The 56,778-nt window shown below is 36.4% G+C and overlaps 16 protein-coding genes across 24 annotated transcripts; 9 read left to right on the forward strand and 7 right to left on the reverse strand.

Moving 5' to 3' along the window:
* Positions 1–903: 903 nt before the first annotated feature.
* LOC110847194 lies at positions 904–5,039 on the reverse strand. Of its 4 annotated transcripts, none has more exons than XM_035850071.1 (8): positions 4,825–5,039; positions 3,918–4,089; positions 3,088–3,844; positions 2,690–2,987; positions 1,976–2,626; positions 1,580–1,906; positions 1,238–1,503; positions 904–1,168 (listed from the first exon to the last, which is right to left on the reverse strand). In XM_035850071.1, exons 5-8 carry the CDS (start codon positions 2,564–2,566, stop codon positions 904–906), a joined length of 1,449 nt encoding a protein of 482 aa, XP_035705964.1. In that variant the 5' UTR covers positions 2,567–2,626; positions 2,690–2,987; positions 3,088–3,844; positions 3,918–4,089; positions 4,825–5,039. The 4 variants fall into 4 exon arrangements, with proteins under 4 accessions (XP_035705964.1, XP_035705963.1, XP_035705962.1 ...); XM_035850070.1 differs by lacking the exon at positions 4,825–5,039 and adding an exon at positions 4,562–4,742; XM_035850069.1 differs by lacking the exon at positions 4,825–5,039 and adding an exon at positions 4,492–4,740.
* A 1,196-nt stretch (positions 5,040–6,235) lies between these two features.
* On the forward strand, positions 6,236–8,621 carry LOC110846236 (farnesoate epoxidase). 2 transcript variants are annotated; one of them, XM_022092914.2, is made up of 8 exons: positions 6,236–6,529; positions 6,682–6,823; positions 6,896–7,008; positions 7,075–7,367; positions 7,427–7,661; positions 7,726–7,903; positions 7,976–8,093; positions 8,175–8,621. In XM_022092914.2, the coding sequence occupies exons 1-8, from the start codon at positions 6,436–6,438 to the stop codon at positions 8,505–8,507; spliced, it is 1,506 nt and encodes a 501-aa protein (XP_021948606.1). In that variant the 5' UTR covers positions 6,236–6,435; the 3' UTR covers positions 8,508–8,621. The 2 variants fall into 2 exon arrangements, with proteins under 2 accessions (XP_021948606.1, XP_035706095.1); XM_035850202.1 differs by having other exon boundaries at positions 6,237–6,518.
* A 595-nt stretch (positions 8,622–9,216) lies between these two features.
* On the forward strand, positions 9,217–13,180 carry LOC110845494 (vascular endothelial growth factor receptor kdr-like). Its single transcript, XM_022091927.2, has 10 exons — positions 9,217–9,692; positions 9,758–9,860; positions 9,944–10,029; positions 10,098–10,407; positions 10,471–10,764; positions 10,837–10,954; positions 11,036–11,144; positions 11,210–11,332; positions 11,402–11,616; positions 11,689–13,180. Exons 1-10 carry the CDS (start codon positions 9,582–9,584, stop codon positions 11,867–11,869), a joined length of 1,650 nt encoding a protein of 549 aa, XP_021947619.2. The 5' UTR covers positions 9,217–9,581; the 3' UTR covers positions 11,870–13,180.
* A 3,824-nt stretch (positions 13,181–17,004) lies between these two features.
* Positions 17,005–17,852, reverse strand: LOC110847305 (superoxide dismutase [Cu-Zn]). Of its 2 annotated transcripts, none has more exons than XM_022094230.2 (3): positions 17,719–17,852; positions 17,428–17,643; positions 17,005–17,353 (listed from the first exon to the last, which is right to left on the reverse strand). In XM_022094230.2, exons 1-3 carry the CDS (start codon positions 17,785–17,787, stop codon positions 17,099–17,101), a joined length of 540 nt encoding a protein of 179 aa, XP_021949922.1. In that variant the 5' UTR covers positions 17,788–17,852; the 3' UTR covers positions 17,005–17,098. The 2 variants fall into 2 exon arrangements, with proteins under 2 accessions (XP_021949922.1, XP_035705869.1); XM_035849976.1 differs by having other exon boundaries at positions 17,428–17,646; positions 17,719–17,844.
* Positions 17,853–18,118: 266 nt separating this feature from the next.
* On the reverse strand, positions 18,119–19,022 carry LOC110845913 (superoxide dismutase [Cu-Zn]). Its single transcript, XM_022092468.2, has 2 exons — positions 18,614–19,022; positions 18,119–18,514 (listed from the first exon to the last, which is right to left on the reverse strand). Exons 1-2 carry the CDS (start codon positions 18,905–18,907, stop codon positions 18,257–18,259), a joined length of 552 nt encoding a protein of 183 aa, XP_021948160.1. The 5' UTR covers positions 18,908–19,022; the 3' UTR covers positions 18,119–18,256.
* A 1,452-nt stretch (positions 19,023–20,474) lies between these two features.
* On the reverse strand, positions 20,475–21,992 carry LOC118434765. Its single transcript, XM_035848942.1, has 3 exons — positions 21,826–21,992; positions 21,097–21,514; positions 20,475–21,022 (listed from the first exon to the last, which is right to left on the reverse strand). Exons 1-3 carry the CDS (start codon positions 21,990–21,992, stop codon positions 20,669–20,671), a joined length of 939 nt encoding a protein of 312 aa, XP_035704835.1. The 3' UTR covers positions 20,475–20,668.
* Positions 21,993–22,102: 110 nt separating this feature from the next.
* Positions 22,103–25,077, reverse strand: LOC118435019. The gene is made up of 4 exons (XM_035849994.1): positions 23,166–25,077; positions 22,939–23,103; positions 22,747–22,829; positions 22,103–22,609 (listed from the first exon to the last, which is right to left on the reverse strand). The coding sequence occupies exons 1-3, from the start codon at positions 24,171–24,173 to the stop codon at positions 22,755–22,757; spliced, it is 1,248 nt and encodes a 415-aa protein (XP_035705887.1). The 5' UTR covers positions 24,174–25,077; the 3' UTR covers positions 22,103–22,609; positions 22,747–22,754.
* A 169-nt stretch (positions 25,078–25,246) lies between these two features.
* LOC110847455 lies at positions 25,247–26,219 on the forward strand. Of its 3 annotated transcripts, none has more exons than XM_022094401.2 (3): positions 25,247–25,401; positions 25,469–25,543; positions 25,639–26,219. In XM_022094401.2, exons 1-3 carry the CDS (start codon positions 25,354–25,356, stop codon positions 26,092–26,094), a joined length of 579 nt encoding a protein of 192 aa, XP_021950093.1. In that variant the 5' UTR covers positions 25,247–25,353; the 3' UTR covers positions 26,095–26,219. The 3 variants fall into 3 exon arrangements, 1 of the variants encoding a protein (XP_021950093.1); XR_004834433.1 differs by having other exon boundaries at positions 25,250–25,401; positions 25,616–26,217; XR_002547647.2 differs by having other exon boundaries at positions 25,253–25,401; positions 25,619–26,217.
* Positions 26,220–26,816: 597 nt separating this feature from the next.
* On the forward strand, positions 26,817–28,745 carry LOC118435018 (gustatory receptor for sugar taste 64e-like). The gene is made up of 6 exons (XM_035849993.1): positions 26,817–27,589; positions 27,662–27,855; positions 27,942–28,050; positions 28,117–28,214; positions 28,280–28,369; positions 28,440–28,745. The coding sequence occupies exons 1-6, from the start codon at positions 26,869–26,871 to the stop codon at positions 28,587–28,589; spliced, it is 1,362 nt and encodes a 453-aa protein (XP_035705886.1). The 5' UTR covers positions 26,817–26,868; the 3' UTR covers positions 28,590–28,745.
* Positions 28,746–30,166: 1,421 nt separating this feature from the next.
* Positions 30,167–31,595, forward strand: LOC110845876 (retinol dehydrogenase 12). Its single transcript, XM_022092407.2, has 3 exons — positions 30,167–30,592; positions 30,664–31,254; positions 31,337–31,595. The coding sequence occupies exons 1-3, from the start codon at positions 30,290–30,292 to the stop codon at positions 31,502–31,504; spliced, it is 1,062 nt and encodes a 353-aa protein (XP_021948099.1). The 5' UTR covers positions 30,167–30,289; the 3' UTR covers positions 31,505–31,595.
* Positions 31,596–31,866: 271 nt separating this feature from the next.
* On the reverse strand, positions 31,867–35,697 carry LOC110845877 (retinol dehydrogenase 12). The gene is made up of 3 exons (XM_022092408.2): positions 32,820–35,697; positions 32,158–32,748; positions 31,867–32,094 (listed from the first exon to the last, which is right to left on the reverse strand). The coding sequence occupies exons 1-3, from the start codon at positions 33,120–33,122 to the stop codon at positions 31,927–31,929; spliced, it is 1,062 nt and encodes a 353-aa protein (XP_021948100.1). The 5' UTR covers positions 33,123–35,697; the 3' UTR covers positions 31,867–31,926.
* Positions 35,698–37,729: 2,032 nt separating this feature from the next.
* On the forward strand, positions 37,730–39,430 carry LOC110845878. Of its 2 annotated transcripts, XM_022092411.2 has the most exons (4): positions 37,730–37,977; positions 38,341–38,478; positions 38,557–38,716; positions 38,812–39,430. In XM_022092411.2, exons 1-4 carry the CDS (start codon positions 37,897–37,899, stop codon positions 38,838–38,840), a joined length of 408 nt encoding a protein of 135 aa, XP_021948103.1. In that variant the 5' UTR covers positions 37,730–37,896; the 3' UTR covers positions 38,841–39,430. The 2 variants fall into 2 exon arrangements, with proteins under 2 accessions (XP_021948103.1, XP_021948102.1); XM_022092410.2 differs by having other exon boundaries at positions 37,734–37,977; positions 38,557–39,430.
* Positions 39,431–39,842: 412 nt separating this feature from the next.
* LOC110845503 (interferon-induced, double-stranded RNA-activated protein kinase) lies at positions 39,843–42,144 on the reverse strand. The gene is made up of 4 exons (XM_022091936.2): positions 41,774–42,144; positions 41,080–41,466; positions 40,782–40,819; positions 39,843–40,650 (listed from the first exon to the last, which is right to left on the reverse strand). Exons 1-4 carry the CDS (start codon positions 42,039–42,041, stop codon positions 40,036–40,038), a joined length of 1,308 nt encoding a protein of 435 aa, XP_021947628.1. The 5' UTR covers positions 42,042–42,144; the 3' UTR covers positions 39,843–40,035.
* A 1,115-nt stretch (positions 42,145–43,259) lies between these two features.
* On the forward strand, positions 43,260–44,716 carry LOC110845454 (alpha-tocopherol transfer protein-like). The gene is made up of 6 exons (XM_035849955.1): positions 43,260–43,478; positions 43,560–43,660; positions 43,736–43,889; positions 43,968–44,167; positions 44,242–44,352; positions 44,412–44,716. Exons 1-6 carry the CDS (start codon positions 43,415–43,417, stop codon positions 44,586–44,588), a joined length of 807 nt encoding a protein of 268 aa, XP_035705848.1. The 5' UTR covers positions 43,260–43,414; the 3' UTR covers positions 44,589–44,716.
* A 1,441-nt stretch (positions 44,717–46,157) lies between these two features.
* LOC110845506 (aminopeptidase Ey) lies at positions 46,158–49,753 on the forward strand. Its single transcript, XM_035848894.1, has 14 exons — positions 46,158–46,263; positions 46,319–46,477; positions 46,547–46,679; positions 46,764–46,914; positions 47,071–47,104; positions 47,190–47,250; positions 47,328–47,399; positions 47,482–48,130; positions 48,220–48,351; positions 48,446–48,588; positions 48,655–48,845; positions 48,907–49,077; positions 49,142–49,370; positions 49,458–49,753. The coding sequence occupies exons 1-14, from the start codon at positions 46,190–46,192 to the stop codon at positions 49,686–49,688; spliced, it is 2,430 nt and encodes an 809-aa protein (XP_035704787.1). The 5' UTR covers positions 46,158–46,189; the 3' UTR covers positions 49,689–49,753.
* Positions 49,754–51,966: 2,213 nt separating this feature from the next.
* On the forward strand, positions 51,967–54,749 carry LOC110845507 (solute carrier family 23 member 1). The gene is made up of 10 exons (XM_035850621.1): positions 51,967–52,094; positions 52,250–52,441; positions 52,513–52,876; positions 52,941–53,067; positions 53,143–53,263; positions 53,344–53,485; positions 53,561–53,674; positions 53,750–54,117; positions 54,184–54,325; positions 54,387–54,749. Exons 1-10 carry the CDS (start codon positions 52,053–52,055, stop codon positions 54,665–54,667), a joined length of 1,893 nt encoding a protein of 630 aa, XP_035706514.1. The 5' UTR covers positions 51,967–52,052; the 3' UTR covers positions 54,668–54,749.
* Positions 54,750–56,778: the final 2,029 nt, after the last annotated feature.

Consider the following 56,778-nt stretch of genomic DNA (forward strand, 5'->3'; position numbering starts at 1 on the left):
AATTGTAAAGTGCGAATTCACAGTCACTGAAACTTGGATCATATAAAAGATAAATGTTGTGACGTGGTATTTTTCGAAATTTGATAAAGGTCTTTTTTCGAGTAAATAAATAATGAACCATTTTTGTATTCCGTGTAAATGTTATTCCATTATTTACGGTATCATAAAGAAATTCAAAATTCTTTCGAAAATTACTACTCGATCCGTAAAAGACGTAATGTAAATCAAATTGGCTATCGTTCTCGACAAGATTTGTTATGTTAAGAATATAAATTGATGTTGAATAACCAATATGGAACAACAAGACGTGGAAAAATACGAAATATGGCAATGCAAATATTCTCATTTTCGCATTTTTCTAGGTATATCACCTAAAGTATTGGCTAAGGCCAAACTCAAGCCGTACAAATCTGGAGTCCCTAAAATATATAAAAAATATCCAGCAGAGTAATGAAAGTTTTATTACGTTTTGATGTTCAAAAGGCAAAACTTTCACTCCGAGAAAACTTTATTAAATTAAAAGTTCCTTTACATACTCAAATGTCATTTATCACGTAATTTGTTCTTTTATTTATTGAATGACATTTTGTCGTAGTATTCAATTTATTTGGCACTCATTGCATAAAATATTATGATAATTCATACAAGGTTTGATAGAGTAAAAAGTTTGAAGTTGTCCATTCCTAATAAAAATGATGCGTAGAAACGAACGGGGTATTTAATATGCAGTATTTTTGAGTCCAACGAGCACATATTTATGAACCAGAAATATGTTTGTACGTATGTGGTTTTTTAACTGATAATTATGTTTAGGTAGTGGAAGGTCAAGAATTTATTCAGTTCATCACAATACATGATGCATACATACGCAATCAATACGCAACTTTTACCATAATATCCCAATTATCGTAAATAAAACTGCACTTTATTCACATTGCAATCAATACCAACAATTTTCCATGTAGATAGCTCAACCACTAAGCAAACCAGTGAAAGACAAACGCAATACCCACAAATGACGAATAACTGGACAGTTTTTTCCGACAGATTGACAGCATCTTCACCACTGAAATGTTGTGTCTTGGAGTAAATTGCAAGAACTTTGTCAGCATTTTTATGACTCATGATTCTCGTCCTACTTCTAAATGTGTCCCACCAAAGGGAAGTTCTGCAAATAATTATTGAGAATTAGTTAATAATGCATCAAAGGATAACGTAACATTCTGTATTTATGTACCTGTACCACAACCCCTCAAGTCCATTCTCCCTCAAATTAATAAAATGCGAAATCAACCTTTCTGTTCCATGTCCTTTAACTCGAGAAGTGTAAATCCTTTGGAAAAAAGGTTCCTTTGTCACATGGCAAAAACGTTGATTATGAAATACTTCCAAGCCAATTTCTAATACTGCAGTTTCCACGTGATTTTCTCTCACGTCAGTTCCCATACGATTTGTTCGATTGGCTAACCCACCTGTTTTCGATGCGCCACGGTAGTCGTAGCCCTACAATAATTTATCTATAAATATTTGTATTCCAATTATCCCACGTTAATTATCTATGTACATATGTAATTGGCACCTGAAAACTCTTCCAAAACACCTTACTCAAATTATACTTTTCAAACCCGTTCTGAAATTCGTGCAGGTCATATCCTTCCATATGACTGATTTCATCGACGGGAAAAAACATTTTAAATTTATCATCCGAAATTAACTCTCGCAAATTTTTCGCAATTTTTGGTGGTGGTGGGATCGTAATTTCAGAAGTGAGGACGCTCTCATATTCCAATGTCAAGACGAGGAAACTTATCGCTGCGATGGCACTCAGCATCAAAACGTTTCCATGCCGCCCAACCGACTGGCGAAAGATGAGTGCGACCGTTACAATGAGGCTGTCCAGGAAGTTCTATTACAGTTATAAACCCAGTTTTACAAGGGTGAATGGGTAAAAATAAATATCTGTACGTCGACTTACAAAAAATTTGCATTTGCAATTAGTAAGTGTAATTAAGATCGCGAAACCGAACGTCATACTCCACACGAACCCATCGAACGGTGAGGTCCAATGCGAATAAGAAGATTCCACGATAACCCAACCATTCTCGCAGTAAAGTATGTAGTACTGTTCTGTATCTCGAATATATGGGACTGAATTTATACTCCGACGTCGCAATTCTTCACCATAGGATTCTCCTGTGACGGCCAGTGCATGGGGATTCCTTAGGTCGTCAACCCACCCCAAATCGAAATCATAGGGATGAAAACTTAAACTGAAATTAAAACGAATTTGTGCCGTTGCTATGAATCTATATGATGGGTCACATTGTACTCCGTGGTCACATATTTCCTGGTGAGCTTCAACGGAGGCTAAAATTCGAGTGAATTTGTCTTGATGTTTATGCCAGTGTTGGGAAAAAGAGTGATGTTTTTGGGTAGGATATGGCTCCAGTAAGTATGGATTTAATATTTTACCTAGGGAACAATAATTACAAACGAAAAAGTGGTGTGAAGATTGATGGTAGGAAAATACAAAATGGATTTGTGCATTGAAAAGGGTGAATTTCATGTAGGATTCTAATCTAGGTTTTGTTCCTAGTGGGAGAAGAATGATGAATATTGTGGTTTCCTGGAAATATGAAGTCATGGTTTAATTATTAATTTAGCAAAAGTTGAAGTGTCTTATTGTTACCACAAATCCATGGTAAGTGTTTAGAGCTCTGGTAAGCTCTGGACCGTTTGGAAATGGCTCATGCAATAAGATGATAGAGCCATGAAGGGATCTTAATCTTCCAATTTGCGAAGGTTTGAGGGGACCATGAAATCTTATGCTTGTTGAATATGTAGATGGCAACGGGGCTGCGTCCCAAATAATGTCAACTCGTTGATTTGTTCTCCATCTGTGCTTGTAAATGATATGATGAACGTCACTTGGTACATAATCGGTGCCAATAATTGAAGTCAAATTGATGACATAACTAGTTGTAAGTCTGTTTAGAAATAAGATGCAAAAATATATTAGTTTCTGAGCAGAATTATGCATCACAATTAAGGAACCAAGTGAGGCACAGTATATACTTATGCACTTACTCTAAAATTTACAACAGAGTTACAAATGACACATGCAGGGAGGATAAAGTTCAATAAATTAAATATTTATTGTTAAAACTTCTTTGCATGACTGGCCTTTGCAAATTGAAGATGAATGCTTCTTGTTTAGTTTCAATAGTTGAGTCCTGTATTGTATGCAGTCTTTTGATAATTCTTTTGTGCACAAAAAAAAATGTTTAGGTATTACAATAGCCAAAATTTAATAGATTGATATAAGTATATACTGTTATTAAAATTGCTAGCTTTATAAGCACCAACAAGTTATCAATTTAACACGCTCAGAGAACGTGACATATTTATAAATGTTTGTCAAACTTTGTCTAATTTTCCAGGTACAGAAAACCTATCTAAATATTTAATAGTAATTACAATAATGTTTTTAGATATAAAATATCTTGATTTGCATACATAAATATATTGCTCAATGATAAACTTGTGTATCAAAACTACTAAATTAGTTAATACAGATATTTTTTAACTGGTTAGGCTACCCATTAGTCAAGTCAGAGTTGGTAGTACAGATATAAATTAAGTATGTAGAAATAGTACAAGGCAAGTTGTGTGGTGCTGCGGTCTTAAATTTTACAGGTATTTTGTAATACAATTGTCATGGAATAGAGAATTTAAGTTTATGCGTAATTAGACGGTTTGAAGTCTTCCATTTCTTGAATTTCGGTACTATTTGTATACGAAATAGTTCTCCTCGTGTCTGCATCACTTTACAAATTGACATTCCCTAAGAACAAAATATTCATAAAATAAATTATGAACATCTCCATAGAATTATTATGCATAGGTATGTTTATTACCCATTAATGTAGAGAAGTCCATTATTTTCTCTATTCGGGCGCTTAGTATTCATCCAGCTCGATAGCACAAAAAAGGGATAGATCCAAAATGTAGCAACCATTAGGAAGACCACCCATCCCACTAAATTCATGCAAAACACGAAGGATAACCAGGCCGATAAGAGCTCCATTTCTGAAAAAAATGCAAACACTGACATTTAGAAATCCGACGTGCAGTTATTAAAACAGAAATGTGTACGTGTATTTCTGCATTCAAAGCAACAATCACTGCACAACTCGCATTTCACTTTCATACGGTAATTTCTCTCGCAGAGATAAAAATAGAAATGAAAACGGGGTCGATATTCAGTCAATGCAGTGCTTGATTTAATATGCGGTTTAAGTACGTCTTTTAATAGATATTGAGGACAAAGCATTGTTGTTGTTCGCAATATCTGTTATCTGTTATCGGTGGGGATATGAACTCAACTCGTAAATACAATTAAATATTTAAATGACTGCAAATCGTTATTTTCCACCAATTAAGCAATTTAAACCCTCTTCCTGAATTTTGATTAGCAAATTTTGGACTCACTTGCTCGTAAAAATTCCACACTTCGCTTATGACAGTCAAAGATGTAAATGTCTCCTACATAAAGATTTACCTGTGTGCCTGCGACTGCAACGAGAATCAAACTAAAACTCAACGCTGAAGGCTATTTTGCAGTAGAAAAGATGAGACGACACAAGGCCAGCGTTGGTTGAGAGAGTTTACCCAACAATGAAACGAAGCCAAGTCACGTTGAATGGAGATAAGTACGATATTTTAACTGGTGTATGTACGTAAGTAGATACATGGAGTCAGGTAGCCAAAAATTATGAGAGAATTAAACGCTCGTAACGATGTTTCGTATATATATTTCCTTACATGAAGCTCCTCCTCTGGAACTAAACTGGATTCTGGACTAGCAAAAAATCAGCTATAATGTTCTAAGCCAAGATGTACTGGTCCATTCCCAAAAGTACATAAAGCTTGTTAAATAATTGATGCAAAAATGTTATGGGATTTCCACCAGCACCATTTTCTCTTTAACTCTTTTGCCTATTTGTAAAAATTTAAACCAAGAATTGCATTACAGCTCAAACTCTCCACTGCAGAAGTATGTATGTATTATTGGTTGCGTAAAATGTTTATCTTCACGCTACGCTAATTCATAAAATTAGGCGTTTTGTATTAAGATTTTATACAACTGCATATTTTTATAACTCGATTGAATACGTGCATTGCGGCAATTTGTGAATCAAAATTTCACCACAATGTGTCTGCTGTTGTAAATATGTGCATGTACGTATCTCGCTGTTTAACCTTACGCATGGGTCAAGTCCTAATAAAGCAGTAAACCACGATTAATTTGAGTGTCGTCATACTTAATCTTCCATTGTCAAGAAGAGAGAGAGAGAAGAAGAAGGACCATATCGTCGTTTAAAATGCTAATGATTTTGTATTAGTGGAAGTAATACAAAAAGGCTTTGTCACTTTAAAGACTTATAATTAATGGTATGTACATCTCAGCAGAGATTCCAACACGTCGAACTAAAATCTTAGTAGAAGTTAATGGTATGACCACGGCACCACCGGCATTTAGCAGATTTCAGCGTTAAATATTTATTTTAGTGAAATCTACTACTGTTGAATGCAAATTTCAATGCTAAAAATCTCAAGTGATTATAAATACTTCATGAAATCAAATTAATAAATCATGAAACGCTATGTCGAATTTCGGGAGTTGTTTTTTTCTTGGATAAAATGCAAATCAAATTACGACTCCGGTAGTTGACCACCCAGAATAGCAAAAATAAGATTTGTGTTGCCGTGTTTCACTCACATTTACGAACCAATATTTGCCATGATGTCAATGTCGAATGAGTCAATCGAGTCAACTACCGCTAACATTTTTGCATTGCACTTGTCGCAAGGATATATATGTGCATGCAATTTCTCTCGTTTTATTACTCTCCAGCAAATAATGATGTAGCATAGCACAATACGATTTGTACTATTACCTGTCAAATGTACGCAATAACGGTGTATGGCGATTTTCCCTGCATATGCAAACCTTCGGGTATGTGTTTGTCAATATTTCGAGTGTGAGAAATGGGCACGAACTCGAGCTTAATAAATAAACTCACGGGACTTTGTCCATGGTATTACCCATTCTTCACCAATTGCTTTATTACATAGGCTTATGAGTTAAATTTATTGATTACATACATATCGCTTTATCAGCTGGATTGAATGGGAGTTTCATACATATGTACATACACATTCACACGGCGTATGTAAATGTGACGTGTAGTACGAGTACAAAAAGTAAATATGTGCTCGGTCATTCTAGTTGCCTACAAATTATCTACGTGTATTTGAACTGGCAGCTAAACGTTGACAATAACGTGATCAGTTACAGATGGAAATATAGCTACATATATCCGTTACAAAAGTTATCAATTATTCTACATTTTATTTCCCACGCCCCCAAAAATGGATCCCATACTTGTGACAGCTCTTATGATTGTGACGATCTACATGATTCTATTCTACATAGAGAATCGGAAACCAAAAAGGTATCCAGCAGGTAGGATAGGTGCACTTACACAATTAGAGAACTTATTTAATTGACACGGTTAAGCACTCCAAATACATATCATAAAATTAATTAGAACAAATAAACATTGGAAAAATGGAATTATGTGAAGTAATTATTATTTGATAATCCATTTTTTCCAGGCCCCGTGAGGTTCCCATTCGTCGGAAACTTTCCGCAGCTTCTTTGGAAAAGATTGGTAAATAAACGGCTACGACATGAAATCTATCAAGATTATGCTAAAGACTATGGATCAATGTTCTCACTCAAGTTTGGACCGTACAAGTACTACTTTTTCTTAAAGGAGCTATAAAAGACAAATTAGTGATATGTACCATTTTTATAAAATTTTAACAGTTGTGTGGTGCTAAACGATCCCAAGTTGATAAAGGAGGCTTGGAATAACTACCAACTTTGTGGTCGACCTAAACTATCTGGTTCCAGTGTCAGGACGGGTGGTACTGTTAGAGGTACAAATGACCATTTTCATAATTAAGTATGTTTAATATGATTCATAATTTGTCCCATTTTTTCAGGAATTTTATTCCAAGATGGATTAGAATGGATTGAGCAGCGTCGTTTTGCACTTCGTCACCTGCGAGATTTTGGATTCGGAAAGAAATCCATGGAGCATTTAGTTCTCGACGAAATTTCTGAACTCGTAGAAAACTTGAAAAAAGATGCAGGACGGCCAATCTCAACGCAAAATAGGTTTAACATTGCCGTTCTTAATTCTCTGTGGAGGATTGTGTCAGGACAAAGGTTTTCACATGATGATAAGCAACTCGGAAATATTATGGAGTCGATTAACAACTCACTTAATGCACCGGTATGAAAATTTTGGTAAAATTATTAGCGGTTTTTTGAGGACTTTTATCTATTTTGCAGGCCATGGGCTTAATGTTTTTCTTCCCATGGATAAAAGATTTTGCACCAAATGTTATCGGGTGGAATAAATATGTCGAAGTGGTTTTAGTCGCGACAAATTTTGTATCCAAATATGTCAAAGAAAGATTACAAGTTTTAACTGTGCAGGAAGAACCACAAGATTTTATAGATGTTTACATTAATGAAATTAAGACTACAGGAGATGCTCACTCGAGTTTTTATGGAAAACGGGGAGGTATTTACCACTTTATTTGGCAACAATTAAATTTAAGATACAGTTTTTAATTCTGAACTTAAAGAGGAAACGATGGTGGGGACCTTGTTGGACCTTTTCGTCGCTGGGGCAGAAACTACCTCAACAACGCTTACGTATTTCTTCCTGTACATGGCTCTCTTTCCGGAGAAGCAGGGAAAAGTTGCGGAGGAAATTGAAAGAATTGTGGGCTCTCGTCATCCTATGCTGAACGATAGAGATTCGTATGCTAAAATTAGTTATATGCCGAATTAGGTCTTAATGCAATTACTTATCGCATTGTTTATCTTGTTCAGAATGCCATACACTGAAGCCACGATAATGGAGACATTAAGATTTTCGTCAATGGTTCCGCTTGGAATTTTTCACAGAGCATTGGAAGACACGGAACTGGGAAATCAAGTCATTCCAAAGGTGCAGTAAATAATTGAATGGTTTTAAATGACTAATATCATTAATCATAATTCATATGTAAATATTTACGCATGTTTTAAGGACACATTCGTCGTGGCCAACTTTGCCACAGTTCATCGTTCCCCGGAGATTTGGAGTGACCCAGACAACTTCCGACCGGAACGATTCTTGTCAGAAGATGGACTTGGAGTTATTAAAAATGATTCACTGATGCCGTTCTCGTACGGGAAGCGACTCTGTTTGGGAGAGTCGTTAGCTAAAGACGAACTATTTCTGTTTACCACATCATTACTGCAGCAATTTAGCGTTGGCCCTGATCCTACTTGTGCTACACCGTTAACTTCGGAGCAAATTTGTGCTAATATTATTTCACATCCTAAACCTCATAATTTGGTTTTTAGTCTGAGGAATTGATGAATTAATGATTGTAAGAGTTGTGTTCCTGGTTGCTGTAGAGTTTTGTTGGATGTTCTCGTACATATAGTCTGAAATTATTAAAAAGATTCAAAAGCCTTTTTATTAATCATATAAGTTTTGTTGTGTTTTTAAATATTATGCGGATTTCGCCTCCTAATCTGACACGCCTCATACATATAATGCCTTACACATGTATTTAAAGAGGGGTTTGGTTTGAGTGTCTGTCGTCTCATCCCTTTTCAAATACAATGGCGAACTTTCCCTTCCAAAAATAAATATTTGCACATATTTGCTACGTACATACGTGGCATTTTATTGACAGCACGTCCCTCACACAAAGATGTGATGCGGAAATCCTATATGGTGTGCAGGTAATAATAATAATACAAGTGGTCACCTACCTATGTATATCCACGTGGGAAGATAATCTTTCACAATACTTTGACATTTTTAATACATAGGCGCATGCATAAATGAGTTGGTTCCAATGATTATCGTCATTGCACTATTGTTTCATTTTGATAAAAATTTGTTTCACCAGGTATAAGTAATTGGCACTGTGTAGCTCACAGTTGCCAATTTTAATCATTAGTTACATTACATACATACTTGCCTTTACGAGTAATGTGGAGTATATAGGTATGTATGTATATATGTACTTATTCTGCAATGCCTGCCGTAACCATCGTACGATAGATGGGACAACCGTAACTTCAATACCAGTTGATAATGAACGTTTGTTTTCTACAATGGTGAACAGCATGTTGGCATTTTGGGCATAAAATGTAAACACTGATAACAAAATATTCCATGAATTGTCGGATAAAAGTATGCATACGATTTAATTAGAATCACCAGGATCCATCAAATCAGGGAATATGATTCATTCAAAGCTCGTGTTGGAAGATCGAATGATCAACTCGTGCGTATTAATTTTCTACTTAACAAGAAAACTCAAAATGATTCGCATTCAGTTTTCATATTCATCTGGAGTGTGAGAGGTCTACCAGGCCAGAAATTAAGCACTACATATTTTGTGATTTTAAGCAACTGAAGCTTTGGAGAGTTATCATGGGAAAAGAAAAAGTGCAGTACGAAAGCTTACCGGGATACAAGTATAAAGCTCCGTGTCTGGGTTTCTTCCTCCAAGGCGGCGTGAAAGCATTAGCCATCGTGGATGTCGTAAGCGAATACATACGTAAATACGTAAAAATGTTACTTTAATTTAATAAAATGCTTGAATATAGGGTGTCGAAATCGCTACAATGACCGTGCTCAGCATTGGACTTTCCGGTTTCATTTCCGACTGGTGGTCCATGCATGGGCGAGGAGAATATGCCAAATTTTATTGTGAGTCTGTCTAAAACTGCACATTTTGGAATTTATTTCGTATAATTTTTATTATCTGGAATCGTGCGTCATTGAATTTTTAGTTCGCTTCGTACACTGGACATACAGTTACTTATACAATATTATCTGCATCGTGTTATCAAAGCGGCTTTTCGTAGCTGCGTCACAGGTAGATAAATGTCCACTCATGTAAATCCGAGTTCCAATAATTTGCATGAAAACATTATTATTTTGCAGCGAGAGAAGTCAGCTTTAACGACATGGCTTATTCTTTCAATCTGTCTTTATCTTCCACTCCTCTCATTATTCTTGGTCCACACCTTTTGGGCAAAGTGGGCTCATACGTCAGGTGGGGCTGCCTTTGGGGTGCACGTAGCCTACAAGCTGTACCTTTTTTGGGTGGTATTTTGCTTCATTCGGGAAATTAAATACTATTCAAGAATCAATTTTGCCCTGAGGAAACTTTCCGATCAAGATATTGAAGAATTTGTTTATGGAAATCCTGCCATTCCGCCGGAAGATGAGGACGATGGTGAAAAATTTGCCGGTATAAGATTTGACTTCATGTTATGCGACAATTTTTGAAAACATCATTTCTAAATGCTTTTAGATAAGCCTTACAAACCGGAATTTGAAATTCCACTAAACCGCCTTCAAATTGACGATTCGAATCCACTAGGACGAGGCGCTTTCGGTTTGGTATTAAAAGCTCGTCTGTTTAAGGAGGATGGTGATCCATTTTGTCAAAACCAATTTGAAACTGTTGCCGTAAAAACGGTTGACAAAGATGCAGACGACGTTTATTTTAGGGCTCTGCTTTCCGAACTTAAAATTTTAGTCTACATTGGACGCCATGAAAATATTGTGAACCTAATTGGTGCATGCACTTCAGAGCTGAAAGAACGTAAGACATTCAAACGAAATATGTAATTATGCATATTTTGTAATAGATCTTGATAGATTTTGGCATTTTTAGGAAAATTGTACGTTCTAGTCGAATTTTGTGCATTGGGAAGTATGCTGAATTACATTCGGGCAAATAAGGGGCTGTTTGTGAATGAGATATCACAAAGCAGAAATGAATGGGAAAGAAGGTGAGCTACAATTATGGAGAGGCTAATTTTTATACATAAGTACGTGCATTACTTACATGCTCTTTAAATGCTTATCTTTAGCTGCTCATCATACATTACGACATCAGAATTGTATTCGTTTTCAACAACAGATTTGATCAAGTGGTCAATGGAGACTGCTGCTGGCATGGAATTTCTAGCTGGCAAGAAGGTAAGGTTAATTTTGGTTTAGTTCCTGCATAAATCGCTAAATTTGATATTTTAAACTTCAAACAGGTAATTCATGGGGATTTGGCAGCCCGAAATATTTTATTAACCATCGAGAAAACAGTAAAGCTCGCGGATTTCGGTTTATCACACCAATTGTATCATTACAGCTCGTACGTTGCACGAAAAGAGGTAAGCATTTCACGCCAAGGTACCAAAATGAATGCAATAAAATTTGCATTGAAAACCCTTCTTATGCAGAAACCGATGCCATTTAGATGGATGTCGGTAGAATCACTAACAGAGCGAAAATTGTCATCTCTCTCGGACGTTTGGTCGTTCGGGGTCACAATTTGGGAGTTTTTCACTCATGGTGCAACTCCTTTTGGAAGGTGGTCGTATTCTGATGATTTTGTCGATTTACTAAAATCGGGAAGTCTCCGATTGGAAAAACCAATATTTGCAGATAGTAAAATGTACGTGCTTCGAAAAAAATGCAGATAAACGACAATAATTAATTATGCAATGATTTATTTTACATTTTGCAGATATGACAAGTTGTTGCAATGCTGGCATCTCGAGCCGAGGTGCCGTCCATCCTTTTCCGAGCTCAAAATATTCTTTTCAGAGATTTTGAAACACAATCATGTTCAGACATTGCAACCCATGGCATTCGTACCCCCTGTGGAATATGTTGCAATTGGGATATTTGGCAACGAAATGGTTTGAATATTTTTCATAAATATTGACTGGTGAAAGAAAACCCAATATATTTCTGACTGTATAATGTTCGTTATTGCTCTTTGGTAAAAGTAATCGTTTTATATGCATGACAGAAAGAGAAAAGAAAGATTACTATTTTGAGTTTAGAGAGAGCGAGAGACTGATGTAATTTGTGACTCGAAAATATTTTCCTCATCCGAGCTGATAATGTAATACAAATCAACTTTATATTACAATTTGCTCGTTAAAGCAGTACAAATACGTGAGATAAGGTAAAACAGATACACGTCGTGATGTTACTCCTCAAAAACATTTATTTGATGTGACTCAACTTATATATTTTTACGCTCAATTAATAAATTTTGTCGAATAAGTCTCCACCAAATTGAATAAATATTTTGAAAATGAGACATAAATAAATCTGTCTATTCATCCTGCAATGCAAGCAAAGCTGCAATCGTGGAATCCGCAATGAATGCATCATACTCGCAAAGAAATTGTGCATTCACCGGAAGTAGATTTGTGGTCCAAACGCCCATGAAAATGTGAATTGGTCGCATTGCAGCCACTCGTCTTCCATGCAGTTTATGCACACCCCAGGCCACCAGAATTGGGTCAGTCTTCCAGAGACGAAGCATATTTTGTGTTATGCGCTCATAATAGGACACGAACTTCAGCACCGTGTTCAGAATTATGATGAGAAGAACCGAGAAGAACGGACCCATCAGGTAGATGTTCAACGGCAACTGGTCATGCATAGTGACGGACATTATGTTTAACACGATAATTACCAAGGCACAGCCAACCAGCATGAACAAGGTCGCTGACGCCTGAGGAGCCGCGACACCGGTGATAATTAAAATGACTCGATTATACAAGACGACAAAGACGCTGAAATTTTATTCATAATTTCATAAGTATGATATTTAACAATTAAGGTGGTAGACATTAGTTAAATATATGTTGTATTTACATACCTCAGTTCTTTTGGGCACGCAGAGAGCAGTTTTGTCCTCACTTTATAATCCTCATCAATGAGTCGCACACAGCGTAGCACTGTCCAAACAGACATGACCAGCACGTATCCACATCCGAGAAGGATTTACCCCGCAGAGATTGCAGACAGGGTCAGAGTTACGAATGAAACGAGTCGAATACCGAATCTGATAGTGAATGATAGCCGATGGTATGATAACCAATGCAGTAAAAAGTAGACAGGGTCCAATTTCGCGAGCAATGCAAAAACGACCATAGCTGGAGCCATGTATACAACGAACATGGGAGCAAGACAAAGCATATTTACGAATATTTTCTTACGCAGGGTGTATTTTACAGACCGTTTTTTAGTTGTGGTCAGTTTGTCTGTGTTTCCATTCAGTTTAGTTGATTTGCCTAATGTGAAAATAGCATTATTTTTTCTGAACAACTTTACCTGAAATTTTTAAGACTGATTACCTCGTTGGGTGAGATGTTCTTCTAGAATGAGGAGTTGATTTAATAGCGTGCTGATTTGTTTACTGCAAAGGTATGCAAACAATGAAATGAGAATTCCTCCACCTGAGCCAATTGATATCACAGCGATGGACAGAAGTTGCATGGGTGAGGCGAATGGTTCTTCAGTCGAAGAGGGAAAGTGTCCAATTTTCACGGTCCGGATTATGAGATAGGCAGCCTGGAGGAGTTTAATCCCTTCGCTAAGGCCCATGGTGAAGATGCAACTTAGAATCCATCCAGTTAGAGCTCGTGGCTCAGTTATCGAGACCAAACGGTGGGTCTTGGGACTCCAAGTGATAGCGATGGGTGGCCAGCGATTATAAATCCGCGCATAAGAGTCAATAATCCGAAACATAGCGTCCGTCATGGTTGCGGGTCTTGGTTTTGTTAGTCTTGCAAAGCTACATAAACTGAGGATGAAGGCTGAAGAAGAAAATGTTTAAATTTAATTCAAGCTAAAATGCCATTGTGCATTATTTTCAGAAGGAGAAATACTGATTTATTAATTATGCGGAGTTTCATATTCAGGGAGAATTTGGGTTTCCCAGAAAAGCCAGGTAGATAGATTGGAATTGTCTGGTTTAAAAATTAACTTAAGTTTATTATTTGTTAAGCCTACAATTTTTAAAAAACAGACTACTTTTATATTGACATTATAGATTATAGATTGTACTATAAAGTATGTGTATGAGCATGCTATCATAAATACATATGCTAGAAAGTTATTGTTATTTTATAGTTAAGGTCAATTCTAGTGGATGTTAACATAACATTGTTAAGTACGGTATTGGCAAAATTATGGCAATTCAAATTAAATATGTATGTAATATGTAAATGATATTCACAAATATAAAAGCCACTACATTCACATGTATGTTTATGTATTACTGCAAAATTTGGCTCAAGAAATGACCTGTTTACTGTTTTTTTCTGGTGGCATTTAGTCAGTATTGTGATTAGAAATATATATTTCATATTTAAATACATACATATATATATAGTCTAACTAAGGAATTGATTTGAAAAACTATTGTTAGATACCTTAGAAAACTGCTGGCACTTTGCACTCGTGGTCATGCATAAGTTGTTAAAGGTTTCGATATTACATTGATTGTACTTGTATGAAATATCTTAACAATAAATGGATGAATTTAATTGCAAAGTTCCAAGTAAATACATAGTCGCATACAACATACACCTACAATGTATGTATTTCTCGTATTGGGTGCACATCTGTAAATAAGTATTAGATTTTCAAACATCGAGTATATTTATATAGATACATAAGTGGCAAGGTGGGGTGCACCATGTTATGGAACATCCATTAACTAAATTGAAGTTGGTATCACTCAGCACTCTACACGTTTACATGTCTTCTACACGTTATGCACATTGACGAACATAAATTTTAAGCATTGTAGGCCAAGTTTTTTTTAATTCGCCCAGAAAATGCTAAAATTCTTTCAAATTCAATACTTTCTCCTCATTCAGTTACTTACAGTAAAGACAATTATTTGTTTCGCAATTTCCCATGACATAAACCATCAAGAACAAGATCATCAAATTGTAAATTTTGAGGAATTTCTAACTCCATTTAAAAACTGTCTTATAATTTTAAACCAATTTTCGACAGAAATACAAATCAAAATTTTAACATTTCCAATAATACTTGCAAAAATACCCCAAGCATCATTTGAAGAATTATCTTTTTACGGTTTCAAAACGAGTAGAAGACCAAAATTTACTACGCTTACGTGTTCAGTAGAATTTATTTTATTTCCACCACTACATCCGAAAAAATTGGCTGAAAGCGTCTCCCAGCTAACTTTACTCGACTCGTTTCACTACCCGCAAGGACAACGTAGCGGAATTTTACTTACAGACACGTACCGGCTTCGACTTCAAAAATCACACGCAGTGTTCCGATCTTGGGAAACTTTATTTCGAATTCTGGTCACCGACTCGAACCAAGTGAAAGATTGGGCTCGATGGGCAGCTGTGCTAGACGCCGAGAAAAGATATCAACGCGTCTCAAACTCACATCTTGCAGTTCTTGAAGTAATTTTGCTTAACCATGTTATAAAAGTGCAGGAATTTTACATTATTTGCGCAGTTTGTTCACCATGTCACTTGTTATATTATCCTGTTACAAAACGTTATGCAAATTTACAATCGCTATTACATGAAACTGAACTAATCTACCATCAAGTCGTCATTCACAGTAGTTGGACTGTTAAACACAGTTTATTAGACGATAAAAAAGTGAAACAACTCGAGTCGTCAATCTTTGCCCCGGAAAAAATTCAGATCAATGACAACGTACCAATTGAATTTCTAATTTTCAAGACATCATTTCCAAATTCTTCTACTTCTTATGTGAACCCGCGTTGTAACAACAAGCCCACGGTGCCCAAAGGGTTCGAAAAGCTTAAAAGTTCCGTAATCCGGTCCCAGAAGCCAGAATCTACGAATGGTCGATACGGAAATGGAGCAGTTGGGCCTTTCGTTTACTTAGATATCGACTGGGCTTATCTCGTAAATATGCGCGTTGAAGGGTTAGAATTTGTGACGTGTGCTTGCAGGGAATGCAATTCCAATGCGATCTTGACACTAGAGCGACTAAAAGTTTTGACCTCATTTCTCGCCCTTGATGTAGAAACATGGAGACTAATCTGCATTTTTGGTCTAACGTTATCGATCATCTATGCGCTCGGAACAATGAAACGGTCAAACGTATGGAAATGTTTTCTATACGTAATTGCCGGGTCTCTTGTAGAACAAAGTAATCGATATGCCCAAAATAATCAAAGTCGTGGGAAAAATAATTTTGCCAATTTTCTTTGTGGGTCTTGGCTATTGGCAGGAATAGTGATTTCTACATCGTACAAAAGTGACTATATTAGAAAATTGGTGGTAATCTCAACTCCAAAAACTTTTACGCTATTTGAGCAATTAACAGCGAGGAATTTCACACTGTATTCCACGCCGCATGACACAAATAGATTTTTTGAACTGATCAACAGTAGGACTGCGAATTTGAGCGAAAAAACAAAAGCAGGTCTTTTTAAGAGGTTCGCCCTCGCCAAGGCGTATCTTTCTCTTATCGAAGAGCCAAGAATTATCGGTGAGGCGACCAGTAGGGAAAGATCAGAACGACATCAAAAATTGGAATCGATCGGGAAACAGGCAATTATTCCGGGGGAATATTTTCAAATTTATAACGGATTTTACTCGTATGGAGAATTAATTTCGAGACGGGAAGACCTTAATCAAGTGGCATTCGCATCATGGTCTACAGAGGTTGACATAGTTGAACGGCAACTTGCGTTGCTTTGTTGGAATGAAACTGTAAGTCGGAGTAAAGAGCCGTTTTATCCGGTGTGGAAAGGATGGTCGGTGTTTAACTGGGGTGGGAGGAGTGTTTTGAGGAGAATGTGGATTCTAAGAGATTCTGGAATTGGTGAAATGTGGTGGAATTTGAAAAGAAGAAGAAGAATTAGTGGGACGAAGGGAAAAAAGGAGAATTCAAAGAACATGGGACAATTTTATAACGTGTTTGTAGCATTAATTTTGGGGTGCTTTACCAGTTTGGTTTTGTTCGGGGTAGAATTTGTGTGTGGCATGATATGCAACTTTACGTCAAGTGGTTTAGCGTGGAAAATTTTTATTTACTTTCCACTTTTGATGTCGGACATATTCAAGTTAAAATTAAATTAGCCACAAATTATGTACTACAAAAATTTAGAGGACACCAATGATACCACATGCAATCCTGGGGCCGGAATTTCCATTCATACGACTCTCCGGATTCGATCCTCTGCCAAGATCATCTTCTTTTTCATGAATTGCAAAACCTCTCCCAACAATAGAATTAACTCCGTTAAGTGAAATCAGAGAATCCCAGATGTTCACGGTAGCCTGACCAGTGGCGTCTGCTTTGATATTTCCCAAGTCGCCGACGTGTCTTGCATAATCCCACGGTCCACCGTGGGATTGCTAAGATAGATACATACTTTTTAAAGTGAGTATTTTTTTTTGTATTGTTAAGCCCATCAGATTGTTTCACGTACATTCCAGGGGTTGAAATGACCTCCAAGAGAATCGCACCCTTGCCTAACGTCGCCAAATTGATGTACATGAAATCCGTGAACTGTGTTTGGCTGTAATCCAGATATTTGACCAGTAATATAAACTGCTGATCCGGAAGGATCTTGATAAATTTCCAGGACACCGTTAACCCCACTTTTCTCATTTCCGATATTGAAACATGCTACGGCTTTGGTAATCTGCTTCGTTTCATATGATTTTAGTTGTAATCAATGTTTCAATGTTTCCTTAAAAATGTACATAGGTATGTATACCTGCTGAGGCGGCTGCCCTTGTGATTGGTGAATTAAAAGAATTCCAACAACCAGGATTTTTGGAATCATTGATAAAGGTGTTATGTGGGCTTTTTTGTACGATAAGTTCTGCGATGCACACGAAAAGTAAATTATTAAGAAAGATATGAATTATGTAGGAATATGTGTCATGTTGTGCATAAGTGCATAATTATTGCATATTGCGGATTGATGTGCATTATGGCCAGGCGCTCGTGTAACCCAACAGTATATTTACATTGATCACAAGTATCGGTTGTGTACATTTGTCATTATTGTGTTGGATAGGTTATTGAACTACTTAATTGGATACCGTATCTTGTGATGCATGCGTATGCATTTGAATTAATGCATATGTATTTAAATCCTTGCAAATAATAACTGTTTAGTGTTGCAATGTCAAACTAAATATATAATTTCAGATTAAAATTGTATCGAGATTATTAAACACATTTCTTAACTCTTCATGAAATTAACACAAATATGGAATAATTATACATTGACTTATTTGCAACCATATTCATGAAGAAATCCCCACAATACCACAGGCCACCCTGCTCCCAGCATTTCCAGTTTTCAATGATCCTTCATTTCCTCCTTTGCCTAGATCATCTTCTTTCTCGTGAATTACAAATGCTCGTCCAATGATTGAATGTTCGCCACTCAATGAAATCATCGTATACCATATGTTCACCACTGCGGTTCCATTGCAATCAACTTGAATATTTCCGAGATCACCGACATGTCGATGATAACTGGAAGGAGATCCGTGATTTTGCTACAAAGGAATCATGGCAATTATGATAATTATGTAAATCTACGATAATTACCAAGTTAAATAAGTACATATGCATCTCAAAATAAGCGAATATCTTACCTGATGCGGATTGAAATGGCTCAATGTTGAATTACACCCGTCTCTAACGTCTCCTGATTCATGAACATGAAAGCCCTGCTTCATATTTGGGTTCAGTCCGTATATCACACCGCTAATGGAGACGAATGATTTTGGCGACCTTTGTGTAAGTTCAAGAGATCCGTGAATCAAATTGCTTCCAACATTGAAAACTACAATGGCCTTTTTCACTAGTGCTCGCTCAAAGGAAAGCACAAGTGACATGTAGCAAGCCAAGAAGAATACGGTGACAAAAAACGATCTCATCATTTTCATTTGAAGATGTAACGAATAGCTAAATTAGAATAATAAGACTAACCAACTGAAGGAAAATCATGCTATGAATTGTGCACCTTGTAGTGCATGAAACGAGAATAAGACTTCAACTAATTTTTGCCGGATTAGCTTATATAAAAAAATTGATAATGATGATAATTGGTAATTATGTACATATGTCTGTCTCCCAAAACAGTTGTTGCTCGTGTTTTTTGTAATATTTCTGTTAAATGTGACCTTCAAAACAGAGTGTGGAGTCTAATCGATTAGTTTACAAATTAAACTACTTTCCGGGAAGGCTGAAAATAAGTAAATCAATTGAGGTAGTAATGATTACTTTTTTCAAATTTATGGAGTAAATACGTCAATTCTTGTGGCTCCTCGATTAGGTTGTGGTTGATTTTGCATTATTCCGAGAATAGTTAAATGCAATTCAGTTATACATATCATAAATCTCCAAAAATTTATGAATTACGTACATATTCGTAGAATTTCTCTAAACAGGATCTAATTATTGTCGTTGTATATAAAAATCACGATGAACCTTTGCCTTAAAATATGTACATTACATTCAATAATTTATTAATTGCGTAAACAAAAATACATACATCAAACAATTTGATCTGGTAAAGAAAACAACAAGTTGGCACTAATGCTTAGGTTGTGTCTTAATAATCTGTTGCGTCTGAATCGTATGATACGGACTGCCCACATTTCCAGGCTTTCCAACGTATTTGCAAGCATGGCACACTTGGACGCAGCAACAGCCGAGAAAGACGCCAAGAAGGTAATTTGTACAACATGCAGATCCCGTTCCTTCCTTCATCCACACGAAACCGCAAGGAAAACAGCAAGCCATCAGTTTCTCCCATTTCTCTAAATCTTCGTGAGCCGACATCTGCATAAATATAAAATTAGTAAAAAATGAAAGGTCGCAATAATGTGAGAAACGATGAAATGAACCTACCTTTCGCAGGAATTCGTCAAGTTTTGAGTCAAAAATTAGTTTGCAGCAAAAGTTCGTGATCGAAAGCAAAAGTTCAACTACGCTTTATTCAACGAAACAGCTTACTTGTTATATTTAGATTTTTGCATACGTCTCGGTTTTAATTGAATCAATTATCGTCAGCAAAGTGGACGTGTTGAATTTTGTATTACTGTTACTATTTATATTGAAAACTTACAAATATATTCATAAAACACGTATGTATTGCGTGTGTATGCACATCCTGTGTAGATTATAACAATCTTTTTGATATCTAAAACTGTAGTACTTGAACAGCGGAAATATCGTGATTAACGAATTTTGAATGGGATGATAACAAATTACATGCATTGCTAAACCATTTCAGATGAATTCTGCGGTCATTTGTATGTATATTCACGTCTAATTTATAACCTGCTAAATTTTATCAAATTATTTTGCAAATTTTTTTAAAATTAAAAAACCCCGTGACTTGCAAATTTTGTAACAATGCAATGTATATATTTATTAGAAACTATTAAGTCCAATATATGTACATAACCAAGGATTAAGAACATGCAAATTATGGAAAATATTTTAATAAACCTGATTTAAGGGCTAGGACACCACTAAATATAGTAAGCAAAATTCAAAGGACAAGCTTTGTACAATGTTTTAATGCATTAGTTAAGTGTGAAGTGCGTTCCACAGGATACATATGGCGTCAATTTGTATCTGATGATGATTACAAATTGTTGTTCTGAGATGATAATGTGGAGTGCTAAATATTTTTTAATCTAAAGCATGAATTTCGTTCCTTGCGTAGTATTCGTGGATCTAAAACTAATGGGTCGTCCCCTCCTTTTATGTAATATTTCAAAAACCAACAATATAATGCCCACTACACCTCCAAACCACGGGAAGCTAAAAATCCAAAGTAAATTAACCAACTTCATCTTCCGTTTTGATTCAGCCCTGATTTCTCCAGTAGACATTTTGACTCCTAAAAGCCCCCTCTCTACAATCAATGGTTGAGAAAATATGCCCTCCACAATTTGCCCCTTCAAAATTGAACTTGCTATCAATTTTTGATGATTATGAAGGATTTGAAAAATTCCGAAATCTCGCATCCAATTTAATGGCTGTTGGATCTGAAATAATTATAGTCTCTTAATTTATGAGTACCACTGATTAAATTTTGACAGTAAATAATAAAATATATTACCAAACTTGACGATACGGCAATCGCTTCAAAATTTTCAATAACTTCGTCTGAAATTTCATACAAGCGTTTCCCAAAACTAAGCTCGACTGCATTGCAAAACTGCTCCAACAAATTCGCTTGCTGGTCAAAAATGACTATTTTTCCAGAAACCAATCCATCAACCAAATCGTCTACTAATTCACCCGAAATATCATTCAACGATTCAGAATATCGCTTCAAAATGAAAGAAAAGTCATTTTTCCTAGTTTCCGAGACTACCAGTTCTGATAAAAATATGCTCTTGATCTGATTCACTATAAAGGAATTTTCATTAACTGGAAGAACTCGTAAGTCTCCTCTTATTCGTAATTCTGTTGCCAATTCATGAAAATTTTCATAAAAATTGCATCCTCTGGTTTGGTAAGTAATGCAACGAGTGCTGAACGGTAAACCCCATTAATCGTGACGCAACAAAACATCCACAAGGAAAAAATGAGACGAATATGACAATTTTTTGGAATCTGTGACGACGTCAAAGATTGTTCAACTAGAAGTTTTAATATCCATTTACCGTCAATATTTTCAGATAATTTTGCAAAATGGTTTAAAACAAGTACAACCACGATAATACTGATGGCCACGAGAATTGCATAAAATATCAGGTCATGCGATACTACAGCCTGTTTTATTTTTTGTAAAGTTTTCTGACTTTGAATTTCTGACGACATAAACCTCAAGATTGATTTATACCCTGAGTAAAATAGGTTAAATTTCTCTTCAACTTTTGCAAGTTTTTCTACAGTATCTTCAATTTTGAAGTAGACAGCGAACTTTGTCGTTAAGTTTGAATCCTGATTACAAAAGGTGAGATTTAAATATTCTGAAAGGTATCGAGATATTAATGCTTCCTTGAACATGGCGAGATTACCATCGCTATTTGGGGATGCTAACTTTTTGTAATGTGAAATAATTATGCTGTCAGAGATGCTGTAATTACTCGCATAGGCGACTGTCTCGGGTGCGAAGAAGTTGTTAATCCCTGTTATTTTTAGACAGTGATTTTCTAATGGGTTTGGTGTGGTATAGTATATTAAATGGACAAATAATAGGAAATGTGATAGAAAATATGCCATTTTTAAGTTTTGCATTTTTTTGGCAGTTCAACGTGATGGCAGGATGACAAATTGCAATTGGCAATTGATAAACCGAAAAAACGGACTGGAGAATTTTACAATTTATTTTTTCTGGTGGCTGATTGTGAAGGTTAATGATAGTGATAGTGATTACTGCAATTTTTCTAATTTTATATTGCTATTTAATTTCTTACAAGTTGATAACATGATAAGTACAAATAAATATTAATTGCTTCATATTGTTTTTTGTTTCCTTCCAGTATAAAGTTGCAACAAAAATAATGACAAGACAAGAAACTACTTATTTATAAACTGTCTCTGGTTCCTTCCAACAACTCCACTCCATTTATTTCACGTTGACGCGAGAAGTTTTCGCAATCCATTACACATGTAATTCCCAACTAATTCAGTTACCAAAAACTTTGTAACTAATTTGATGCCAATATTTATAATTGTACAAACTAATAAATTGCACACGATACAAAGCTACCAGTAATGATAGAGTAATGATATAAGCAGGTAAATAAATAATTCATACAAATAATTTCATGCCAAAACTCCAGCCGTGGTTGATCTGAATTGAGTGAAGACAATAAGAAATGTGATGGTGGAACTCAGCATCTGCAAAATGAAATGTATTACATATCTTCATCTGCTCAATACATTTATATATATATGTAGGCACTAATTTCTCTCATCGTAAAATGCAAATTGAGACGAACATACGTACTGAAATAATTAATTTACGACTGACTGTGAAAAATCCGCATGCATCCAACTCAAACCGATTTTCACTAACTAGGCGTCGTAAGATATCAAGCTGTACTGCAAACTCGGGAAATTTTGCTAAACTTGTGTTATCCAAATTTTCCAAACTCCATTGAAATTCGTCACCCTATTTAAGAAAATTAGCTAATATTTATTGTAGTCCCTTTAATGTAATAATTAAATACTCACCGCCATTTCAATTAGATCTCCCAAGTAGACAAAAATTCCCAACCTTACCAAAGTGAAACCAACAAAGACAATGATTGCAAAGGTTCCCGTCTTCAACAATTCCCTGTCCTCGATTAATGACTTCTCCCCAAAATCATTAGGGATGGGTGGGTCCAATACATAAACAATTAAAAGGTGCAGAGCAACAAGCAGCAAAAATTGAGACATTCCAGCAAAACAGAGCAAAAATCCACCAGAACATTCACCAATACTTTTTGAAATACGAAACAATTCTCTTAATCTTGTCGAGAAGATTTCAATAGATTTCAAATTTTCAAATTTTGACAATTCCAACTGTATGGAAACTACTCGAAATTTTAAACATTTTATATAATAAAATAAAACCGAGACAAAAAACACGAATGCTAACTCACAAATTCCATGTGAAACGAAAGTTGCCCCCAAAACTAGATGAATATTAGTGACAGAAATTCCAAAAAGATAAAAGTTGTCATTGCTCTTGGGTCCAAATATCTTTTGGAAATCTTTGGATCCAGCGGCTATGTTTCCAATAATATTGGTCATCGCCCCAGCACTGAGAAAATAAAATAATGGGGAAAACGGTGTTGGTAATTTCCTATTTTCTCGGACGACGGCATTACTGCAAGGGAAATTAGTATCGTATTTCTGAAAACTTTGCAACAATTCGTAAATAGAACGTGCTTTCCACAACGTTATGAAAAAACAGATTAGTCGTAAAATATATATCGTAGAAATGAAACCAAAGAAAGCAAATTGATCGGTAGGATTGGATACGTGTCGAAACCAAACATTTTGTCTAATGTAGTTTGGAGCGAGTTGCAAAACGTGGAATGCTACCGAGAAAAAGATGATATAACAAAATAATATACTCCGTTTTATGCTATTTTTATTATTGGAGTGGAACGTTGGAAATATTCCGATTAGGCGAAATAATTTGGAAAATTTATTAAACTCGGTGATGACCGAGTGACCCACAATTTTTGTCATTGCACAAAGATTAGAGGTAGCTGATTGATAATCATGATATTTGCTTAGTTTTAGCGTTTTCTGCGATAATTGGAATAGTTTTTGTGATGGTATGCATGACTAGTGTCAAATTGCTTCATAAATAAAAATGCCACGCCTACGAATCTAATTAATAACGCATGACACTAATTAGCTAATTAATTCGTATGTGCAAATACTTCATACGAATTAATACGTTTGTCTCTAATCCACCACCGATGAACTAATTGACGACTTTTTTCCTTACATGCCTATGTGTTCAGAAGTAAGAAAATTGGACAAACAATCATAATTGCTATACGAAAATATTTGTTCCTTGAAAACTTGTTATTGCAAAGTCCACTTTAGCAACGTGATACTAATTGAGGTAGACAACATGACGAAGCTGTGTGGTGGTACAAAGTCCAAGAAATTTGCATTGTGCTGAAAAAATTTTAAAACTGTTGTGGATTATTCATATCTCTTTTGTTCTAAATTTAAACCTGGTCGGCCGACTCCCACTCAATAAATTTTTATCTAGTGCTAAGAATATCCCGATCAATTAGTGCTTGTCGTTTTACGAGTACGCCTTGAGAAAAAATCTGCTTATAACTGGTGCTATTATTATAATTAAAGCCACATGTGCATGAGTAATTGTTTGTTTGTTGGAGGCATGTCCCATGATATTCCGACTAAATATAAATAATTTATACGTTTGTGTGTCCTCCGTTTTAAATAAATTCCACTCGCAAACTTCCTTTAAATAAATATCCGACTTTTGTACTTTGGATCTGTTGTTCAATACAAGTTTAAACGAAATCATTTGCTCATGCGGTGTCCCTCACGGAGTCGTAATTTTCCATGATATGCATGTATAAGTAGGTATGCAATATCGTATGTAATGCAGCCTGTTCACACAATATTAATTAGCATCACAATGTTATATGAGCTATAAATAGCTTGATAGGTTCATTCACTAATTGTTGAACTGTCTGCTTTTAGCAGAAGTCAATTTTGTTCTACGTCGGAATATCATTATGTAAAACGGGTTTGGTGGTTGATCAGTAGGAAGTTTGACTATTTAAATCTGTTCATCTTTTTCAACAGGTGCTATTTGTAAAGAAGCAGTGCTCCGAATAGAACAGAATTTCATCATTCTCCCAAACACAATTAAAAGTTAAAAATGCTGTTCATTCAGCAAATGACGAAAAATAAGTTTGAAGTTGCAGAGGTAATTTTCATAAATTCAATTCCCGAATAAGCTAAAATTCTAACTTGTAACCTTCATTTTTTTACAGTCAGAGAAAGTGATGCACTACTCAACAAAGTCCAAAAACAAGCAGAAGAGGGCAATTCATCACAAAATCTCACAAGTACGTTTCAAAAATAAATTTCCGACGAGTGACTAACAACCCTCGCTAAAAGGCTTAATACCAAATTCTTAGTAGATTTATGTATTGTCCAACAGATCCTGGGACTGCATTTGACGAAAACAAAGTCGGAATTAGTGGAAATTCCGAAAGAAAAATATAAGCTTTTCAATCCAAGTGAAAACCGGGATGTGCAAAATCCTGACCTCGTCGAGGACAATAGACGCGTTCCGTCACTGTCAGGGCAGACTGATCATGGACTTGAGACTTCGGTACAACCATCATCCAGTTCCGGTCCCCGTCAACGAAAGCTTACCCCGCCACCACTCCCACCACATATATTTTCTGCGTTTCCATCTACACAATCGAATAGGAAAGGAAAAAATGGAGATGGTGGGAAAACTGGGAATAATGCCCCAGTCAAAAAGGAGGCTGTAAAGGGTCCACATGTGCCTAAAGATTCCTGTATCAACGTAAGAATAGGAAGGTTGGTTTACAGAAAATATATTCCGAGATTGCGAATTATTGTAGAAGAAGACCCGATTGAAAGCTAGTTAAAAGTCGTTTGTAAATATGTATATACTAAAAATGTAAATACTAAAACTGTAATATTTAATTGTATTTATTTTTTATATGAAAAGAAAGAATAAAGATTTGAAGATCATTATACGTAAGTACATAAATGTTGTTTATCGTATTTATATTAAATCATGTCCAGAAAATGGAAATGGTGATGACTTCCAGTATATTCCAGTTTGATTTGATTTATTTGGAATACATTTTTATGAGGAGTTGAGAGGTGACTACATCTCGTATTCCCTCTTTGGCGTTAAATACATACTTATGTGTCAATCGTCATATGTATTTAGTCCTCGTAAATATCATTGATTAACTTACTCTATAGGGTAGAATATGGTTCGCTATTGTGAAAGCAAAAGCAATACAACTACACACATTAATTCATAATTGTAACAACAATTGACACCTGCAAATAAATAGTATTAATTCTTCTACTTTCCTCGTCACGTAGTCCCCTTGCATTGAACTATGTACATATGCATGCGTGACTTCCATGATTCGAATGCATATACTGGTAATATGTACAAATAATGTATCACATTATTACTTTTTACGACTTGCCAATAAAATATCGAGTGATACCATTGTTGGCTCTCGGAAATTAAAAGTCTTCTTCCTTTTTCATGCGAAATCGATAACCAATTTTAACATAGAGACCTATGTATGCATGAAGGATAGCAATCATTTGCAGATTGAAAGTCGTAGAGTTTTTATCTCGGTACACCTCACATTGTAAAAACTTGTGAAAAATGGAATCCCCCGTGTCTTCCGCCCTGAAACCCATTTACAAGGTGGGCAAGTACTTTGGGCTGCTCCCAATACCTCCAAAATTTTTATCCCCATCTCCTCCCACTACCACCGTCCCCACAACCACCATCCCCACCACGACCATTGTCTCTCGTCACTCCCATCTCCTCCTCCCCCTCTACTCAGCCTACGTCCTTGTGTCCAACTTGACAGTGTTGGGATTTGCTATCGTCATCTTTTTTAGAGAATTGTCCTCTCCCGATCGAAATTTGGTAGAACAGTTTCTCGACATGGTGTACCATTCGCATATTTTGATCACCATCACCGTTTGCATACACCAGTCAAGGCACAACATTTCCGAAAATCTGGCCGATTGGAATAAACTCGAAGTACTTTTTGAAACTTTTGAAAATTGTGGAAATAGCAATCCTCGCGAAAGCGTGTCATTTAGAAAATCAATAAATCTACCAACATCGTTTGCCGACTTGATCGAAATTCTCCCCCGAAACGATCAGAAAAAGCATAACAAATTTATCACCCTGTCAAAATGGCTGACAGTGATATACGTTGGGGTCATCTTTGTCGGAGCGGTGTCATATTTCATTACAATTTCTATTAATGAAAATACATCGTCGATCAGTTCCTATTTGGACGAGGCAGCCAAGATCTATGTGATTGAAGAATGGTGCACTTGGTGGAGTGGAATTTATGTCATTTTTATCGGTATGCGTCATCTCATCATTGTTAAAATGAGATTAAAGTTTCGCTGTTCCATAATAATTATTTGACGTCTAGGTCACACAATGGAGTTAATTTGGGCCTATGGCGACATGCTGTTGGTTCTATTTTCGCTATGCATGTCCTACCAATTCAAGAGATTCAACCGGATTGTGGAGAAAGCATGTACGAGACAGAAAATCGGGAATATTCATCCCAGAGATATCGAAGACTTGAGACTGTTTCATTGGGAAATTGCTAAAGTTATCAAGGTGATGAATGCATGCATATTTTTTCATGATGAAATACATATTCACCTAAAAATTGATTTGATTCTTCTTGGCTCTCATTGTTCCAGAAAACCAATAAAATTCTCTCCGTGTTAACCAGCACGGTCTTCACGTGCAACATTTTGTACTTGTTCTCTCGAGTGTTTAATGGAATCGAGGCAGATCTCAAGCATCCGAGTTGGTTTATAAACTTTGAGGCTTCCTACGCTTTCACATATTTAATATTGAGGATATTTCTGACAGCCATAATTGCGACAAAGTTTTCGTCTGAGACTACAAAAAGTTTTAAAGTACTGGATGCAAAAGGAGACGTCACTAATTCAGAAACTGAGTATTTATTGGTATTTACATAATAAATCACTTATTATGGTTTAGAAAATTATGCAAAATAATATTTTTAATTTAGATGGATCGTTTCTGTATTCAAGTGCTAACATCCAATTTAGCCATATCAGGGAGCGGGTACTTTCAACTGAATCGTGGATTCATAGCTACAGTATGTACAATTAACCTTAATAATAGTGCGTATTAAAATTTTAGAATACAAATTTGCCTTTCTGTTGCAGTTAGTGAGCGCTCTGATAACTTATGAAGTCGTAATTCTCCAATTTTCTGTTGCATCGAGAGTAAAATTGTCCAAATCAGGAGTACTAAATACAACAATGATGCCTGTAATACAATTTCTTAATAATGTGAATGAAACGTATTCTCGGTAAATATGTACTAATTAATTTAATAGGCATTTAATAATGCCTTCTCCACAAGAATATTTTTCCAACCTGCTAGCTCAGAGCTCTACAAGTAAAATGAAATGTCATCGTGATTACGCTAACAATGCACATGTCAGACATGTTTCGCACGGATCTTCTTGAAACCAGCACTAAAATCTCAAGGAACTAAACACAAACAATAGTTAGTATGAAACTCAAGCACTTCTGCAGAATTCAAAAAGTTATGAAGGTTTTAATTTTGCGAAAACGCGCATTTTCACCATGCGAAACTATACAGAGTTCACCTCTCCGCTGTCCCATTTTCTCCTGCGCTTCTCTTCACTAGGTCATACGTTTTCACTCAAAATTTAATTGATTAATTTCCTAACCAAGTTCTCATCCGATTTTTTATATTTGGCTTTTACATAATTTTTTAACACTTTTGAATATTTAAAATAAAAATTAAGTTGTTATCAGTGGAATTTTTTAAGGATTTGTTCAGAATAGGATCGATTTTCATTTAAATTTCTTTCACATTGCATATTTATATTTGTAAACTTATTTGACAATAAAAAAACCAAACATACCAAGTTCCCTGTGTGATAAGGGCCAGCATCACACAAAGTCATAAGATTTTTGTCTTTATATCTCTTTAAATCTTGTCTTGTCTTGACTCTTGTCTTTAAATCTTTAAAGACCCTCAACGCGAAAGAAATAAAAATCCATTATTCTGACTGAACCAATTTTGAAAAATAATTTCACTTATAAGAAGTTAGTTGAATCCATTTTAAACATTAATAAGTGTTAAAAAATTATGTAAAAGCCAAATATAAAAAATCGGATGAGAACTTGGTTAGGAAATTAATTAATCAAATTTTGAGTGCAAACCTATGACCTAGTGAAGAGAAGCGCAGGAGAAAATCGGACAGCAGAGAGGTGAACTCTGTATAGTTTCGCATGGTGAAAATACGCGTTTTCGCAAACTTAAAACCTTCATAACCTTTTGAATTCTGCAGAAGTGCTCAAATTTCATACTAACTATTGTTTGTGTTTAGTTCCTTGAGATTTTAGTGCTAGTATCATGAAGATCCGTGCGAAACATGTCTGACATGTGCATTGTAAGTATGTGTGTGTGTATTATATGTATGCACTATATGTATTTATGTCAACTTGCTATTTAGTTTGGCAAAGCTACACAATATTTTGCTTATCACTTCATTAAATATAATCAAAGAATTCATAAATAATGTAATGCCGTTCGCTAATGTTAGGGTTATACGATTTTAATACCATATTGTCTTGCTGGATACATTGTAAACACAATACCGAGGTCCACATGTTTATTTAGCCCAATCTACGTATGCATGCAATTATATTTAAAAATACATATGCAAACTTGTGTATACGTATATGTGCAAAGTCGACCAAACAAAAAATCATCATGCCTCATTATTATCACGCAAACGTTGTGTGCTATACATACGTGGCTTGAAGAGCTACCTCATGACAGTGACATAGCAATTTTGCAATAAAACTCGTCCACAACAGCCACAGAGCTGTACACATCCCACATAAAACAATAGTACATAAAAGCGTGTAACACTGATTCATGTTCAATCACTTTGCATTCATTCGTCTTTTGTACGACTACTTTCTTCCTATGTAATTCATAAACTCTGGCAATATATTTCCATAAATAATCCAAAATGCTTTGTTGTCTATCGGGTTGGTTGTGCTCAACCCTGTTTTATTTCGCCATCCTCCCAGCAGCAGTTTTGCTGGGAACAAAGCTGATAATTAAAAAACTTCGGGGAAAGGTCGACCCTACAAATGAAGTCGATATCCAAGGAAAAACCGTGATCGTTACGGGAGCCTCGGACGGCATTGGGAAAGTGACGGCGGAGGAGTTTGCGATCCGTGGGGCTCGAGTCATCATGGCGTGCAGGAATTTGCAGAAGGCGGAAAAATGTGTGGAAGATATCCGGAAGAAAACGTCAAATGGAGAACTGGTACATATATAAAGTGTAAACATCAGTATATATTTCTGTAAAGTGTGATTCATTTAAATTTTATTCGCCAGATTGTTATGGAACTCGACCTCTCAAAATTATCATCCGTGCGAAAATTTGCGTCTGAATTTCTGCAAAAATACGGTGGTGACAGTAACCCAGGTGGGCTTTCTATTCTCGTTAACAATGCGGGAATCGTTAATCCGCTTGGGGTCAGGAAAGTGACGGAGGACGGATTTGAGGAAACTTTTGGAGTCAACCACTTGGGTCACTTTCTCCTCACAAACCTCCTCTTACCCGAGATTGAGAAAGCCGGTAACAAGTCTAGTGACCCAAGCCGTATCGTCATCGTCAGTTCTGGAGCGCACAACTGGGGTCAACTAAACTTTGATGATTTGATGTTTGAGAAAACTCCATTTGAAGATTTTAAAATCCTTCCAAAATTATATTGCAATTCCAAATTGGCAAATAACCTGTTTAACCTTGAGCTCGCGAAGAAGTTAAGGGCCAAGAAAGTCAACGTTAATTGTTACGCATTGTGTCCCGGATTTGTTTTAACCAATATTGAGACGGATGCTTTAAGAGAAACCCCTCCGCATTGGTTAATTCTTAACGTTATTCGACCCATCCTAAAATTTGTGATGCTTAAGAATGCGAAAGAGGTAAACAAATTAAGGGGAAATCCAGAACGGTTTTTGCATGTTAAATGTAACTAACTAAATTTAATACGCTTTTGTTTTGCAGGGCACAGAGACGACGATATATTGTTCCCTGAGCAAGTACTTGACCCATCATAGTGGCGAAATGTACAGGAATAGTGAATTTTGGGATTACAGCAAGAGACCAAAACTGAGCGAAAAGGATGCAGCCAAGCTTTGGGAAATGAGTGAAAAGCTCGTGAAGCTGAATTAAATAAATGTTACGACTTTTACTCTTTTACTTGTAAAGTGAAAATATGGTTATATGAAATATTCAAATTAAATACACAAAATTTTAAAAGTCATTGAGGGTATTGTCGATTAGTTCGCACCTTGAGAAACTTTAAAAAAATTCACAAGGAGGTAAAAATTTTGTTTGCGAACTTTTGGATCTCCATACCCAATATCGACGTGCATAAACATATTCAGTGCCCACAAATTGTTTACATATAAGTATGAGTTTCTTTATTCCCTATAACACATATGCATTCCAATAAGTTTTATCATTTATTCATTTTTTCCGTCTGGGAAAATTAGCGACATTTCATAAAATGAATTAATGAGTCAATTGAGTAGTACTTAAGAACATATATATTTAAATATTTATTAACTCCAATTACAGTTCTCAATATTCTGTTAATTAAGCTTCACAAGCTTTTCACTCATTTCCCAAAGCTTTGCTGCATCCTTCTCGCTCAATTTGGGTCTCTTACTGTAATCCCAAAATTCGGAATTCTTGTACATTTCGCCACTATGGTAGGTCAAATACTTGCTCAAAGAGCAATATATCGTCGTCTCAGCACCCTGCAAGATAAAAATATGTAAACTCTATGTCGCTTAAAAACAAATGTTAACTAAACCACGAACCTCTTTAGCATTCTTAATCATGACTATCTTGAGAATGGGAGCAATCACATTCATCATGATCCAATTCGGGGGCTGATCCTTTTGAGCCTCTGTCCCAATATTGGTCTCAACAAATCCTGGACACAGTGCGTACGAATTTACGTTGACCTTCTTTGCCCTCAATCTCTTGGCGAGCTCAAGATTAAAAAGATTATTTGCTAATTTGGAATTTGAATAAAACTTGGAAATCACTTTCCAATCTTCAAATGGCGTTTTCTCATACATCAAATCATCAAAGTTTAGCTGGCCCCAGGTGTGTGCGAGAGAACTGACGATGACGATACGGCTTGGGTCACTAGACTTGTTACCGGCTTTCTCAATCTCGGGTAAGAGGAGGTTTGTGAGGAGGAAGTGACCCAAGTGGTTGACTCCGAAAGTTTCCTCAAATCCGTCCTCCGTTACTTTCCTGACCCCAAGCGGATTAACGATACCCGCATTGTTTACGAGAATTGAAAGTCCACCTGGGTTACTGTCACCACCGTACTTTTGCAGAAATTCAGACGCAAATTTTCGCACGGATGATAATTTTGAGAGGTCGAGTTCCATAACAATCTGGCGAATAAAATTTAAATTATGCACTCTTTGCAAAAATGCATACTGATTTTTACACTTTATATATGTACCAGTTCTCCATTCGACGTTTTCTTCCGGATATCCTCTACGCATTTTTCCGCCTTCTGCAAATTCCTGCACGCCATGATAACTCGAGCCCCACGGATCGCAAACTCCTCCGCCGTAGCTTTCCCAATTCCATCCGACGCTCCCGTAACAATCACGGTTTTTCCTTGGATATCGACTTCATTTGTAGGGTCGACCTTTCCCCGAAGCTTCCTAACTATTAGCCTTGCCCCAAGCAAAATTGCTGCTGGGAGGATGGCGAAATAAAACAGGGTTGAGCACAACCAACCCGATAGACAACAGAACATTCTGGATTATTCGTTGAAATATATGTATAACTAATCGTTTTTAAAGTTAAAATTCTGACAGCAACTGAGATCAAACCACAGATGAAGATGAATGTCGAATGAGATCGTCTTGAGAAGAAAAGTCACTTTTATGTGGTTGGATTGATGACGATGCGTGATTCAAGTATACGTTTTTCACGTGTGTAGCTGTATTGCACCGTCATCATCCCCACGAGTTTTTTCTGTAAAGACCACGTATGTATGTATGTAAGTTGTAGGCGATAATGAAATTAAGTTTTTTTCGGAGTTTTTGTTATCACCGGCCTTGTGATATAATTGAGATTTGATATGTCATGCTTATACATACTCGTAGGTATATAAAATATAGATATTTTTGAGCATTCCAATGGTGCATGTTAGGCACGAGACACAAATCTGCCAGGCTACCCATGAAGTTATGAGAAGTGGACAAGATTGCAATCCCAGATATAAATACGAGTATGCACAGTTGAGAATGATGAGCAGATCAGCGATTAGAATATTGTCAGAATGGAATTGACAATGGCATTTATCCATTTACAACGTACTTTTGTGTATCGTACTAACCACAGTCAACAATTGGAAGAGCATGTTTGGATTTTTCCTTTCATCCATAAATTTCATGGATGAAAGATCGCATGGATGACATTTTACAGTGGTTGATGAAAACACGAACTTTGGAAAGACAACCGTTTCCTTTTTCAAGTCTAGTAGGTGAACAAGATAGGAGAATAAATAACAATATATTTGTTGGCAACAACTTGTCATTGACGTTTGGGTCATGGTGCTGGTGGAATTATCAGCCTTGTAGGAGAGAATACGTGGAATTTGGTGGTTGTAAAAGAGTGATAGATGTGAAGAAGGGCGGTTAGCCTAGTGGTATAAGGTGTCCGTCCGGTAAACGGGAGACGCGGGGTTCGATTCCTCGCACTACTCTTCAAAACATATTTTTGCTCTCTTTCGCGTATTACAACTACCAAAAATTGTAGGAGAGAATACGTGGAATTTGGTAGTTGTAAAAGAGAGTGATAGATGTGAAGAAGGGCGGTTAGCCTAGTGGTAAAGGTGTCCGTCCGGGAAACGGGAGACGCGGGGTTCGATTCCTCGCACCACTCTTCAAAACATATTTTTGCTCTCTTTCGCGTATTACAACTACCAAAAATCCCACATGTGGTGGAACAGCTGTTCGATCTCGATCCCTCTCAAAGTTAAACGGAAGCCCAACCCCCAAAAATCCCCAAACCCCAATTTCCGTCCATGCAGTGAGCTCCTCGCGCAGGGCATGAGACGTCATCCCCTTTCTGTCCACCACCGCTAGATCAGCATGCGTTGCCTCAGCTGAGCAGTCGGTGGTGCAAGTATATTCTCTCCCATATATCCCCTTATAGAGTGGGGACCACTCTAAACTATTTCCAGGCAACTGTAGGAGAGAATACGTGGAATTTGGTAGTTGTAAAAGAGAGTGATAGATGTGAAGAAGGGCGGTTAGCCTAGTGGTAAAGGTGTCCGTCCGGGAAACGGGAGACGCGGGGTTCGATTCCTCGCACCACTCTTCAAAACATATTTTTGCTCTCTTTCGCGTATTACAACTACCAAAAATCCCACAAAATCCCACAGCCTTAAGGGAAGCCGAACTCCAGGTACTATCTGGCAGATAGTATTGGTGGCTATATACTTGAAGTGTTTCTGATAAATATAATGCTTCCTAAAATTACCTATATATAAATTAGCTAAGCACTATGGACATGCATAGCAGCTTTTTATTTTATTTTATTGGTAGATATCTATCTTGCGTGACATTTTCGAAATAAATTCATTACACCTTACACCACGACCAGGTTATCAGTGCACGTTCTAATATAAAAATCACAATGCATAAACAATACATTCCACCAGTAACAATAAAAATGAGACTAAATTTCTAAATGAAATGTAATCTGCTTGACTGACCCCACCAAATTTGTCATTGCTGATGGTATTTTTCACCACATTATCACCACCCTTTCTCCAATACAACTTGCTGATATCATTCTTGAACCACAAATTACGCCAATCTACCCACACATTCTGCAACCCACTTTCTCGGAAACGTTGCAAAATCCACATTGCTTTCTCTGCAACTTGAAAGTTTAGAATATCTACGTAATAGCTCATTCCCAGCAAATCGTTAACATTTGTACACTGATATTTTCCTTGTAGCACTATATTCTCCATATATTTGACGTTGTGCACTTTCTGCACTGTGGAAATATGACTCCCACCTGAACCTAGGATCACAGTTTTTCCATTGTTTTCTTTAACTTGACCAAGCACTTGAACCCAATCATTTGTAGTGGCTTCAACAAGAGTTTGATTTTGCTTGTCCAACTTGCCAATCTGCTCAAAGTCGCTTTCTAATTCGGCGTGCAACGAATTGTAACCCTTGGCCCTCTCCAGACCTACCAGTTTGTACTCATCGTCAACAAAATGAATCAATTTAGTGTGCCATTTCACCGGCTCGGGGACAATTAAATGGCATGTGATGTAAAACTCGTATACGAATTGAAGAGTCATGATAGCACTGAATATTATAAAGAAAAAGTAATTGTTGCTAAAATGAGACCAGGATTGACGAAGTAATAGCGCAGTCATATCTAGAAGGATTGAAGATATTGATAAGCTGCTAGTTCTCTGAGCTGCAGCTATCGACACGAACACGGATAAGCAGATCGAGATAAGTAGCGAAATCCAAACATTCCTTCGAAACGGGGCAACCCACGCTACGAACGAGATTTGTTCCACTCTGGGCGAAAAATTGCAATAATACGCCGTCAAACCAGCATGATATACACAGGTGACCTTTGTGCTGGATTCGAACCCCACCCAGTGATCAAATGTGATTCGTACATTGTAATAACCGAACAGGTTGGATTGCATGGATTCATAGCTCACATCGCGGACGAAAGTGACATTGAGTAATTTTCCTAAAATATCAAGTAGAAATTTTATTGAACTACATATTTTTTTCTATAAAACTTTCACTTCACTCACCAAGGGTATCTGCACTTCTGTGATCTGGCGAACATAAAGTTGAGTTTAATTCTCTCATTCCATTTCCACAATTATTTGGCACACCGATCTCTTTATATACATTGGCCAGTATTTCGACTTTTCCCCACATCGACTTAAAACTAAAGGGTGACATTGTGGGAATAGTTTGTTCCTCGGGGGACACAATGTTGATCCAGATATTTGAATATGGGTTGAAGTAAGCTAGCACACTTTGCGATACTATAAGTTTATTTGGCTCGGAAGTATGTCGCTTAATCGTGACGAGATTTAAAAATGTTCTAACCGTCCAAGAAAAGTCCATTCGATAAAAGACGCCAGCAAGTTGAAGAGGTTTGGTAATTAGAAGAATTACTGCGGAATATGCGAACCGGGAGCGTTTTACATTTGGTGAATTTGTGTACAAAAAGTATCTTCGTGATAAATCGGAATTATGGTCAAAGTTTACAACGACGGTTAAACTACACGTGTCTGTGAAGCTTATGTCGAGACGTTTGTTATAGCTCGAGTTGAATGTCTTGGTTGTTTGCGAATAATGTGACCCCTGAACGGAGTAAGGAATGGTTGCCGATCTCTTGGCATTGTCGTGAATGAATCGTTCGCTTAAGTCAATCGCAGAAAAATTGTGACTAAATCGTATAATTGTGATTGTGCAGGGACCAAAGAATTCCATACTGAGACTTATATCCGGTTGAGGAGGAAGCCGGTCTAATAAATAAAACATTGAATCTATTACATTTCTACATATTCAATACTCAGAATTGTATGTATGCATCTGATTTCTGAAATATGCAAATCTATCAATCAATCTGAAAAATATTTACCAGGCATAATGACAGGAATTTGTAAAATACTTATGACAATTGTAGAAAATTTCTTCATTCCATATGTATTTATTTATGAAAATGTATAAATTTTATTTTTGGAAGGGAAATGTCTGGAAAAATAAAATTCAACAAATACGCATATAAATATTGTGTACAAAAACACGATGGTGTATCTAACAAGACAGGAAGTAGTTTGGTCTAAATTTTATTCATTAATTCGGTATTGCAATATCCACATAATTCCATATCGATTTTCAGATTTGGGATGGATAATAGTAAAATTAAGACTGTTCTGGTAAACATTTCTCAATTCTACAACCATGGTCACAAAGTTCGTATATACGAACTCTGCAAGGTTTTCATAGTCTCGTGAATATGTAAAATACAAATATATACATGCCTGTATTTATGTACTTCGCGATAAATCTTGATTAGCCAGTCATAAATATTATTAATTAGGAATAATTACATAAGTATGTGGAATCTAAGTGCTTGCAAATATACATATGCGCTATAAGTACATATATGCATTAATTTGTAAATATATGGAATCAGTGCACTAAATGTCTAAATTCACTAAATATGTATCACCGAGCAGAAAACACACTGAAGAGCAAAATGGAAAATTGAACTGAACCATGCATAATCCACAATTTCATCATCTAAATATGTCCAGCGATACTAAATATTCCAAAGCCAAAGAAGGTTGTTTTACACGTATCAATCATGTCTAAGGATGTCGAAAAAACATATTTGCACTTTACAAGTATCATCAACTACATCTCATCTAGTAACAACCCGACTTAAGAATTGGTAACTTTAAAGCTAGAGATTTTACAGTTTGACAATTTAAAACTGTGTAAATTACACAAAATATCGAAATGGCATTTACTCCAGTTAATCCGTATCAACTTCAAACGGTTCTTTGCACCATGGAAAAACGACTTCCGAAATCCGCAAAGGTTAGTTTGGCAACATCTAAAATATAAATGTGTATTGCACGGTGTCGATATCTACATACATATAAGCTGATACATATCTAATAGTATGTAAGTAGTTCATGAAAAGTATAAAGGTATGTAAATTCACCTAATCCAAAACTCTATAAACTAGCTGCGATCAATCTCACACTTTAAATACATAAATATGTATGTAAATATGTATCTTTCTTTAATCCATCTCCTCTGATCATTAAATTGATTCACATAGCGTAAAATATACATATGTACATACTATGCATATCAAGTCAGCTTATGTACATTTGCATCCACTCCGAAATTTTGTATTCTCAATTTTCGACTCAGAATATTATTTCATTTTTACAGGAATACAACTTGGTCAAAATGTCACTTCGAGGTTTTTTCCCACCATCGGTCACGAATCGTATTTTTGCCTACAAGGACATTATCGAGGAAGATGTCCCTTGGTCGACCGCATTTATTGTGATTATCCAATATCGGAAAGTACATATGTAAATAAAAATTAATAGCGTGCGTATTAAAAATCATGTTCATACAAATCGTTTCTTACCAAATTTTCAGATATATGACGATAACGCAGTCATCCTTTCCATTCCTTCCTCTCCAACTGACACCATGTTAGAGGCCTTAGAATCCATAATTAATTGGAATGGTCCCATCACATTTGCAGAAATTGAGGACAAATATACTCCCACTATTCTACACATGAGTGCGAAATATGGTACTTCCGTAGTAGGATGCAGTTGCCAATTTTCCTCTATTATGGAAAAAGATGCCACTAAAATTACCAATATTTCTTCTGAACTTCCAAACAAGGTCCGTGTGACTCAGCTATCCGTCTCTGACACCAAATTTGTTTCGGAAAATCGTAAATTTTCGACATTTGAGTTTACGGCCGATGAAATACAGCATTTTGGTGGGGCTGGAGTTTATGTGGATTCGGAGTTAGTGAGTTGTGCCTTAATGAGTGGAATTGGTTCAATTAATGGATTATGGACCGACGTGAACGAGAGAGGGAAAGGATATGCTGAGCTGGCGATGCGTAAAGTGATCGAAATGGCGACCAAAAAAGGTCTCCTGCCAAATGTGCAGGTTGAGCCTTACAACTTAAGCTCGCAAAGGTTGATGGAAAAATTAGGATTTAAAGTCTCGCATTTGGTTGACATTATCTTTTTTAAGCCGTTTGAACTACAAATAAATAATTGTCCTAAGCATTACTGTGCAATTAATTACAATTAGTAATATTAGCATTGGTTGTTTTACGTAATAGGAACTTTGACAAATGCTTTAGACACAATTTATGTATAACTAAATATTTTTGCATCATTGTGTAATTCAGTTGAATTTGGATGGTGCGGTGATAAATAAAAGTGACTAATTATAAAATTATCTAAATGTTGACAAATAAATACATGAAGTTAATGGGATACAATTACCTTATGTCGGACTCGTTTGAATTTAAATTAACATAAAAAGATGAGAAGCAATTTGTTACTGCATTGCGTTTTCTTTGGAAGATGGGATGATACTTGCTATTTACATACATATATCTTTCATAGTAATTCGTTATTATCGTCAAGAACAACCCGAAGCGGTGGGAATTTGATCGTAAGGCTTTTTTGAATTTATGTAAGTTACATTCCTAATTGGTAAATTTTTAACATGTTACATAGATGAGGCTCGCTTTCCCCTTGGGCTGACCTATTTGTCCTACGCTAAAAAATTACCGTCCGGAAGGAATGTTAGGATGCCTTGATCTTTACCCCAGCTCAAATTCATCCCATGCTCAACCAATGGTCCCTCACGCAAAGTGTAAATCTAATGTGGTAAAATTTTCGCAATTATACTATTCGTGAGCAAATTACAATGGTTTATTCACAACAGAATCAGGTAAAGATGAAATTTACAACTAAATTAGTGCCTTCCTGCCAATTGTAAGTGTCGCAATTCTAAAAGAATATTTTTACCGTTGGAATTTATGAAGTGTCAGACACTTTTATTTTTGATAGTCGATTTTTTAAATTGAATTATTCTTCAAGTTTATTTTGTCGATATGATTTTCATAACAGTCAAAGCCTCCTCAGCGGTCGGTCTATTTTCCGGTTTTCGTTTCAGCATGGCTCTCAAGAGGTCATAAATTCGTGGATGGGTGATCACAACGTTTTCCAAGATTCGACTGTCACCATCTCTAACGACGTCCAACCCCCTCTCCAACTCTTTCTCGGTGCTGAACGGGTGTAACATGACGAGAACGATAAGCCCCACGGAAAAAATGTCCGTTTTGAAAGTGTAGTCTCTTTCACCTCGTTTCATTTCAGGGCTAGAGAAAAAAGCTCCCCCAACATGTCCGCTTAGGGTCGAGTCGACAGCGGGTACTTCTCTAGACAAACCGAAATCCCCGATTTTTACCGTAATTTCTTTTCCACGACGGTTGAGCAGGATGTTGTTGGGTTTTAGGTCGCGATGAATTATACCCTCCGCATGAATTGTAGCCAAACTCGCTAACATTTGCTTCGTGATCGTCACAGTTGTTTCAAAATTTCCGATTTTATCGGGATTTTGGTGATACCATTGAGCAAGGTTGATGTCCATTAGTTCCATTTTGATGTACATGAAGGTATTCTTTTCGTCGTCGGAAACACAGGTTTGAGGTCTCTGAAAGTGTCTAGTGCTACATTAAGTTGTAAATGCTGAATAAGGTGGTAACAAAATTGTCACTGCGTTCTCGACGTTGGAATAACCGTCAACCGTATGCGGCGACAATTTTGGAACTTCATAAAACTTACGGAAACTTCATTCATCGGGGAGATAGGGGGTGCCATCGCTGTTTAAAAAAACATTTATGACCTTTAAACGCCGTTAATTTTTAACGTATTATTAGGTGGGACTTAAAAAGTCTAATTAATTTTCGAATGACTATACATTCTGCATCAAAAAAATACTAGTGAGAAATAAAGAATAAACTGATTTTATGAACAATTTTATCCTGACCGGCTCAGTTAGTTGTGTATCTAATACATACACCTAAGGCGGATTCGAAAGAGGGGTGAGTTAAACACCGAGAAATGGTGCAAATTTTCTTACATTCCGATAGTTTCAACCATTCAGTAAATCTTTGTTGCAGAGGGCCTTCAAACCAGGCATCGTGACAAGTGACAATGTTTTCATGTCGAGGCAATTTCTTCATGATTACTACTTCTCTGACAAGTTTATGGAAGGCGTCCGCAGCTCCTGACGTTTTGGTAAGGAGGAGAAATTGGCCTACACAAATTCGTTTGACTGCGTATTCTCGGTTATCAATGGTGTCGCGGACTTTGAAAACGTCACTGAATGTACCGACATCGAGACGTGCAAGCACATCAAAGTCTCGTTTTGGCTGCATTCCATCAAATATTAGTTGGTTATTAGTTCGGGTGGAAATTATCATATGGATAGGTCGTTTAAAACCCTTCAGAAGATCCTTCAGAAGATCTATAAATATACAACTGTTTAAATAAAGTGACAATAATGGTGCAAGTTTTTAGAAAATTTAAAAAGTAAACTCTAATAAAAGAATTCAAGGAATACAAAGTTTTCATTTTTGAAGGAAATGACAAGTTATTTTTAATTAAAAATTTGGTGAACAATTTCATGTCAATTTCATATGTCTAACTAAAAAAGTTTCACTCGGCACGCAGGTTGTGTGAAATGGTTTCAGAAAATTTAAAAAGTTACTAAATAAGCTGGCGTGTAATGGAGCTATGGGAGGAAGGTTGATTTTTTGTGCTTAATTATGTACCTGCAGCATTTTGTAGACCTTCTTGCTCCAAAATGTTAATAAGATCTGGCACCAATTCTACCTGACTTCCCTTACGACCCTGCCAAATTATAAGCATATCTCGGATAACGACGTACATCGTTATACTTCCGTTTTTGAACCTATTGTCCAATGATAACCAATCCTTTGCTGGAATTTCTAGGGCGTCTTTCACTTGGATCAAGTTAGTAAGAAACGTTTCGTCTTGAAGGAGCGCTTTGACGCAATTTGACAACAGGACAAGATCCATAATATTTAGATAACTATTGGATATTGAGTTAAAATAAAATTGAATTTGTTAATTTGGTGGACGAATAATTGTGTTGAACGACGATGGTGGATTTTAATGTGGTGTTATTATGATTCGTGCACAGAAGAGTGGATGATTCACTATCAGTAACGTGAATCAATTCTACTATCTTGAAGCATTTGATAAGCCATTACATAGTTAGGATAAGTATGTGTCAAACTAATCATATTATTTAACCCTTCTTGACTTGATTAAAAATATCAAAACCTTCCGTTGAAGTGAATAATTTGGAGTCAGCGTCATGACTTACTTAAATTATAAAAATTTGATTTCCTAAAGTGCTTGTTTAAATTCGAATTTGATGAAATTTGAAAGGTAAAATATTTTTATAATTCGAATTTTATATTACCCAAGCCCCAGATCTCGGAATAGTAAGCAGAAATGGAATCATGTTGCTAAATTGCAGGCGGTTTGTAATATAATAATTTTATTAATTATTTCTACTGAATTCCAGTTTGACCAAGTTTAGACGAGTTTTGGTCAAAAATTAAGGGGTGGCAAAAAAGTCGCATGTTTTGTCTCATCTCAATAAATTGCACCCAATATTGTGACGTACGATTTATTTATTTACACTAAAAATTTCACAAATTTTGAGATATCACACATATGTACGTTACATCCAAATCGTTGGAGGCCGAAAATGGCACCTTATCATTGTACATAATGTAAACACGTACATAGTTTTCCATACTGCAGTTATGCCACAGGATTCCTTTGCATCATTGATTTTATTTCGTATTTATGCATGTACATACATAAGTCGCAGGTTGCTACATTGTACACAAGTTGTATATATAGTGAATAAATGAATACAATACATACAGCCTTGAATGATATGTCGTCATTGACTTACATATTCAAACATGAAAATTGGAAGTTACGCAAGCTGCACGTATGTACATCATTGTTCAAAGGGTACAAGATGTATGTGGCTTCGGGTACTTGAGCTTTACTGTATACATGTAAAATGCCCTTGACTGTGGACTTTTGAATCAGCATCGAACAGCATGTGGAAATTTGCATTACTCATTCTGCTTGAGATAAGTCTTTGTGACTCAAAGTATCTATTTAAAAGTAAACAAATAAAATAAGGATATTTATACATATGCACATTAGTGAAAATCACTGCAAAAAGTAATAATTGAAACTAATTTTTGTCAGTTTTCTTAAACTCGTCATTCATTCAGCTGCTGCTTGTAGGCTTATCATCAAGTGAAGTTGTTTCTGCTTATGAAGTAGCACGCACTTAATCTATAAATTTCCATTGATTAGTTAAGTAATAATTGAAACAAAGTTTGTACATTTTACTAAAGATGGCAAATACTAACTCTGACGGCAGACTGGTAGCACTAAATGAATTAAAATTGAAACTCGCAGGTATCCACATACATATTAAGCATGTTGTAAATGTGGCTAATAATTTATTTATAACGACTGGTTTTTTCACATCTGTATTAGAACACCAGAAATTAGCTAAGGCCAAGAATATTTTCGACGACGCGTGGCTAACTGGATTTCTTAACGGGACAAAGTACGATGTAGACGGTGCAATAAAATGCGTACGTCCGGTCTGGTGAATTATTGTAAACGATTGACTACTTTTTGTCTTTGTTAATTAATACAATTTATTTCAGTTGGAGCAATTTATCTACATTAGGACGAAAAAGTATAGACAATTTTCTGTAAAATATATGAACCCCTTAACGTTGACAGCATTGGATGTGGGTTGCATAAGAACTTTAAAATACTCGGATGAGAAGGGCAGGCGAATAGGTGTCGGACAATTCAGTAGGGAGTTTTCCACCTCTTTTTTCATTGCATCCCTTACGTAATTTATGTAAATTATTGTCTTTGCTCCTCTTTTAGCTTTTTGGGATGCCTCCAAATATAATGCGTACGAGGTCCTCGCGGAGTGTGTCCTCCACATGGACGAATCCATGCGGAGTTATTTGACAGGTTCGGTAGGAAACGAATGCATCGTAATCCTAGATTTGGCTGGACTTGGCATCCAGCACATTCGACAAGGGACGCCGAGTAAAATTGTGCAATATTTTGATTTTTTTCTGGTATGGAATAGTGTATCCTTAGTTCTAATTGAGTGCTATTCCCATATAAATTTATCTACTTTTTTATTCATCAGAACAATATTCCAGTCCGAATTGCAGGAATCCACTTGCTCAACATGTGCACCCTTGGAAAGTTTTTCTTATCCGTGTGCAAACGATGTTTGAAGGAAAAACTACGTAGCCGGGTAGGAAATTGAGCATAAATTAAAATCGATCTAGTTATGTTAAGCTTATTTTTGAACAGATTTACATCCACAATGATTTGGAGTCGTTTCATGGTTTGATCCCCACTTCCGCTCTACCTTTATCGCTTGGAGGTGATCTCAATGGCGAAGATGCTTATGAAAATGAGTTTGTTTCAAGAATTCGTGGTCAGCAAACGTTTTACAAAAGGATTGCAGATTTGGCAATGAATTCATAAGTAGTTCAGATAAGGTGGCATTGGGTGAAATGAATAATTTAATTGTGTCAATATTTATAACGATGTTCTTTGTTTCCTTAATGCAACATTTAATAAAATATATGTGAAGTCATTATTTTTTTAAACTACATAGAAGGGAGGTACGAATGTTCCATTTCAGTATTCATAAGTATGTACATACATATACATACATATGTACGCCATAACCTGTGACTCATAAGTACATACATACATTGTATCTGTAACTGTTATCATACTTTTTATGTGAACTTGGGCTAGATAAACTTACTGTAAGGAATTTTTGACTGGAAACAATGTAAATAAATCTGTACTTTTATTACATTTTTTAAAGATTAAGATTCTTTGCGTTACTTCAATCAGGTATTTTTTGGCATATGGAAGTACAAAAGAAGGAAATTTTGCCAACAAAAGTATTTACAAAAGCTGTGGACCATATCTGCGAACTTGAGGAATGTGTAATTCACAAGTCAGTTCATAATCTGATCTTCTGAGAAATTACAAGCTTTTTATTTATTCTTTATTTGTTTACTTTATATTATGCAAAAGTAAATTTGTAATTGTAATGCCATAGACAAATTTGTGAAATAAATATTCATGTCGTCATTGTGAATTAATTATGCAGGATACCGTTGACAACTTAGATTAACTTTTCATTACTTTTTTATGTTCCTTCCAAAGGTTTATTAATCTTAAAAACTCGTCTTCCAAATGTTTGTCCTCCATGGAAAATTTCCTCATCTCAAATCCATTGTCCAACTGAACTGCCCCAATTATTTTGGATATTCCCTTATAACACACAAAATAATGATTATTTTCTTCCACAGAAAAATTGCTCTCTTCCAAATTCAGAAGCCGTTTAAATTCATTCCACTCAAACTCGGTGAAACAATCGCGAAGCAAAACCCCCTCAAATTTGATATCCTTCCCAATCTCTGTCACAAATTTAGATTTTTCGCAACAATATTCCGTCATATTGTCGGGATATTTTTGGGCAAGTGACTTTTTAAGGTCGGCATACTTTTTGGCAACTTCCGGCTTCTCTCGGAGGTAATCTCTGTAGGCGAGATGTTGCTCAATTTCAGGGTTCCCTTCTTGATAAACGTGCAAATGAAAGAGACGTATCGTCCCGTCTGTGGGATCGTCTTTGAAAAAGAAGCGTCGAAATGGGAGACCATTTTCGCCCTTGGCGATATATCCTAGTTTCGACATGGCGTCAAGGGTGGTGGGACTGTCGACAGAAAGAATGTCTCTTACGACGGGGATCATATCGATTATGGATTTCGCGTCGAGGCCGGGGACGGATGTTGAGCCGATGTGATGGATGTGGAGACAGTTGGCAGGATCCAAAGCGGTCATAAGAAGGGTAGATTCCTTGGCGAATATGGAAGGCCAAATCGGGTTGTAGGGAACGATTTCGACTTTACTTCTTGTATTTGGTTTTGTCATGGCTCTGTATTGGTACAAGTTGGATGAAAGGCAACAATTAGTGATTTCTTGAATTTGAGTTATCGGTAATTCCAGTTAAGTTTTCTCTCAGAATTATTCCTCTGAATATTGACGGGCGTCTTTCTATCCGGTTTATGGCTGCGATCAACACAAACAGTTTGGACGGTTTGTATCTGAGCAATTATACAGATACGGATGAAACAATTAAGTAAGTTTTTGGAAATTAATGATCAATTCTAGATTTAAGATTTAATCACTTGCAGACGCATCGCCACAACTCAAATGCAAGCGTATCACGCAAGGCAATTATTTCCCTGTTTTGACGAACCCGGATTGAAAGCAGTTTTCAACTTGAAAATCATCCATAAAACGAACTACACCACTGTTTTGGGGAACAGTGACGTTGCTAATGTCACAGAATTGTAAAAATTTTACGAATTACATAAAAAATTTGAGTAACATGACGCTAACAAAATAATTTCTATCATTAGTGCGGATCTTGAAGGATGGAGTGTGACAACCTTTAACCCCACCGTCCCCATGGCAACGTACCTTTTTGCCATGGTCGTGTCTGACTTGGAATATGCTGAAGCTGACGGAGGTCTTTTTAAAGTGCCAGTTCGGGTAAGTGTGTCTCCATTTACATATTGTTGCAATTTGCATATTTAGTTGCAAATCCATCCTCAAGAGATTTTATGTTACATTCAGACATACGCACCACCTCCCGTAGTCGCAAGAAATGGGGCAACATACTCGGCTGACATTGCTGCAAAAATGTTAGCATATTTCGACACATATTTCGCAACAGATTATCCCATGCAAAAAATGGATTCCGTTCACATCCCTCACTTCAGTGCAGGTTAGAGAGTCAATTATTTACATTATGTACTCTATGCATAATATTCCAATGATTTGCATTATTCGGTTGACAATGAATTATTTAAAGCAACAAGAAAGGATTAAAATGTAATTTTAGTCCGTTATCTTATCACGCGCATGCATTGTTTGGTTACAGGAGCGATGGAAAACTGGGGATTGAATATTTACAGGCATGTCATTATTACATAACAGATGTAATAATTATGTAATCAATTATGTAGATGAAATGTGACTCATGATTCCTGGAATTTATAGGGAAGCTTACATAATCTATTATCCTGGAGAGAGTTTGGAAAGCTATAAAAATTTGTTGACAGTAAGCTCGACTAATCTTGAGAAAAAGAAAGCTCTAAAATTTGATTTTCATTTAAATTTGTTGAAATCTTATTACAGAGCGTCGTCTCTCATGAACTGGCTCATCAGAATTTTGGCAATCTCGTCACCTGCAAGTGGTGGAACGAGCTGGTGATTAGCTTAAATTATTTATTTATTGTTTGATTTATTATGAAACTTATTAGTTTATTATTTTTTCAATTCTAATTTCAAGTGGCTCAACGAGGGCTTCGCCACGTACATTTCGTATCTCGGGGTTGACGGCGTCCGACCAGAGTTTCGCCACAGGGAGTGGATCCTGAACGACGCCTTCCAATACTCGATGAGGGTCGACGTGTCGGCTCGATCGCATCCAATTGTGAACGACGCCGTCACTCCGGACGAGGTGGACTCTTATTTTACCGGAATTACGTATGAAAAGGGAGGTTCGGTCAACAGGATGACGGAGAAATTTTTGTCGGAAGCAACATACAAGAAGGGGCTGCAGTACTATTTGCATAACATGTCCTACCAAGGCGTCGTATCGGACGATTTGTTCCACTATCTCAACGTCGCTGCGCAGGAAGACGACAGACTTCCGGCTGGAGTCACCGTCAAGATGATCCTGGATTCGTGGACGTTGCAAAAGTCTCATCCTCTCGTTCGGGTTAGTGCGGAGGGACCAAATTCAGTCTACATTTCGCAGGAGAGGTATGCCGATCCAGCCAGCGTGGATTTGTGGTGGGTCCCTGTGACCGTGGTAACACAGGATGCGCCATCATTGGAAAATTGGGTGCCCAAATTGTGGTTGGAGAGGGATGTTCCGATCAAAAGTGTGGTGCATGATACGAGCAAGTGGATTATGATTAATCAGGATGCGACAGGTTGGTTTAAATTTGAATGAGTGATGGAGTTGTTTATGTGTATACAAGGATATTATGTAAATGATTGATTCTGTGCTATTTATGGACAGGTTATTACAGAGTGTTGTACGATGAAGGGCTAACACCTCTTATCGCTGATCAATTGCGCAGGAATGCTTCCGTAATTACGCCTCTGAGTAGGAGTCAGTTGTTGGATGATTACTTTAATTTGGCATATCGTGGTAAATACGCAAATATGTATATGGATTTAGGAAATGTGTCCGGGTGATAGTGGCAATGGCTTTAAATACACAAATGGCATAAACTATTTATTAGGAAATGTTGAAATTGAGGCGGCCTTGGAATTTACCAAATATCTGGAGCAGGAAGATCACTTCACGGTGTGGGAAGTTATCTTCACCCAATTAAGACAGGCTTACAATTTTGCCCAAACAGAGGATGAACATAGCGCTATTAGGGTACGCAATTATACAGGGGGAATTTTTAGATCAACTTTTAATTATGACTCATTATTGGCTTTGCAGAATTACCTGGCCCCAAAAATCCGCCCTGCCCTTGAAAAGATTGGGCTGGAACAAAATAACAATGTACATATCGGTGCTCTGGGAATCCTTAGGACAAAATTAATAGATTGGTCGTGCGCCTTAGGGGATTCATTCTGTGTTGATTATGCGAATAAATTATACACCGAGTGGGGACAGGATGTGAATAAGATGTAAGACTTATATACCTAAATACCTCACGATGCATAATCACAAAATATTGACCACTTTCAGCTTACCAATAGATATTCAGGCCTCAATTACTTGCGCCATTGTGGCAAATAACGGACAAGCCGGATTTGATTTTATGATGGCGAAATATATCGCAACTCCTATGCAAAATCCGTCAAAAGTACGCTACCTGAATGCATTAGGGTGCTCCAGGGATGCCGGAGTTCTTCAAACGTGAGTTGCCTAATTGTCCCTAATTTAGTTGCAAATTTAATTAAATATATATGTAAAATTTCAGCCTTTTGGGCATGACACTGGACACGAATTCACAACTAGTCCGTAGTCACGCACTCAGTGTTATTCAGCGCGTCGCCATGAATAAGCAAGGGAGACGTCTAGTCATTCAATTCCTCAAGGATCAGGTGGACAGAATCATTTCAATTCTTGGTTCTGGTAGTCCTTCCCCCGTGTCGAGTATTTTGAGCTCGTTGAGTAGTTACGTTTCCACTCAGGAAGAACTTGATGAGGTAATCGACGCCACAACTTTAAAGCTATTTCGGCATTTCAATAATGCACACGTATTTATTTGTAATTAAATTTTCATTTCTATTAAGGTCCTCAAGTTTGTGGCGGATCATGCCGCCAAATTTGGCGTAATTAACGGTTCGATTAACTCATACTTGACCACGATCCGGTCTAATATCGCCTGGAAGGTTACATTCGGAAAGCCAATCATTTCCTGGATGGGAGAAAATGTGTCGATTAATAATTCAGCTAGCTATGCCAATCCCTCGCTTGCAGTGTTCGTTTCACTGGTGACTGCGGTTCTTCGTTGTGTTAACTAATAATTTTATGTACACTTGTGCATCCTTATATCAACTTTTTTCCAGAAACAATAAATATTTTTTTAAAATAATAATTTATCGATTGAACATGGACTCATGGTTTTTGTAGACTTTTCGATTGCAGCCATGCTAACAATATGCACATATTTATTTATTTATTACTAATAAACTAAGATATTTATGGACGTATGGCCCCAGACTTCACGTCATAATCTGCTGCTTCGAATTCGATTTTTTGATTGGAACTTTTTATTGTCGTGGTAAGCCAATCAAAATATCGGATTGGGAACAGCATGTGTGTGACGATGACGTGAAGTCTGGGACTAGCTTATATAAAGCTAAAACCGGACTTACGATTAATTAGGTGATAATTTATTACATAGATTGAAAATATGACACCGAGTTGTATGTATATATTTGTAAATAATCGTTAACTTGCGACACATGAATACTCTTAACAATTCATTACATATTGACAACTCCACTTGAATCATACATATTGAATCCAGTAGTCTCGTATATACATGCACATTTGCATTGACTCGGAGCAAATATGTACACATATACTTGCTTAAACACACTTATTAGATACAATAATAAGCTCAATTAGAAATAATAGTAAAATAACAGTATTTTTTCATACTGATTGTTCTACCCGTTACATATTGAGTACATAAAATCGATAAGCACAGCACGTGCGGTAGATACTTATTACAAATTTCTCGGTATTTTGATGTCCCTCATTTCGCCAAGTCTTACATAACTCTGTAAAAATCATTCTCAAGAAACAATACATCACTTTTATGCATATATTTAGTTTCATAATATTTCTGAAGCTATTTCAAAACAGTAGAACTTTAAAATTAAATAAGTATGTTAGGTACTTAATTAAATATATATTTATCTAACAAGGGACCCTTAAGTACTGTCACATCTCGATTTCCTTTCGAATCGTCTTAATTGATAGATAATTTAGTGTAAATGAAACTTTGTCATGGAACATACGGTGCAAAATCACGTTTTTGAAAAACTTGAAAGAATTCATCTGAGAGGACCCTTCGGGGTCCCTCCACTATGGTATAAGTATAAGTATATAGTAAGTATAAGTATAAGTATAAGTATAAGTATACAGTATATAAGTATATACTTATACTCCATAGTGGAGGGACCCCGAAGGGTCCCTCTCAGATGAATTCTTTCAAGTTTTTCAAAAAGCTTAAAATCTTGAACGAGGCATGGAAAACTTATTTTGTTGAATATGTTAAAACCTGACGGCAGAAACTCCCAAAATTTATTACAACTTGCAAAAACAAATATAACCAACAATTTTGAAAAATACGTAAAATAAACTGGCATTAGTCATTATATCTTTTTTCATGAAAAAGTATGAGCTTCAATTTTGGAAAATTTTCGGCAATTTTGTTGCAATAAGAAAAATGATTGTTCTTTTAAAACTTTTTTGCAACGCTTAAATAAAAGAAGTTTAACATTTAAATTTGGTTAAAATTTCAAAAAACGACGGAATTATAATTTAGAAAATTTTGCAGATTTTCGCAATTTGAAAAAAATGGCCAATATTTGCATTTTTTGCATATTGGTGAGCAGGTTGAAATTATGGATAGGTATATACATAATTTATAAACTTCATTCCGAAGGCTGTTTTCTATGTTCAAAGCATTGGAAAAATGGCACGTTTTAGTGCAGCTTTCACCAAATATTTCGCAAAAACGTGATTTTGCACCGTATGTTCCATGACAAAGGTTCATTTACACTAAATTATCTATCAATTAAGACTATTCGAAAGGAAATCGAGATGTGACAGTACTTAAGGTTCCCTTGTAAGACTATAAGCTGGCAAAAATTACATGAAACATCACTTTATCCGAACGATTAGAATTTCATCTCATTTCTCATTAATATAGCATTTTATCTCAATTGTATTGTTCAATTTTGAACAAGTTCTCACACTTTAACCCACCAACATGACAGGAATAGTTTTTTAAAACCAGTTTGGTCCACTACTTTTTTATAAGTATGTACATATATAATACATAATTGCATAACTTCATTTATTAACATACCAGAATATTAGATGCAGGTTGAATCATGCAATTATAATTAAAGCAGTGCAGCGACACTTGCTCATAATTTTTTAATACAGCTAAAAGCGGCTGCGACGGGTTTGATAGCGTGTTCCATACGTTATGTAGGCATTGTCTGGAAATTATATAACAACTTGCATGACAAATACCTCACGATTGTCTGAACAAAGACTGGAGTTTATTTTAAGTTTTCCTGCAAGCGGCACGTGTGTGGCTAGTTGTTCTTCTGATCTGCAAGGTGAGTGAGTAATATTACTTCGTCATGGACAACAATGCATTTGAGAAAGAAGACGAGAATTCAAAGGTAAGAAATTCATATATGTTAAGGGACAATTGCTGCTTTTTAAATTTCTGAGATAAGTACCTACATATGTTTTAGTCAAGTAAATGCACATCGTTTTATTCATGCAAGGTCAATTCTGTTTATTGAGATACATACATAAACGCAAAAAATTTCAGCAAAATGGCAACAATACTATTCCAATACCCCAACCCCAACCGGAAATACCCCAATATCGAAGGGAAAGCTACCGACCTTCCGTAACCTGCATTACTACGAAACCACCTCTATCAAATGACAAAGGGGACCAATTGTTATACGGCCTCGATGATGTGCCTCCATGGTATATGTGTCTATTCCTGGGCTTTCAGGTTGCCTTAATAAATTTTCATGAGAAAAATATGCATGTAAATTTGCACTTCAAACTAATAAATCACATCAGCACTACCTCGAAATGATCGGTGCAACGGTGGCGTGTCCATTCCTCCTCACTCCGGCCCTATGCATGGAAGATGACGACCCGAACAAGGCTAATATCATCTCAACCCTGGTGTTCATGTCTGGCATCATCACCCTCCTCCAGAGCACCGTTGGGTCACGTTTGCCGATCGTGCAGGGAGGCTCCTTCTCATATCTTGTCCCTACCCTGGCAATCCTGAACTTGCCGCAGTGGAAATGCCCCGGAAGCGAGGTCATGGCCGGTTTGACCCTGGATGAGAAAACGGAACTCTGGCAAGTTCGGATGAGAGAGATTCAAGGCGCCATCATTTTCGCAGCCTTGTTCGAAACCGTGTTTGCAGCGACGGGTGGGTGTGGTTAAGGGGGAAATTTTTATTACTTCATAATTTATGTGTTATATGAATTGTGCAGGGTTTATCAGCTACTTGACAAACTTTATTACGCCGTTGACCGTTGCCCCAGCGATCAGTTTGATCGGATTGTCGCTCTTTAAAAATGTGACGGAACAGATTTCAAAAAATTGCATTGTTGCATTTGCGTGAGTGCTTGCGTAAGAAATTTACCGTTTGGGTGAAATGGATGTAAAATGATATATTCTTTTATGTCTCTATAGGATGGTTTTTCTACTTATCTTGTTCTCGCAGCACTTTAAGAATATCAAAATACCGACACCGTTTGGTAAATTGGGATCGAATGGGAAAAAGGAGAAATTTCCAGTATTTCAAGTTTTTCCTGTAAGTTTGATTGACAGGAAAACATAATATGAATATGCTAAATATCTAATTATCAAATTCGTAAATCAATAAATACATAGGTTCTACTATCTCTCACCATCGTTTGGGGCGTATGTGGCATCTTGACCGTGACGAATATTTTACCAGTGGGGGACCCTGCAAGAGCCGATTCAAAATTAAGAATACTACAGGGCTCACCGTGGTTCAGGGTTCCATATCCTTGTATGGTCCAAGTATTTTAATAGGAGAATTTAAAACTAAATGTTTGCAACTAATTTTATTTTTATTTAAAATCAGTCCAATGGGGTTGGCCAACAGTTTCAATTGGAGCAGTGATTGGCGTCCTGTGTGGCGTGATGACGTCCACAATCGAATCGATAGGGGACTATTATGCATGTGCTCAGATTGCAAGTTAGTCATTAATACTCATTAAAGTATTTTTTGTATGCCGTAATAATATCAAAATATGTAAATTATCCTAATTAGAAACACCTGTACCACCGGCACATTGCATGAATCGAGGAATCTTCGTCGAAGGGCTGGGCTGCGTTTTGAGCGGAATTTGGGGTTCTGGCAATGGCTCGACGTCCTACTCAAATAATATCGGCACCATCAGCGTCACCAAAGTGGCGTCTCGTCGTGTCATCCAGGTCGCCGGGGTTTACATGATAATTCTCTCGTTGGTGGGAAAAGCGGGCGCGATATTTATTGGGATCCCTGACCCCATTTTGGGCGGCATGTTCTTATTTATATTTCCACTCGTTATGGCTGTCGGACTTGGGACGCTGTCAGAAATCTGCTTAGAATCGTCAAGGAATATTTTCATTGTTTCATTTGCCATTTTTACTGGATTGGTACGTGCAGTTTGAATTTATAAAATGTACATATCTTAACATGACAGAAATTAACAAATTCGTTAGGCCGTCTCTCAATGGGCACAAGCAAATCCCACCATAATTGATACAGGGTCTCCGGAGTGGGACAGCATTATTCAGATTTTACTCAGTACTGGAATGTTTGTCAGCGGTGCTGTGGGGTTTATCTTGGACAACACGATTTCGGGTATATAGCCGAGGCATTTTTTGTTATTAAGAATAATTAATTTGGATATATTGGCTTTAAGGAACTGACGAGGAACGTGGCTTCACTAGACGACACGAGGCTGAACGTGAAGCGGAAACGAGTTTGGACACAACATATGAACTTCCAGTTGGAATGAACTTCATACGACGGTTTAAATTTTTCAAGTGGATTCCCATTTCGCCAACGTACAAAACACATCCAATCTCAAAACTGCCATTTTTTCGAGGAAATAAGGAATCTAGGAGAAATTCTCATCAGCTGAATACTATTTATGCGAATGGAGTCCATTTTAATGGAGAGAGAAAAAGTAGTGGAGTTTGATAAGGCAGTAATTTATAAGAGATAAATATTTAATTCTGAAATTACATCGTACATTAACTATTAAAAAACGGTCGCAACATTATGTTTTAGCTTAAAATTGTTTTTAGATTTGAAAAGTAACAAGTTTTTGACTAATTGTGCATACATAAATGCATGCATTATATCTAACAACTGTCAATTTATTTAAGTACTTTTGGATCCATTGATTTTGTCAGAATCCCTAAATTGGGTCATGACTATTAGTAGCGTCATCAGTACGGACACAATCTAAAATTATAAATAGATCAAAATCATTTAAATGCATAAATCCTGCCGTTATTCATTTTAATTACTGACTCACCGATAACATAAATCCTCGATCAAAGTTAAAAAATCCACCAGGACTAATAAATAACTCACAATTAGTGACTTTCTGCATTAAAAATTGTACCTAACAAAAGATAATTACGGTTTTCCATTAAAAATTTTCACTCATTGAAAAAAAAAATCATACAACAGACTTTTACCTTGACCCTTTCACTTTCCATCAAATCGTGAATTTTAATCCTGCTTAATATCCTAATTAAATCCAATCTCCCCTTTTTCAACTTTTCTCCCTCATTTCCGTACAAATAAAGTGTATGAATTGCCAAAAGTGCAGCACAAATGTTAGTTATACTACTTCCAATATTACCCACAGCCCAGGTAGCTATGTCAAAATACATACAACCCAAAATCCAAATTATGTTAATCACCACCTCAGTTACTAACCTGCTTCCCATAAATTGATTAAAATATTGAATCAAATCAGTTAAATTGTCGTATGCGTCTGAAACTCCGTCTAAAATGTTGAAATTGTCCTTGTAAAGCGAGAACATTCTAAATTTCTCAACTTCCCCGATTATCCATTCCAACAAAAGAATGTACAATTTAATAAAGAAAGTGACCCAGACACCAAAAAGGATATGTCCATAAGAAAAATATATACCGAATATTGAACTAATTGCACCAACAGCAGAGTTTTTTCTCTGTTCTTCGACCAAAGTTGGGCTTGAAACGCCTAAAATGTTAATTAAGACGAGCTCGTTAAGGATTACTGAGATGGCAGGAAGAAGCATGAGAATTATGCAACGAATAAACAAATGGCGAATTTGTCTTTTCAGGTTTCTAACTTGTTCACTCTGTTCGTAAAAACATGTCGAAATTTTCCCCAATTCGTAACAATGAAAGTTCCAAAACTTTTGGGTACCTCGCACATGCAGCAAACCATGAATCCGATTTGTGATCACGTTTGATAACCAGCAGCCTGTAAATATTCCCAAGATTATGAAATCAGAGGGGAATTTCCGAAATTTCTCAAATGCTCCAGACTCGTGGACATATTTTGTAAAAACGAATAGAAATACGATGCCAGCAGTGAAAATGAAAACATTTAACAAAAATGATGGCCCAAACCAGCGAAAGCGTAAAGTTTTAAACTTCCTGTGAGGACATTTATTAGACTGAGAGGAAATTTGTGTGTTTACGGACAAAGGCAAATATCCGAGAAACTGAACACTGAAAATTGGGTACTTCCCTAGCGATATTAGTAAATTCTCAATTATTTGTGTTTGGTGGTTATCCATTAGGTCACAGTGGTAGAATTCAGTAGTTGGAAAATACTGCAGGTCAACTAACTTGAAAAATTTACATTTTATGATGTCAAGCCGTTTCGTTATCATGGATTGAACTGTATTGATGAGCATAATTATTAATTTTGGTAAGTGCTTATGTACACAGGTACGTATGTACGTCTGTAAATATTTTATTACTAAAAGAATGAATATTTTCAAACAAGACTGACATTATAATTCTTATTGACGATAGGTGTGAAAGGCCAAGTAATTAGTGCAGACTGCTATTTAATTGGTTAGTGGTTACATTAAATCAACAAGTCAAGTGATGACTTTTTTACTCGTTAGGTACATATTTTAGCCCGAATTATTCAGCAGGAGAAAAGTTTATAATGTTTGAAAATTTGACGAAAAACAATTTTTAAAACGTTAAATGTGTCGCTATTTCATTACGAAGAAAGTCTCATCTTTTTCAACTTATTGAGACTAGTGGCGGCCCGGGCGGGCAAGCTAATTTGA

The sequence above is a fragment of the Folsomia candida genome, unplaced genomic scaffold, assembly GCF_002217175.1.
Source record: "Folsomia candida strain VU population unplaced genomic scaffold, ASM221717v1 Fcan01_Sc003, whole genome shotgun sequence".
In the NCBI taxonomy this organism is placed as follows: Eukaryota; Metazoa; Arthropoda; class Collembola; order Entomobryomorpha; family Isotomidae; genus Folsomia; species Folsomia candida.

Excerpts from the sequence above, each read along its gene's own strand:
- LOC110847194 (XM_035850071.1), bottom strand. The coding sequence starts at position 2,566 with ATGAAATTCACCCTTTTCAATGCACAAATCCATTTTGTATTTTCCTAC. Across the intron at positions 1,504-1,579 it reads TGTTTTGGAAGAGTTTTCAG|GGCTACGACTACCGTGGCGC; the intron begins GTGCCAATTACA and ends AAATTATTGTAG. Across the intron at positions 1,169-1,237 it reads CTTGAGGGGTTGTGGTACAG|AACTTCCCTTTGGTGGGACA; the intron begins GTACATAAATAC and ends AATTATTTGCAG.
- LOC110846236 (XM_022092914.2), top strand. The coding sequence starts at position 6,436 with ATGGATCCCATACTTGTGACAGCTCTTATGATTGTGACGATCTACATG. Across the intron at positions 6,530-6,681 it reads ACCAAAAAGGTATCCAGCAG|GCCCCGTGAGGTTCCCATTC; the intron begins GTAGGATAGGTG and ends CATTTTTTCCAG. Across the intron at positions 7,662-7,725 it reads TTTTTATGGAAAACGGGGAG|AGGAAACGATGGTGGGGACC; the intron begins GTATTTACCACT and ends CTGAACTTAAAG.
- LOC110845494 (XM_022091927.2), top strand. The coding sequence starts at position 9,582 with ATGGGAAAAGAAAAAGTGCAGTACGAAAGCTTACCGGGATACAAGTAT. Across the intron at positions 10,955-11,035 it reads AGAAATGAATGGGAAAGAAG|CTGCTCATCATACATTACGA; the intron begins GTGAGCTACAAT and ends GCTTATCTTTAG. Across the intron at positions 11,333-11,401 it reads CGTACGTTGCACGAAAAGAG|AAACCGATGCCATTTAGATG; the intron begins GTAAGCATTTCA and ends CTTCTTATGCAG.
- LOC110847305 (XM_035849976.1), bottom strand. The coding sequence starts at position 17,787 with ATGATTCCAAAAATCCTGGTTGTTGGAATTCTTTTAATTCACCAATCA. Across the intron at positions 17,647-17,718 it reads AAGGGCAGCCGCCTCAGCAG|CAGATTACCAAAGCCGTAGC; the intron begins GTATACATACCT and ends TATGAAACGAAG. Across the intron at positions 17,354-17,427 it reads GTCATTTCAACCCCTGGAAT|CAATCCCACGGTGGACCGTG; the intron begins GTACGTGAAACA and ends TATCTATCTTAG.
- LOC110845913 (XM_022092468.2), bottom strand. The coding sequence starts at position 18,907 with ATGAAAATGATGAGATCGTTTTTTGTCACCGTATTCTTCTTGGCTTGC. Across the intron at positions 18,515-18,613 it reads GCCATTTCAATCCGCATCAG|CAAAATCACGGATCTCCTTC; the intron begins GTAAGATATTCG and ends ATTCCTTTGTAG.
- LOC118434765 (XM_035848942.1), bottom strand. The coding sequence starts at position 21,992 with ATGTTCAAGGAAGCATTAATATCTCGATACCTTTCAGAATATTTAAAT. Across the intron at positions 21,515-21,825 it reads TTTAACCTATTTTACTCAGG|CACTCGTTGCATTACTTACC; the intron begins GTATAAATCAAT and ends TTTACCGTTCAG. Across the intron at positions 21,023-21,096 it reads TTGCCGTATCGTCAAGTTTG|ATCCAACAGCCATTAAATTG; the intron begins GTAATATATTTT and ends TAATTATTTCAG.
- LOC118435019 (XM_035849994.1), bottom strand. The coding sequence starts at position 24,173 with ATGACAAAAATTGTGGGTCACTCGGTCATCACCGAGTTTAATAAATTT. Across the intron at positions 23,104-23,165 it reads GAGATCTAATTGAAATGGCG|GGTGACGAATTTCAATGGAG; the intron begins GTGAGTATTTAA and ends TTTCTTAAATAG. Across the intron at positions 22,830-22,938 it reads GTCGTAAATTAATTATTTCA|ATGCTGAGTTCCACCATCAC; the intron begins GTACGTATGTTC and ends TTCATTTTGCAG.
- LOC110847455 (XM_022094401.2), top strand. The coding sequence starts at position 25,354 with ATGCTGTTCATTCAGCAAATGACGAAAAATAAGTTTGAAGTTGCAGAG. Across the intron at positions 25,402-25,468 it reads ATAAGTTTGAAGTTGCAGAG|TCAGAGAAAGTGATGCACTA; the intron begins GTAATTTTCATA and ends ATTTTTTTACAG. Across the intron at positions 25,544-25,638 it reads TTCATCACAAAATCTCACAA|ATCCTGGGACTGCATTTGAC; the intron begins GTACGTTTCAAA and ends ATTGTCCAACAG.
- LOC118435018 (XM_035849993.1), top strand. The coding sequence starts at position 26,869 with ATGGAATCCCCCGTGTCTTCCGCCCTGAAACCCATTTACAAGGTGGGC. Across the intron at positions 28,051-28,116 it reads GGCAGATCTCAAGCATCCGA|CCATAATTGCGACAAAGTTT; the intron begins GTTGGTTTATAA and ends TATTTCTGACAG. Across the intron at positions 28,370-28,439 it reads ATCGTGGATTCATAGCTACA|TTAGTGAGCGCTCTGATAAC; the intron begins GTATGTACAATT and ends TTTCTGTTGCAG.
- LOC110845876 (XM_022092407.2), top strand. The coding sequence starts at position 30,290 with ATGCTTTGTTGTCTATCGGGTTGGTTGTGCTCAACCCTGTTTTATTTC. Across the intron at positions 30,593-30,663 it reads AAACGTCAAATGGAGAACTG|ATTGTTATGGAACTCGACCT; the intron begins GTACATATATAA and ends TTTATTCGCCAG. Across the intron at positions 31,255-31,336 it reads TGCTTAAGAATGCGAAAGAG|GGCACAGAGACGACGATATA; the intron begins GTAAACAAATTA and ends TTTGTTTTGCAG.
- LOC110845877 (XM_022092408.2), bottom strand. The coding sequence starts at position 33,122 with ATGTTCTGTTGTCTATCGGGTTGGTTGTGCTCAACCCTGTTTTATTTC. Across the intron at positions 32,749-32,819 it reads AAACGTCGAATGGAGAACTG|ATTGTTATGGAACTCGACCT; the intron begins GTACATATATAA and ends TTTATTCGCCAG. Across the intron at positions 32,095-32,157 it reads TGATTAAGAATGCTAAAGAG|GGTGCTGAGACGACGATATA; the intron begins GTTCGTGGTTTA and ends TTTATCTTGCAG.
- LOC110845878 (XM_022092410.2), top strand. The coding sequence starts at position 37,897 with ATGGCATTTACTCCAGTTAATCCGTATCAACTTCAAACGGTTCTTTGC. Across the intron at positions 37,978-38,340 it reads GACTTCCGAAATCCGCAAAG|GAATACAACTTGGTCAAAAT; the intron begins GTTAGTTTGGCA and ends TCATTTTTACAG. Across the intron at positions 38,479-38,556 it reads TGATTATCCAATATCGGAAA|ATATATGACGATAACGCAGT; the intron begins GTACATATGTAA and ends CCAAATTTTCAG.
- LOC110845503 (XM_022091936.2), bottom strand. The coding sequence starts at position 42,041 with ATGGATCTTGTCCTGTTGTCAAATTGCGTCAAAGCGCTCCTTCAAGAC. Across the intron at positions 41,467-41,773 it reads AGGTCTACAAAATGCTGCAG|ATCTTCTGAAGGATCTTCTG; the intron begins GTACATAATTAA and ends GTATATTTATAG. Across the intron at positions 40,651-40,781 it reads CCCCGATGAATGAAGTTTCC|AGACCTCAAACCTGTGTTTC; the intron begins GTAAGTTTTATG and ends AGACACTTTCAG.
- LOC110845454 (XM_035849955.1), top strand. The coding sequence starts at position 43,415 with ATGGCAAATACTAACTCTGACGGCAGACTGGTAGCACTAAATGAATTA. Across the intron at positions 43,661-43,735 it reads TAGACGGTGCAATAAAATGC|TTGGAGCAATTTATCTACAT; the intron begins GTACGTCCGGTC and ends AATTTATTTCAG. Across the intron at positions 43,890-43,967 it reads AATAGGTGTCGGACAATTCA|CTTTTTGGGATGCCTCCAAA; the intron begins GTAGGGAGTTTT and ends CTCCTCTTTTAG.
- LOC110845506 (XM_035848894.1), top strand. The coding sequence starts at position 46,190 with ATGGCTGCGATCAACACAAACAGTTTGGACGGTTTGTATCTGAGCAAT. Across the intron at positions 48,589-48,654 it reads ATGAACATAGCGCTATTAGG|AATTACCTGGCCCCAAAAAT; the intron begins GTACGCAATTAT and ends TTGGCTTTGCAG. Across the intron at positions 49,078-49,141 it reads GATGCCGGAGTTCTTCAAAC|CCTTTTGGGCATGACACTGG; the intron begins GTGAGTTGCCTA and ends GTAAAATTTCAG.
- LOC110845507 (XM_035850621.1), top strand. The coding sequence starts at position 52,053 with ATGGACAACAATGCATTTGAGAAAGAAGACGAGAATTCAAAG. Across the intron at positions 52,877-52,940 it reads AACCGTGTTTGCAGCGACGG|GGTTTATCAGCTACTTGACA; the intron begins GTGGGTGTGGTT and ends TGAATTGTGCAG. Across the intron at positions 53,068-53,142 it reads AATTGCATTGTTGCATTTGC|GATGGTTTTTCTACTTATCT; the intron begins GTGAGTGCTTGC and ends ATGTCTCTATAG.